Source organism: Mercenaria mercenaria, chromosome 14, assembly GCF_021730395.1.
Source record: "Mercenaria mercenaria strain notata chromosome 14, MADL_Memer_1, whole genome shotgun sequence".
Lineage (NCBI taxonomy): Eukaryota > Metazoa > Mollusca > Bivalvia > Venerida > Veneridae > Mercenaria > Mercenaria mercenaria.
This window is the reverse complement of record NC_069374.1, coordinates 17,882,231-17,954,319: the sequence shown is the minus strand read 5'-3', so window position 1 is coordinate 17,954,319 and position 72,089 is coordinate 17,882,231. Positions and strand designations below refer to the sequence as shown.

At 33.3% G+C, this 72,089-nt stretch overlaps 1 protein-coding gene across 1 annotated transcript; it reads left to right on the top strand.

The window, feature by feature from the left end:
- The first annotated feature begins 21,665 nt into the window (after positions 1–21,665).
- LOC123526655 (polycystic kidney disease protein 1-like 2) lies at positions 21,666–56,305 on the top strand. The gene is made up of 23 exons (XM_045305900.2): positions 21,666–21,690; positions 22,669–22,790; positions 24,152–24,328; positions 25,661–25,819; positions 26,910–27,062; positions 27,941–28,040; positions 28,412–28,509; positions 28,770–28,904; positions 30,049–30,285; positions 33,028–33,472; positions 35,534–35,625; positions 35,941–36,174; positions 36,596–36,766; positions 39,412–39,572; positions 41,681–42,002; positions 43,566–43,987; positions 47,972–48,134; positions 49,445–49,559; positions 51,489–51,551; positions 51,973–52,208; positions 52,757–52,931; positions 53,550–53,711; positions 54,756–56,305. Exons 1-23 carry the CDS (start codon positions 21,666–21,668, stop codon positions 55,835–55,837), a joined length of 5,049 nt encoding a protein of 1,682 aa, XP_045161835.2. The 3' UTR covers positions 55,838–56,305.
- Positions 56,306–72,089: the final 15,784 nt, after the last annotated feature.

Genomic DNA, 72,089 nt, shown 5'->3' with positions numbered 1-72,089 from the left:
CCACATTACACCAGACAAATGAAAGCAAAGCGACTTGTAGTGCATAAGACTCGCAAACATAAAAACAATACCACTAAGCTGTTTTGAATTGTACTACAGACTGCCGCTCGTTTAACATATGAATGTATACTCAAATCTCTTTTAAGGTAAAGAGGGTGTCATGAGCAGGGATTTCAAAAACAAGTTGGATCTTTGGTAACATGTTAAACTTCAATAATAGCAAAAGCTGATCTTCACCCGGTGTACAATTATTTAAAAAGGTCAAATGCACACTTTTTACGCAAATTGCGTCAAAACTCACGTTTTAGCCTGTCCCTAAATAGTTGTGACGTTGCCGTCTTTACGGCGATTTATTTGGTTTCGGGTGTCCATTTAATTCAAAAAGTATTTATTTTTGCTTTCAATTTAGCTTACTTCATGCAAAAGTCATGCCAAAATCTTTCTACGAAATTCTTGTTTTCTATCGGAATGATTAAATAGTGTATGGAAACTGTCACATAGATTTTTAAAAACAAACAATATTACTAAAATTATCACATAAATTTATTTTACTATAAAATGAGCAAAAAAAAATACGTGGGTCTCCGACTTTGTTTTCACTGTATTGTCTAAAAGTTTCCTCTATCCCTTTTTTTACGCGCAGATTTTGTACATCAAAATTTCACAAAGAACTGTTTGTACTTTAGGGAAAATAAGTAAAACACAAAAGAGTTTACAACAAAATAGATTTCATATTCTAATTTTGTAAGCCATTTTCCGATTTCCTTCCAATTCTTATTGTCACACTTGTACATATGAATGCATGTTACACACAAAAAAGCGTTATGAAAAAAAGATACTTCTTATTAAACATTTTACTGCTCGTTTTCTCTTATAGACTTTTTTTATCTAAAAATGTTCATGAAATATTCTTAAATATAATAAATTTTTTAAATTCCTTGGCTACCGAGTTCATTTTAACGCTACGATGCTGTGAAAATTGGGAAGTTTAAGAACAGTTAAAATGTTACGTCTTTTCCCCGCGTTTTTCAACCAAGTTCACATTGTCTGTTTGTAGGCTTTATTTGCAGACTTTATTGAACGGCATGTTGCATTATCAGTTGGTTGCAACCCGTTTCAACCGTTTGATAAATAGTTAATACAATTTTCACAGGAATCCGGAGATGTTATTTCAAGCTCGACTAGTTGGAAATTCTTACGAAGAGTGCCAACTACAAAGACAGGTTGTGAGCAGACCTCCGTGACATAATTGAAGGTTATTGAGAAACGGTGTAAACCCAACTCAATCAATGGTTATCAAATGCATAAGTGCAATAACTGATTTATTTCATGTCTGTACACTTTCAACGTCACTCTGACATTAACTTCGTCTCGTTTTGACTATGCATATATCTACCATTTTATAAGTTAGAATTTTTTGGGAATAATTATTGTTTGTTTCTGAGTTTTGGGCCCGTTTACGTCAACATTTTTGTTTTTAAAAGTACTAAACTCTTTTCCTACAGTATTTTGCAATTGTTTCATTGAAAAAAATAGTAGTCACGGATAGAGTGACTGTACCGTGGCTGTACCGGACACCAAACCTGACGAACGAACGCTCAAACCAGTGTGTCATTCGGTCCGACATGAGGGGTAGGATAAGTTTTGACTGGATGAATTAGACAAGAGACTATTTCCTTAGTGTCAGTTGTATTTGAAATCTGAATCGAACATATTTGTTAACCAAAGTTAAAATGTTCATTTAAAAGGATGAATGTTAATATTAAGGGGATGACGAAATTACATTGTTATCACAACCCCCTCATGTTTGTTCATATTAAATTTTTACTTTTTGTTGTTTTTTTTTTTTAATGCCGTTTTAAAACAGCACTCTGGGCGATCATGTTTCGAGTGACCCGGGCTCTAAATTTTTGCGCAAGAGGTTGGAAGCGGTACCGATCTTTCGTATTTTACACTTTAGTTCATTCATATCAATTGGTTTGTTACAAGCTAAAGTTGAAAATGACAGCGATTAAGCAGCAATATCCGGTTTTAATACTCACGTTATTCAAATTTGTAAAGAATATACATACTGATAAAAACGGCGAAAGTTTTCTCTGAGAGTTAGATATGAAAACGGTTAAATGCTGACAAAATCTAAGCTATATATATTTCTTTGCTTTAAGGCGTTCATTCTAGCTTTGATGGAAAAGAATATAATCAGAAACTATATTAAAAGTATACAGTAGTTATATCCATTCTTTTTCTGAACTACATGTAGATATTTAATTTATATATATATATATGAAGAATCGCTGGATGCAAAATGAAATATTGAGAAAATCAGCTGTTTACCGTGAACTTTTAGAAGACGTGGCGTCGTCAAGTATAATATTTGATGTTACGCTATATGGCGCTGAATTACGCCTTCCTGTCCTTAACATGACTCAGAAATCAGCAGTGGCTGTATTTGGTCCAAATAAGATTAAATGATATTTAGTAGGTAACCAGTCACGATAACAATGGATAAAATAGATATCAAAATAGTTATTATAAAATTATCATTAGCATTATTATTATTATTGTTGTTGTTGTAACTATTATTATCATTTCCAGTTAGTAGTTGTTTTCATCTTTTAGAATTACATATTACTAGTTATTAACGCCTTGTCTATTTAAAATTATCTGTAAACGTTTAGGGGTTTGCAGTTTGAAAGTATAAAACCTCAGTAGTTCGATAAATGTGCAGATGCCTTCTGGCGTATTATAGTTTTGTTTTCAACAAATGTATGAGCCGCGCCATGTGAAAACTTACATTGTGGCTTTGCGACCAGCATGGATCCAGACAAGCCTGCGCATCCCCGCAGTCTGGTCAAGATACGTGCTGTCCGCTTTCAAAGCCTATCCGTTAGCGAACAGCATGGATTCTGACCAGACTGCAAGGATGCGCAGACTGGTCTGGATCCATGCTGGTCGCAAAACCACTATGTTTGTTTTCTCATGGCGTGGCTCATATTATGTTTTATTACTTGTTTGTGAAAGCAGTTAAGGTAGTAAATCCTTGACTGGCAGTCGGCAATTGCCTAAACTGACTAAAGCGCATCTCCAGTTAATGCGACGCTTTGGATCTGAAGACGTGCTATTGATAGACTCGTTCTGACGCACCCTCCGCTAGCCAATCAGAGCCTTGCTGTTAACATTTGTGAAGTGAAAGTCTAGATTTAGAACTTCTATATTTAGCAGGAGTTGTTCATGAATATTTTGACGACCATCATGACTGTGCCCTCGTGTTTTGACCACGGTACAGACTTGGTCAACATTTTAAAAGTTAAAGTTTAAAAATTCCATTTTCCTTTTTTAGCCTGGGTTTTGGTTTGATCACGGTATGGACTTGGTCACGTAAGGGAAGAATATATGTTGGGCAACCGGTTAGCTCAGTCGGTACAGCACTCGCCCTGTAAACGAGGGGTCTCTGAGCCCCTGTCTGACTGAATATTTTTCTCACTCTGTGACATTCGACGCTATTTTAATGGTTCAGCCAAAGGCTGGTTTAAACTAGTAGTCTGATAGTTTCAATTCAAATTAAAAAAGATTTTACCAAAATAGAAATAGCAAGCAATATCAGAAATCCAAATAATATTATTATACAGAATGATTAATATGAATAGGGCATTCTCAGATCTTTTTCAGAAGATCAAGTACTTCAGTCAGATTGGCAATTGCCGTTTTTACTATTCGCCTTTAGTTAGATAATTTCACATTCTTTGAACATAAACATAGATCATTACGCAAATATTTTTTCGACAAACAAGATAATTGCTTGCTGAGAATCCATAATTTATTTATAATCATTACCGATCCTCAACCTTAAAAAACGAAAAAAGGAGGCATTTTAGTTGAGATTCAATTAAAATCATTTTGTAATAGGCGTTATATTGATTTGGTTGGTCAATAAAAATTCGTATCCATATTATAACTTCCTAAGGTATAAATAAATGTTTGATTTTAATGGATAAATGGCCTACTTTAGCATGCAGTCTTTGGATTGCTACCTTAGGGGGGCGGTGACGATAATCGGGCAAGTAAACTAAGTATGAATGACAGAAAATTTAGTTCTTATGATAATATTTTTTAATCTGAATAAATTATTAGGGTACTGTCACAATAGCATTCATGTTGCCTTTTCAGGACGTAGTTTGCATTGTCAAGGTAATCAATTGAAATTCGATTACATTCAATAAATAAAACAGTTATTATTTAAAGTGACAAAAGGAACGTAGGGAATAATACAAAAACAAACTCAAAGACCAAAGAATTAATACTGAAATATTTACTCACATAAAATTTATTGACATTGGGATACACTCAAAATTGTATGTGTGGCAGAGGAGTGCCCGCTTAAAAGCGGGAGGTCCTATGTTCGATATCTGACCATGTCCTGCCTTACATATTAGGTGTAAGGTCAATAGATTGGCGCTCTGGGGAATCATATCTTTTCAATTCTAAACAAATTTAACTCTGCTTAAATGGACTATACTCAATGGTCCAACCGATTTTGTTTACATTTAGAAAAAAGAATACAAGCTTTTCCTAACTAAACGTTCACATGATATTGAGTATTGGTTTAAAATGAAGGACGACAAAAACATAAAACAGAAAAATAATTAAAGACTAAATGAATTTACTATTATGTTCGTTTATTTATTTTCCAAAACAAGGTTTTATTATAGATACGCGATGAATTGGCTCCCCTCGTTGTTTGACGTGCCACTCTATATATCAGTACGCCGAGACTGTACAACACTGGTGACGACAGAGGGCCATGTAGTAAATACAGTGTCTTTAGAAAACTTTAATGACGACAAATTATTGCGTATACTTACGCAACAATTTTTCGTTGTTAAAGTTTTGTCAAATGTAGTGCACATTATTTTCTCTTTGACGTAAATGCATTTTCAAGCCGTTTTTGACTGTACATAATATTTTATGCAAAATATAATGATAGAAAGACATTTCGCATGGTTAAACTTTTAAATAAGTACTAATACTCAATATTTAAACAGTTAATCTACTTAAGCCAAATATTTCTTGAATTGATCTCATAAGATTCTCTCAAAGTCTAAAACTATACGTGCTATTTGATTGAAAATATTTTCCATACTATAACGTTATGCTACCCTTGCCTTTTGCTGTTTGGAATTATTTCACGCGATCGTTCCTTATTTAGTCGGGTAGTATGATGTGTGAGGAGAAAACGTTTCTAACGTAGGGTCTACATCGGTTCGACAAGAAAAGTACAAGAGACGAAAACGAATTGTCAGTCTTAATTAGTCAATATTTTAATTATTTTCGATGGAAAGGAAAGTCGAATTTATGTGAGTTACTGATGTGGGACATACATTTTCAGTTTTTTAAACTTTTAATTGAAACCTGCGTAATATTTAAGGAGACGTTAAACGTGACTGTTCCCTGTGATAAAGGTAATACCCAAAGAAGAGGAGCAAGCGTTCATACATTTACTGAGGCAGGAACATCAATCCCCTTAAATAATGACTTTGTTTCATTAGGAGGCAAGTTTCTTTGTATAGATTTATATATAAGGTGGTTGCAATGTCATTTATAATTCTTATAAAAATTCTTATGATTTTTTTAAGCTTTCAGTTTCAAAGAAATATCTCCTCTAAGGTATTTGTTAAAGGAATGATGACGGGCGACGCAAACTTAAAAGAGTCTACTAAGCGTTTTCACGAATTTTATTCGAAAACCATTCTATTGTTACACTTTGTCGAACCAACATTTTAATGGATTAGACATTAGATAAAAAAAAGTCTGCCATGTGCAACATTCCGTCGAACGGTAATTTGACCTATATCTAGCGAGCGCTTAATTATTTACAACAAACACAGCTTGGGGCGGTGGAAGGGGACGTGTACATATTATACTCTTAATGTTCTAATCAATGTTGAATATACAGGAATATGATATTATTACAGTAAATCAAAACGGGAAGTACATTGGAAACTACTACGGAAATGTAACAAAATGTACGATATTTTTATATTGAGTAATTATTCATATTTTTGAATTTAATTCTAAGATATGCATTATAAAGACTCCACCTCTACTAAATAAAATATTGATAGATTGATTACCAGACTCAAAGTGTAAATATAATCTGGAAAGTAGATTCCTCGAAGCACTGAGAACAATGCAAACAGTGAAAATTGCAGTCTCGGTTTGATTAAGTCTGTTCATGAGCAGTAATTGAAAATGCAACACCGCTCACGCTCCCTAGCACCTGCTTATTAATAAGAAGTATTCAATCTTCAAATCTAAATGAGTTGAAATCGATGATCCCGACGGACCAGAAAATAAAACAGCACTGAGATGAAGTTGCCGGCCGCCACACAACACTCAAAACCCGCTGTTGTGAAGTAAGTATAATCTGCGAAGTAGACCTCTCGGAAGCACTAAAACAATGCAAACAATGAAAGTTGCAGATCCGGTTTTGTTTGCGTTTGTTAATGAGCAGTAAAAGAAAATGCAATACTGTCCACACCCCCTAGCACTGGCTTAATCAGTAAGGTGTGTTTACCGGGTTCCTACAAGCTTGATTTGAAATTTAGCAGAGCTAATGTACACAATAATTTGAATTGATAAACAATTACCCTAAATGATAATATATGATTAATTGTATTCATAACTTAAAATGATAGATACTGCTACTAGTCAAGACGCTGGAAAATCCTGAATTTCTGATATATTCTCGAGTATTTCCCGCATATCTAAGAGCCCAATACTGTTTTTTCCAATGTTTTTAAGTGTATTGGTGATACATCGGACACGTTGAAGATCGCAAATAGCTAGTATCAAGTTCCACACAGCGCTTGGTACTGCATGTATAATTCGATCTGTATGAGAGGCACAGACGTCCACAGTTTTTGAAAAGTTAGGTCACATTTGCCATATACCTTCCGCTTGATTTTGTTTTCTGCTTTTGATCTTAAGAATGCACTTTACATTCATCTTTAGTTTATTTATTTTCAAATACTATCAAACCTGTGTTAAAGACCATCCCTGAACAGAGACCACCTGACTCTAAATACCACATGTTTTGTTTTCCATTTTAACATTTACAGTGTATTTTAACCTGTGAATAAAGACCACCTTCCAATAAAGACCACATTTTGGTTCTCCTAAGGGTGGTCTTTATAGACAAATTGGACAGTATTATACAAAATTATTTTAATAATTTTTTAAGGTCCATAAAACATTAACCTTTTCAATCTTTATCATTTTAAATAATCGTATTCATTGTGAGAACTTTATATTGAATAGGATGTTTTTCTGTTTAACTGTTAACCAGTTTTGCATTAAAGTATATACAATAGGCTGGAGTTGTATACTAGATTGTATTTGTTGCAATAAAGTATTAAAGAGTACAAATGTAATTAATATGACTGGTGTATAATGAAAACGCGCGAATTGTCAATTAATTGCCCAGAGCCACATTAAATTCTTGGAAGGATATTTGATATTTTATTTACTATGAATGAATAATCCAATAAGCATTGAAAACAAATAAATTGAAATTGCACCTTAGGGGCGAATATTGTGCAAGGTAAGCTCTATGTACGAGGAGCATTTGAAAAAAAAAAAAGTAACATTTTCATATTGCGAGCGTACAGGGGGAATCAATGTGAAGGTTTCTTTTAGCAAACACAAATGAACTAGATCACGACTGTAAGCAATTCATTTTCGTTGAAAAAGTTAATCTAGCGCAATTCGCGAAGGCAGAGCGTATGTAAATGCCCGACTGCTTGATCGAGCATCAGAATTAAACTACTGACAAAGTGTAAGAGTAGCGTAATACGTGATTGCTCGATGTACTTAAAAAGGAGACTAGCAAATGAGCGTCGGGGCCCTGACGTGGTTGACAAACATGTGCTAATATTTTGGAAGATGCAAGCACGTGGACAGATTAGGGAAATTCGCCTAATCGTCAGCGTTTATTCAAAAAAGCAAATTGTGTAAGCTTGTGCAGGGTGTAACGCTTATGACCCTGAGCAAAGGAAAGAACAAAGTTGCCTGCTGTTAATAAAAAACAGCGTAGACACAAGAATTGTAGCAGGTGAGAGACGCGGCTGTATTTTCAGCCTGACATAAGAAAAATAAAAATGTAATAGTGAAATACGACAGACCTAGGTCGCGAGAAGAGCATCAGGCAGGTTATGTATACCCTGTTCTTTAATCCAATGGAAGTGAGGCTCGAGTCCATGTCCCCTAGCATAGTAACATTACAGGTACATTTTACAAAGAAAATGTCCTTTGTTCTTGACCACTACACTGCACGTTTCATGATAGCGCCCCGTTCAGCCGTATTAGAGAAATATCTCAAGGAAATTTATATTGAGGTTTTACCACATCAATCATATAGTACTGAACTCTCCCATTTGGACTTTTGGTCGAACCCATACATTAAATCATGTTTTGAAAACGCGCAGCGCAGTTGAAGGCGCGTTTTACCAGTGTATAAACAGTGTCAAAAATGCGCTTCTTTATAATCGATCCCCGTAGTTCTCTTAATAATAATTATAATCTGCATGAACGACTTTGTTTGCTTTTCACAATAGACAGTAGTTTGTATTATTGCCGTTCCATGACCTTCTAAAGAAATATTTTAAACGGTGAAAATTAGGTAGAAGAGCTTACACAACATATGACAAAATATTTAGGGTATTTTAAAGCTTCACGTTATTCTAGGTTTATAAAAATTTGCTTTGGACTAATTTTGTGATTGTGATATTATTATCTATTAAGCTTGTTTGAAGATATCTTGATTATTTATTTATTTATTTATTTATTTATTTATCTGAAATGTACCTTTACAGGCGACATATTTTACACACGTCAAACATTTGAATTTAAACTTCATAGCTAAAAACATAAATAATGACTTGTTCATTACATTTTTATTAAATGTGTGGTTAATGCAAAAAGTACCATTTAAAAGATAATTTGAGCGTAATATATGCATATAAATTGCTTTTGCCCATTTCATTATATGAACATATAATTTGTAATTTGAATATTCAGATTATCATAATTATTTTTCTTCAGATATGAATTCGATAAATGTGGTTCTTTTGGTGGGAATGCTTCAAAGTGCAGTCTGTCAATGTGAGTATTTTTCTCAAATTCCAGCTTGATTAAAACAATTCAATGCATCTATAACTTTCATATATTTCTATTATACCTACATTGATGTAGCAAGAAAATATCACATTTCAAATATATGGCTAACCTGTTACAGTCAAGTACCATACCTGCCGAACAGGTTTGCATTAGAAAATTCACAATGGAAAATGTTTGGAACCATAAAGTTATAAAATTAGCCAAATGTTTGTGAATATTTAGTGGCACACCTGAAAAGTAGTTTTATCTGCAGCGGAGGGAAAATGTTTAACACATAACTTGTTTACAATGAATTTATAATTTATAAATGAATGTTGACGAATTAAGACGATAGCGAAATCTTATAAATTGGATCTTTTAAAAAAATTCGGTTATATTAGATGATGATAGTACTCAGGGAATTGTCATACTTCATCCCCGTTCACTTTTTGACAAGACTGGCTTTTTTCTTACTTTCAATATAAAATGAAAAAGATCACCATATTATTTCTCTGAACTTACTATGTACTATGGATTTTTGTAACCTGCATTTACTTGATTATTTATGTTATTAAAACGCCTCCATCAAACTGGACAAAATCAAAAGAAATTAAGTTATCAACGTTGATTTAGTCATGGTTTGAACATTACAATATGTATTTTTGTTTCTTAACTATCTTAAAAATACCTAATCAAGAAAAACAGAAGCTCACGTCAGAAATCGAACCGTGCCGCCGCGGCGATAAAAACTTTTCCGCTGTTATTACCAATACTGCTACGGGGGCATTATATTTAGTGTAAATTATAGATACTGGTGATGGAGGTAAAGCGTTATAAATCTTTCCGAGTTTCATTGTACAGACAAAAAACTTGTAAAACCAACCAATGTATATTTTTTGTAACAACTAATCTGTAAGGAATCAAGTTTCGTAGTATTCTTTAAGTTAAGAAATATACCATTAATTTCCTGATACCTATTGGTTTTTCATATGGTTTTGTTGTCGTAAGATCTGGAGGTCAGTGCCTTTAGAACAAAACTGGCTTACATGCAAGGGCAAACATGACTTTCTCACACCCAAAAAACTTCACCGATATTGTACATTGGCAAAGGAATGTGTAGAGCATCGATCATAATTTCAATATGAAACTAACGTATCCGATTTGGAAACACTGAAGTAAAGATACATCTTGATGTACATGAACTACTTAACTATGAGATTTTGAATTTAAATGTACGTTTGGAGAGCAAATTTATCTGCAGCATCATCGGATATTCTTAAAAGTTTCCTGCAACAGATGTAAATCACTAATTTATAAATTTAAATAAATATTTCAGCATCTATACTGTCACAATGGTACAAATTCTAGAATATTTACTTTAACGTTTAAACCTTATGGAATTATCAGATCAGGAACGCAGACATAGTCTTGAAATACCAATCAGGACGTTCGGTTTGCATCTCAAAATTCACGAAATTGGGAAATTTTGTATTTTGTAAATACTAAAATATATACTAGTTATAGAAACGATAAAACAGAGTGTCGTCAAAGACCTTCAAGTATTTAATATTTAAACGTTGTTGCCATAAACCGAATCATAAGATACTGGAGCGTAACCTGGCTAACGATTCTACATTTTATTGTGGGTAAATCTTTCGGCCTCAGCGTAACCTCGGATACATGCACCCATTATTTCCTATTCATAAACCATTTATCCATGGACCTAATCAGTTCAACTTTTTAAAAATACTGAAATACATTTTCAAGAGTCAAAAGACTGGCTTAAGAATATGCTGTAAATTTAATAGAAGTGGAATTTTGCATTTAACTCAAACATGAAACTGTTTTATTGTTTGACAAAATGACTGATATATGCGCTATTCTATTATCTTTTAATCACAGACGTCTAGATAGCAAACGAAAAATAAACAAAGTTATTTATTCATTTTAGATATAAGAAAACATGTTATTTGCCTTTCTGTTAGTGTTTTTGTTATGAAATTCAATAGATTTCACAGTATCAAACGAAGTGCTGAATGTTTTCTTACTTTTGAATAAAAAGTCAATTTCAGAAGTGTTTGCCATAACTACTTATATCCTGCAAGTCTGTCTTAAATTAATGCATTAAACTGATATTGGAAAGGAGGTGGTGATAAAGATACATATATCGAGTTTAAATCCATAAGCTTTTTCCAACTCAGTATTTTCTTTTTTTTTTTTTTTTTTTTTTTTTTTGCATTTCACATTTAAATGGATCCAGTTGTTCCGATTTTATTTTTTTTTAACAAATTGTAACACTCACAAATTGTTATTGAATGGTGACTTTACTGTCGTTAATTAATAATTGTATTCCTTTTCTATTTCAGTTACAGATCCATATGTTGTCCTCGATGAAGGTAAGTTCAGTTACAAATCCATATGTTGTCCTCGAAGTTCAAGTTAAAAAGTACAGAGAAGTTCTTTTATTTGTTAGTAGCAACAATAAAGCGTAATAAAATTGTTCGTTTTCGGTCTCCCGCCCTACCTTGAATTTTTGACCTGACCCTAAATGTTTTTACAGCATTGGAGATTTTTTTTATGTTGGTTTTCTCATGCCACGGCTCATATAGTTATAGTTTACGTACATGTATGTTATTATTTGTAAATGATAAAAGTGTTCAATGTTTTCTTGTTTAGGGCAAATCAGTTATTTTAACTGAAAAGTCATCGTCGCTTACTGTGTACCATTGTTGAATCCATGTACACCGCCGTATAAATTCTTTTCAAGATGTCTCTAAATTATATTCTTGTACTTATTACTTGTGTACGTGTTGAGTTCTGCTCCACCTGTGCATAGAGGGCGTAGACATTAGCTAGAATATTTCTGGCCACTCATGAACAGACTCAGTCAGGGCGAGCCAGCATCAATTTCTTTGCAATGTGGGCGATCTGTTGTTATTTCTCTTTCATTTTACATTTATTTTATTCTTACAACACCGCTAGTTAATTGTTAAATTCAAACAATAATTTGTATAGTTCCAGTCTGGATTTCAGTTTATAGTAGAAGGGCCTTGATATATATGTGTTTGTTGATACATGTATTTTGTCACACATCCCTTTTTGAAAATTTATAACTTATTGATATAGTCTGTTATGAGGTATGAAATAAAATCAAAATATAAGTAGGGAATAGTATTCATATTGCCCACACAACTGTAATAAATATATTTTTGAAATCTGTTTGAAATATTTACAAAATGGTACATAAATTATTAATGTATGCAACCGACTTCAGCTGGTTGACCAGTGTATAAAGTATGACTAGAAAAGTCTTATACTACATAAAAGTAAATAAAAATATTATAACATATTAATACATAAGAATATTACGTTAATTCGACTTTGATGCTCATATTTTACATGACTTGTGTTTATCATTTCCTATCAGGTGGGACGTTTGACATTAAGAATACAGAAAGCCAGTTATCAACAGCAAGTGCTGTAGAAACAATTGTTATTCCGGGATATCCGAGCTTTGACTCTCCAGGAGGATCAATAATAACAGACAGTACGTATCATAAACAAATTTAGATAAATACGAGTAATGACGTAATATGATAAGTAAGAAAAATAAAGTGCTGTATCTAAGCTCCACAATGAAACATTATCATTATTTGCAAAAATGCAAGTATGTTAACAGAAGCAAATATAGCCAAGTGTACGCATATATGTATATATGTGTGTAAGTAAATTATAAGACGGAAGGAATCAAAATTTTAAATATTTTTTCCAGGCTAGTAATGTTTTGTTCTAAGACAAAATCATCCTTATTATATTTATTCTGATATCAGTTGTGAGAACGTTAAAATCAGTCATATCTTAGAAGATGCAATACTCCGACTAAATGGTAAGAAATTTTCACGACCAAATGCGGCACCTTTACATTGTAAGAAAATTTTGAATATGTGTACACTTACACACTTATATTTGTTCCTTACGAATGAACGATGATTTACATACGCGTAACGATGAAATTTAAAGTAGATTTATTTGAATAAAATGAAAGCATATAAAACACACTAATGCATAAAGTAAATCATCTTTTTTTTTTCAAAAATTGCCTCAGCTCAGATTGATATCATATTGTAGAGATGGTACCTAAAAAATTCAAATTCATCTTTATAGGTTTTTTTCAGAGTGAAATGATAGCTAAGTGCACCAATTTTCTAAATATATTTATGGTTTTCCTCTTCTCCATGTCAAAAATATAAATATTTGATATCTAAAAAATGACTTTCTCAAAATATCTGAAGCAAAATGGACAACTCTTGTATTGACCGTTTTTCAAAGATTTTAGGACTTCCCCAATTATAGTCTATATCAAATGCTCCCACAGCTAAATAAATTCAATAGAGTATAAGGTAAGTTTACTCTACTTTCAACATTTTGAAAGAGCCTATACTGAACTTCCTTTTGTATTTTAATAAAGTCAAATTCCAAGACTAGCCAAGAGTCTAAAACGCTTGAAAAAAATTCTGAGTGAAAGAGAACGATATGCTCTTTATTATAAGCTTACCAAAACCATACCAAAAATGTACCTTAAAGAAGTTATTAAAGATTTTATATTGTAAACAAACCCCTACACTATTTTACCATCAATATTTTCCACTCATGAATACACTCAATTCAGGTGATAATTGTTGATATATTTGTAAATGAGAGGCCCCAACAAAAACCTTTTTTCAAGTTGTGTAAACAGTATAAGTTTTAAATTAATGTTGATATCTGAAATTATCCGATTACTTTGTTTTCAACAATAAATAAAACACCTTTTAGTTTGTTTAGGGTAGTTGACCTGTAACGAAAATCATCAAATAGAGTAATCTCCATATGCTTTTTCAGCATTTATTCGTTTTTCAAGGAAAGAAAATGATCGTGCTAGTTCCCTCCAGAAAATGTTTAAATTGAGAATTGCTTAAAATACATTACATAAGAGTCATTACCTGTCAGCTACCTTAACATGTAGTAATTATAACCACTACCTTAAAACATTGTAATTATATTTGACGACAATGAATTTTTGTGTTACCAATTTTACTTTTTTTGTTATTTCTCGTTGGATATATACATTTTACATTTTGATATATAAATGTTGTGTAAACCAATGTATCACCATTGAGAACAATAAATAAACAACTTTGGCTAAAAGATCAAAACTTAATAACGTTTCTTAATGTCGTTAATTTTCTTCAAAGGAATGTATGCATTATTCTATATAATCTTCATGCATTACTAAACTTTCTATCAGGGCCTCACTACAACTTACAAAATAACTGTCAGTGTAAGTCATGAGAAAAGCGTGCATTTTGTATACTGAATACAAAGGGATTTAAACAAATGTAGGTCATATTTTGTCTGCCTGATAAGTTGTTTGAAAAAGGACCTATCTGATTTTTCTTTCACTTTTGATCAATGTTTAATGTTGGCTTCAGTTTATTGATCAATTCAGAGTTGTCCCCCTTTGATTTATTTGGGTAGGTACCATCTCTACATATTGTTACAGGAAAAATGCCATACTTTCTTTCATCAGTTCATCGTTACCTATTACATGTAATATGCTTAATTACTAACCACTGAATCTGTTTCTTTTAAATTCTTTATTATATCTTTCCCCGCTAGGATATATATGTGGAAACATCAGCATGGAGTTCACATTGTCCGATCAAACAAATGGTACAAATGGTACAAGTACCTTAAATGGTACTACAAGTACCTTAAAGCTGAACATAACGGCTTCTACGGAAAAGAAACCTCACTGTACAATATACTGGGATGATGGTCTGATGGACGAACATGTAAAAATAGATGGTTCTATTGAAATAGAACACACGTATATAAAGGTAATTGAAGTTTATTGATGTAAAAGAATAGCATAAGAATTTTTCTAAGAGTATAATAGATGTATTACAAACTAACTTTAAAACGCCTTTATAAATGTCAGGCAAAAATGTTAAAATCATTAAAGCATACACAACGTCTTTTTCTGTGAATAGGGTTGCTCTTCTTACCGTAAGCATAGGAAATTCCTCATTTCTTTCTATTTTCGAGGTCCAGTACTCAAATACTGGCAAGTCGAAACAGGGAATCATATACATAGTTCCAAACACTGTAATGGAATTGGCTTAAGAGCATTTGCCATAAGCACTGTTATTTTACTTATGCATGCAGTATAAACTATCAATTTGTAACCCAAAACACGCCTTATTTGTGCGATTGATATGCTAGAAACCTAGAAGTACAATATCAGGATGGGCGCTTGTTCACTAAAAACATTTGAGGAATGTTTTTGTTAATATTATGTAGTAAACCTATTCGATGCAGGTGGTTGAAGAATCCCGTGATAATTCAGCCGCGCCACGAAAAAACCAACATAATGCGCTTGCGACCAGTATGGATCCAGATCAGCCTGCGCATCCGCGCAGTCAGGTCAGACTCCATGCTATTCGCTTTCAAATTCCCTATTACAATTAAAGAAACCATTAGCGAACAGCATGGATCCTGACCAGACTGCCCGGATGCACAGGCTGGTCTGGATCAATGCTGGTCGCAAAGCCGCTACGTCGGTTTTCTTATGGTGCGACCCAATTTACCTTTCTACTTTACTGTGTTATAGGCGAACTGTGACTAAATTAATATAGCACATTGTTTTCAGTTTGGCATTTACAAGGTCAGTTTAGATTGTGATAAAAATTTGACTTGTCCAAGAACAAACTCAGAATGTGTTACTACAACGGACTTCATGGACAATATCTACAGGACCTTTGACACTCCTATGACATTCTTCGTTTCAAAGCCAATTCAGGTATTTCTTTTTTTCAATTTATTCCTATTTAATGTCTAAATACACTTTTAAAATAATACATGGTAGAATGAGTATATGAAATTAGCTTTAAGCAGACGCAAACTCTTTTTGCTGGATTAATAATTGTTTTTGTTTACTCTTAATTCGCCGCTTTATGTTCGATTCCTCAGCCCCCCCCCCCCCCCCCCCCCCCGACTGGACGAAGCATTATTTCCCATGGAAATGTAGTCCACCTAGCCTTGGGATAGCCGGTAGTTCTTCCTTGATGTCCATGTATGCTTGAATGATGTCCGGAGAAGTACTGGAGTTAATGTTTCTCACTCAAAATACCTATGACTATTTTGGTATGACATGAACTAAATATGCTTTACATTTCATTTAGAAAGGAGTAATCATTATTTTATTCCATACTCATTTAATATCCATTTTATAATTCAAATGATATGCTGTCTTATGTATTGTGTAAACGTTGACATTTTTTCCAAAATTCGAAACAATGTACTTTACATGAAAGCATACCCCTCGAAGTATTCTGTAGTTATCAATACTGGTCATCAATTTATCAGATGCAATAATATTGATACCACTAACGTTGGTTTACAATTCTAAAAATGTATTCTTTCAAACGTATAGATATGTAAACCAACATGTGTTACTAGTGTCAGTTCTTTTCCAAGCTGGTACTACTTTACACTTCAGATAAAAAGTTACATGGAACTTGCGTCAAGCAGTTGTGGTTCACCTGACATCAACTGGAAAATTACACAAATTGATGGGAATGCATTCATATCATTTACAAACTTCATTCAGCCACAAACGTCCGTGCTTAGAATTGAACGAGAAATTCTTGATCCTGGGGAGTACGTTATTAGTTTAGAAGTTTCATTTCCATCAATAACTGCTGAACATTGGACTGATGACCAGTTGATTATTAAAGTTGTCTTACCTGAACTAGTTACTCATATTTCTGGTGGGGAATTACTTGACGTTCCGCGTGGGCTAGATATATTTGTAGACGCTAGCATGTCTACTGACCCAGTTCTTTCACTTCCATCTTTATCTTTGACGCCATTAGTAGCCACGTGGTCTTTTGCACATTTCAACGTTACGCCATCAGTCAGTGTCTTACACACATTTCTCAAAGACTTTCCAGCAACTACTTTACCCGCAAATGCTACAAAGTATCAGATTCTTACTGGAAATGAATATGCTCTGAAAGTAGACACGTCTTTATTCCCGCCAAATTCATACGCAGCAGTCATGTTTACACTATCACGAGGAACAAGAGAGTCATCGGCGATGCAAGTTATACGAATTGAGGATAACGTTCTGCCTTTAAGTATAGAGTGAGTAAAAATACACATTCTTGGAATTTTCAAAAACTCTATTTGATTATGTTAAGAATAGATAGATTTTCTCTATCTATAATTATATTTCAGCCTGTTTATATGGTCTTCATATTCATAGCTATTAGTGAATAGAATTCATCCGATTTTTTGTTGTTGTTTTTTATTACAACGACAAAGCTACATTTATATAATTATAAAACACTGTTAACACAATATTTGTGAGAAATAAATGCTTTATAGTGCGGACGAATATTATTTTTATTATACCGGTATTCAATATCGAACCATATTTAGCCCCCTTTTGCCATGAAGTCGGCAATCTTTTGACTGGAAAACATGGAAAAAGGTTACTGTATGGGGGTAATGATGCATACAATCCTTAATTTAATTTGCCTGACAGCATACGGCATTGCTGCATTCGTCGGAATATTATTTTCTTAAATAAGATTAAATAAATGATAATAACACAAAACTTTTGAAAACATTTACAGTTTTCTTACATACCGAAATGTAATTCCGCAATAAAACCTAGTTCCAGTTAGACAGAGCAGTTGTGGCTGTTAATTAATGCACATGGCTGTATCTCATCTGACGGTGTTAAATTTTGACAATTTTTACTTTGGTTGGTAGGCTTAGACTAAAGTTACGATACCGGTTCACCCCAGAAAGAGTAATCATTGGTTTCTTATATAGAGAGAGTTTTGAAAACGTGTTAATTAATGAACGGAACCGATATATTGACTCACTGTTGCAGGTAATTGATTTCTATCTGATAGCTATTTAGCATGAATGTACACACAGAAATTCGTATGCAAAATACGCCGAATATCAAGTTTTTAAATATTGTCAAAATAGCTTTAATATCATTAAGCGAACACTGTTTATTTTCGTTGTTGTTTATTTCATTAAAATTTAAATATTAACAGCATCATTAGTATCATAAATTTAATTATTTCTATTATTCTGTAATATCATTATAATATCAGGTGTATATATAACTGCCACGTTGGAAGGGAACGACTCCTATACTATGATAAAATAGAACTAGATACAAAGTTGCCATCTAGTATTGACACGACTGATTTCACATATAAATGGCGTATAACGACGTGGAATGGTTTAAAACTGTCTGCGCCTGTGATCTTTACAACTCAAACAGGTATTGTTACTTTCCTTTTAGCGTTTTCAAGACTGTGCTTAATTTCTTTGAAACACGATTATTTGTCATCACTTACACAAGTTAAATTACAGCAAATTGGCACATTTATATAAATATAGAATGATCTTGAATCAAAATTCAGTCGCAATTTTTCTTGTGATATTGGTCATGATGATATTGGTGTGTAGAACCCTAGGATGGAACGCAGGGACAAGGGAAATCTACCTTATGGACATTCCGTATGCCCTCGTTTAAGCGCCCCCGTTTGCGTTACATTTGCACTAACGGGGCGTTTATTTTGGCACTAAAATATAAAAGGACCTAAAATTTTGAAAAGAGTACTAGGTTGATTTCTATTGCCTAAAAGATGTACAGTCTGCTATTTCAACAGTATTTACGCTAACATAAGATGTTAAATCCAGCAAAATAAATCCATTACCGCTTTTCAGTTGAGGGAAAACGGGAATTTAGAAACACTGGCTGTACACATTGACCCGATTTAAACTCAATCCATATCCATGTATCCAATCGTACACGCATGTAGAATTTTAGCACTAAGTAACTAGTTTAACTCGTGATGAATGTGAGAAGTTTATAGAGATGATAGTAGCCTATGACAGTAGCGGACATCAAAAGTGATTATAGTGGATATTTTACGGAACTTCGTGTTTCTTTTCTAACATGAAAAATGCATACTTTACGGAGGTGCTTAATCTCAGTCAGTTGCTTATTTGCCCCATAGTTTAGAAGTAAAATGCTCACCTCTTCAAAGCTGGTAAATCGTTTTGTGCTAGATATACGATGGGGCGTTAAAACGGGACCGGGGGGGGGGGGGCGGTGCGGTATATTCGCTATATTTTTTCTGTTTAACATCTTAATAGTCTCTACGCCCTAGCACACAACAAATTTAGTGGTCACTGATTAAATAATTCAAGGCTGCAATTTAGCAGTTTTTGTTGCGCACAATGAGAGGGTCGCAATGGGGCTTGTTTTCAAATATTTACCATGCATTCGAAGGTAACGAGATATGTTAAAATTGGTGGCAAATTTGGTATGTCTCAACAACGCCAATTGTTCATCCTATGGTTTTGTAATGTGTAATCCGCTGAGCGCAGCCAGAGAGTCGCCTCAATTAGGAAAGAATAATGTTAACGTCAGAGATTATGTTATTTCTAAGTTCACGTGGTTTAATTGGCCCTCTTTAAATGACAACAGCTTTCGAGTTCAGTTGCTCAGTTAAGTCTGACTTACCAATTCTAAGTGTTATTCTCAAGAGAAGAAACAATAATGCTTTCTCAACAGATTTCACATACACACGACCACTTGGCAATTATTAAAGAACATTGCCGACAATTCTTTAACGGAGAGTAAGTTAAATAATTAGATAATAATTATCTATAAAATGAAAGGAACATTTGCTTTATCTATTCCTCTAAAACATTAAGCCAATGTTTGATTTAAGTGATTTAATTTAATATATATTTGCATTGCTTTGTTTGAACAAAGATCATCTTTCTTTTCTAATCGCACAGGATATTCATGTGTGTTCTGTATTTAGCTGGTAAACATACATCTTCTTTAACTTGCAGGACTATTGAGCTCGTCGCTTGGTATCAGTAGCTTATTGACGCAGGGAAGTGTATATAAAATTACAGTAAAAGTTACGGCCCCTGGTTATAATGTGTCTGAAGCATCACTTGTGCGGACTGTTAATCATATCCCCTACGGCGGCAGTTGCGCACTGAACAGCCTTATTGGTATATTATTGGTTATAAATACATCCTAATATATTTTAGTACTGAATTAACTTTACGATTATAATGAATTCTGATTAACATTATTCTTTTCAGTAAATATCCATAGTAGTTTTTCGTTGCAATTTACCATTTCACTATATATGCTGTATATAAAGACCTGAAAAACCTTTCAGTTCCATATGTCTTTACCTATTATTAATATGCAACTTGATTCATAAAATTTTCAAACATCTAATCTTCTTTTCTGTCTAGTTACTTCAGCACGTGACTGGTTGACGCTTACTTGCAGCTTGTGGAAAGGGAATGACGACAGAAAAGTGAAAACCGCAACAGTAGATGTAAATCCTATTTTGACATACAACGTCCGTCAGCAAACTGTCGGTGCTTTGGTGGAGGAGGAACCTATATTACAAACAAGTAAACTTCTAGCATATAAATATACATTTTTACCTTGCCTTATAGACATATCTTCTTCTCGAAGCGTTTATTTATACATTGAGTTCGAATAATTTGATAAAAGATAACACTATTTGTGCAGATTTCCGTTTTTTCCAAGTGAACAAAAATGGCACGTTTTTTCCTTCCAATGAATGCAAAACAAAAATATATAATAATTCACTATTTCCAGCTGAAGCATTTCAATCGTAGTGCCTAATGTGGTATAATGATAAAAGAAGCATTCGTATTATATGAAATCTTAAATGCGAAATATTATGATTATTTTCATTAAAACAGAAATATTCACGTTACTTCAAATGCTATTTTGCACCGTTTAAGCGCCTGGAAAGAGTGTTATCATATTTGATCTACTATTTTTATAAATATTATTTCAGAATCAAAATCATAAAAGAGAGCTATCTTACTCTTAATTGTAGAATCAAAATCATAAAAGAGAGCTATCTTACTCTTAATTGTCATTGTATACTGAATCGAACATTATGCACGTTAAATTATTTTTAAGACGTCTATCGCCTACTTTTATTATTTTGCGGGAGAAGCAAAAAGTTATACTATTTTCATTGTGGTTTATTTCTAACTCTAACACGACCATCAAATAACCTACATACATGAAGAGCAATCTCGGGTTATTCTGCAATAAACCACTCGCGTGCAATGACGTCATCCGATCAATGTGCCTAACACGGTCTTAAAAAGTAGTTACAGTTTTTTCTAACACTGTTGATACTAGTAAGTCGTGTTAGAATCGAAATGATAAGTTCCCAAGTGTGATTTATCGTAGAATAACCCGAGTTTTTCGTTCTTATACGAAACTATACGAAACCATATATCACCTTCGTGATATATTCTTACTCATTAGAACTCAAAATTCGGGTTATTATACGATAAACAACGTTTGGGAACTTATTATTTCTTAAATAATGTTTAGAAAAGTTTATACACGCTTAATGGTTGTCATGGCATTGCTTGCGTGTATGTCTCTCTGTTAATTCTGGAAATTGGTTATTAAATACTCTAACACGACCAGCAAATAACCTACATACATGTAGAGCAAAATCTATCTCGGGTTATTTAAGAAATAAGTTTCCGAACGTGGTTTATGCGAAATAATATATCACTCAGGTCTACGGCCTTCGTGATATATTCTTACGCATAAGAACTCAAAACTCGGGTTATTCTACGACAAATCACACTTGGGAACTTATTTCAGTGTTGGTCAATATGTTTAAGAAATAATAAGTTCCCAAACGTGGTTTATCGTAGAATAACCCGAGTTTGAGTTCATATGCGTAAGGATATATCACGAAGGCCGCAGGCCTGAGTGGTATATTGTTTCGCATAAGAACGAAAAACTCGGGTTATTCTACAATAAATCACACTTGGGAACTTATTATTTCGATTCTAACACGACATACAAGTATCAATAGTGTTAGAAAAAATGGTAACTACTTTTTACGACCGTGCTACGCACCTGAATCGGATGATGTCATTGCACGCGATGTTAATACCATTTGAAAAGAAATAGAAATAAACAATTGCTGAAAACTAGTTGCAGCCTAGTTCTGTGAAATTTTAGTACTTGGACATTATAGCAAATGCAGCGAAACAAAGATATGACACAGTTGTTTGAAAAGGTTTTAAAAGCCCTGAAATATCAGTAATTTGACAGTTGTGTAGAGTAAAATGTAAGTTTTATATGCTGTTAAATTTTCTCAAAATGTAAGTAGGGTTTTGCATTTTTTGTTTTATATCAACTGTTTTATGTAAGAAAACATAAAAATAATACTATGTGAAATTTGTGTTTGTGTGGTAATTGTGTACGTTTTCGTTTGAACAGTAAGAATTCCCGACCACTGATGATTCATATGTTTCGCAGCGTACAAGGGAAAACTATATGTATTTGATATTTCGACTGTTAACAAATATGTAATATTTCCAATTTGATTACAGGGTCTCAGAGATCACATGTGATACTTAAAGTCGGATCACCTAGCAATTTATACCTAACATCCCTGTACATTCGTATTACGGACATGTTTAACAACTACAAAGAGATTCATTTGTCTGTAAAGGTAGGTTTCCAGAAATCTTCTTTTAACGGTAAGAATAAGATGAAGTTGCATTATGAATGATAATAAAAGATTACTGTTTTCTGAGGATTTTTTGTTTGTTTTAGCTATAGCATAACGACCACGTTACTGGTTGAGTATTAACAAGTAAGAATGCATTAATATATGAAACAGGAGCTGTTAATTTCATAAACCATTTTACTAAAACATAGACCAGCTATCATTATTCTTGAGATTGGTCATTTCATACAAAACTTCTACGGATATATATTTGAATAATCATGTCAAAATTAAATGCATGTATAATATTCTACTTCTTATGCATGACAAACTTAAAACGATAAATCCTCAGCCGAGGAGTGTGACTATAAATGCTCATAAAGGCACATTTGACCACGCAAAATCAGAAAATTACTAAGAAATATTTCATTAGATTTATTATTTTGTAAATGCTTGATGCACGACGAAGAAATGTATCCGCCGTATGTTTCTCTTCTTAGTTATGAATAATTAACTCAAAGATGGATGTTATCGTATAACATTGCATAACAGAGAACAAACAGTTGCATTATATGCATTTAGAATGCACGTTAAAGAACCAGGCTGTCTATTCGAAACGAGCTAGGCTAAGTTAGCCGGACAAGCCTGTATCTGATTTCTGATCTCTCTGTCGTGGGAGCTTTGTCTCACTCTGTCCCTCTGGTCAGATCGCTCTGTGTCTGTACTAGTAGAGGATGAATTATGCGCCCTGTATGGCAGCATTTGAGCTATGTAAATCGCCTTTGAACGTGAAATTGATCATGAAAAGGGCGCTATATAAATCTGGTATAATAATAGTAATATAATATAATAATATGCTTCCAAAGGATCATTTACAGATTTTATTAATTATCACATCAGCAACCTTTAAGTGCTGTAGATCTACGGCGGTTATAAAAAAACACCTCTCCAGTATTATTTTTTCTCGTCCTTACGGTCCATGGAGTCCATTCATATATGTGTAATAAAGTTCCGATTAAACCGGTTCTAGCGGGCGTGAGAGGTTGCAAATTCCATTACCTCTCATGAACAGACTCAGTCAAACCGAATCTGTTATTATTCTTGTTATGTTGCATTCTATACTTTCAACGGATATGTACTTATATGTTCGGGAGAATCCTCTGTAGTTGCTTAAGGTATTTGTACTCGGAGTCCCTTTTTTGATTCATGTTTCAAAACAGTCTTTGTGCATACACACAATATCAATGCACGATCAAAAGAAAACAAATCGCAAATGATTATACAATGATTAAATATTAAAGAAAAAGTAATGAAATGTCTGTACAAACAGAATATAAATAGCTGCAATATCCTTTTTGTAACAGTCAAGGCCAGCATTTAATGTCAGTGGCATCACACCAACCGCGGATGGTGCTGCATTGATTCGAAGCTATACTGAGGTAGATTATCCATTTGACGAACAGCAACTCCGGGATATGGGTAAAAGTGACATGATTATTTCTCTTGTGTCTGCGGTATGCAGCAATCTTCATCTTCTTGAGGTAAAGAAATTCATATAAAATCTACAGGTAATAAATCTGATAATGTAGCAAGCGGCATTTTATACGATGCAATGTTTACGTTCTTCATTTTGATGTATAATATGTATTTATATACTACGTCGAGGAAATGAATAAAAGACTTGAATATGTTTCATGCAACTAGGTACAGGACAATATGTTAAGCAAATTAATGCTTACCCTTCATTATGTATTAAACTACAGATGCACTAAAACTATAATTTTTTATTAATAATAACAAAATTCTAAAATATTACGGTGTGTACCTGTCTGTGTTCGAGGAAAAAAACAGTTGATTCAAAAGTTCAAATGTAAAACATTTGCTTGGTGAATTTGCTGGATAAACAATAACAATTTGATGTGTTTATCACAACAAATATTTTATAAAAAAAATCACGGTATAAATAATCATAGTACAAATCGGTAATCAACTTTGTAGTGGATAACACGAATCTGAGACGAAATAAAGGGATTATCCAAGGCTCTAATGGAAGTTTCATTGCTTTGGTGTAACCCGATTTATACGGAAGATATTCACCAGGCAATCACAACAACTTTTGACATGTTATCTTGGTTATAAGTTCGGCAATGCTTATGTTGTCAACCAATTAATACATGGACTTATAGAATGGAGTAGTTTGCTTTGTAGGCAGATAAAAGATGTTAAGTCTTTGATGAAGGTGGACCTAAAGATACAGGTCATATAAAATATTTTCCTTTTTTTCTAGCAAAAGAAACACTCAACTTTGCGAAGTGATGCAAATGATTTCATTCCATTACTTAGAAAAGAAATTGCTTTGACATTTTTCTTTTTATTTTCTTTTCTTTGAAGGTTGGTCTTTCAAATCGTGTCACTCTCCTATATTCATTGACCCATTCTTGATTGATTTCAGTTTTAATTGGTAGGAAAGGAATTGATATACCTAAATATTTTTTCTGTGTACATCTATTATTTCTGAAGATTTGGGAAAAGTTAGTACCAATCGTTTGTAATTTATTGGACTCCCAAAATGTACACACAATATTGGCTTATTCGAAATGTTGCTGAGAGAGCTGATATGTTTGAAGATAACAAACCATTTTTATATACATTTGAAGTTTGTTATCCTTACAAATTCATGATGAACAATTCTTATTTAAAATGGAACATGCTAACGCTAATTCTGTCCCCCTATTTTGCTGCTGTGATGCATAGCATCCTTTTGTCTTAGGTATCCCACCACTGCTGAGTGTGTCCTCATCAATATTGCAAACTGACAGATAGATTTCAATAAACTTTGAATTCTAGATACTCTTAGCTCTATATATCTCTAGTTACCAGAGTGGCAACCGCCCGTACCGCGTGTTTTAAACAGCGGTGGAGCTGTTCTCGACCTAGCTCCGGATGGTAATAACGATTTTGGAACCCTAGATGAAGTTTCAGCTGCGGCATTTAATCAGTCATTGGATCCTGCAACATTAGCTGTTCAAGACGTGAGTTATTGTTAATTTAAGATTACATGGGTTCTATAATTTTGTCTTTTTCTTCATCTAGATTAAGGGACATAACTGTGGTATATTAAATATTTATCTGACAAAGCTATTCTTAGCTTCTAAGAGACTCCTAGTTCAAATACTCAACGAAACTTGGGAATACCGACTGTTAAGAAGACATTAACTATCTACATTAAGATTGGCATCTCATTTATTGAACTACTGATGTAAAAGGTTTAACTTGCTATCAGCACTTGGATATGATATAATGAACCAAAAATTGTCAATGACTGATTAGCTATCGGAATCTGAATAAGAAAAAGCAAGCTTTAAATTGAGCAAGGACGAATAGGATCATATAAGCTGTCTTAATCCGAACAGGCAAAGAGAGATGCGTATGTCATGGTTAAGTTCAATTTTTCAAGATTCTTTTCACTTTTTGATTTCCGAACAGCAAAAAGGGGATATTTCGGCGATTTTCAAGGTTTTGTATTTGCTGTCTAAAGGAATAGTAAATACAGCAATGTTATCATAGTTGTGACCCTTTATATCATACAAATTCTAATAAGCAATGTTCTTTTTATATGTATTTTTTCATAATTTAATTAAAAATTGTTTGATGAATAAGGCCTCGTAGTCATCCCATTGGATTTACCTTCAACGAAAATAAGTTATCGTTTCTGTCCTACAAATAATCAAATCCTATATTTTATGCAAGTAAGTGCCTTTAGAGACAATAGTGCCTTTTTGTATCGCTAAGTCATAATATCACTTTCTTTCACAGAAGCTTCGTTAGTGTCAAACTCCTTAATTTAATCATACTTTCTTAGACAGTGCTTGCTAGTATTCACGATACCAATACTTTATTGGTCAACATCGTAAGAGAAATATGAAAAACAAATCATATTCTGCATATTCACAAGAGTTCTGTTACAAAAGCTGTACAGCATACCGGGTAAATTTACAACATAATTGTAGTTAGCTCTATATTAGATATATCAAAACAGTATTCTTGAATGTATCTTAAAGGTGATTACAGTTTTCGATAAATAGGACAAATGTCTCAAAGCTTTAGTACTTCTTATTACAGGTTATGTCAAATATGACCGCATTGATTCGAGGAGTGGTCGAAAATGATCTCGTGAACGGTACAAGGAAGGGAGATAAACTACTAACTTCACTGATATCCAATGCATTCACAAACCTTGCAGCTAAACCACAGTTTATCAATCTTGATACAAAGGTACAATCGCAAAAACGCGTTTATTTCCATTGATTTTCTATGCTATTGTGTTCAAAAAACAGCCGCAAACATCTTGATGAATAAAACATATGAACTTAAAGTACTCTTCATGTGTTTGAAATCATGAAGCCAGATATGATAGAAAATCGAGAATGATTATACAAATATGTAATATCTGAACTATTGGAAATAGACAATAGAATTTTTTTTTCACTAGAGAAACCATTAGAGAACGGCATGGATCCTGATAAGACTGTGCGGATGCTCAGGCTGGTCTGGATCCATACTGGTCGCAAAGCCACTATGTTAATTTTCTCATGTCGCGGCTCATATGTGTAATAGAGTTCCGCTACAGCTACACCACTCATGAACTGACTCCTTCACACCGCGTCCGCTATTATTTTTCTTGGTTGCATTCTTTGATTCCGAAAGATCTTTTACAGTTTTTATTAATAGTAAAATATCGAGTTTCTTGTGTTGTAATTGGACTGTGTAACATTGTTTTATTCAATCTATCAATATAAATTCAGTCCGTATTGAAGAGGAATTATTTAATTAAATAAAATTTATAGAACGCTTATCTTTTAAAAATCATATCGTTTAGTATACATCTTAAATACTGTGGCTTCCTTTACAGTGCATGTAATTTTGCTACTATCTTTTGTAGGCACGTAAGATGCCTTGGACTGTCGTATAATGATTGTATTCAATGGTCATTATTTTCTTGAGTGAGACGTTGTTTGCAGAATGCAGTTGTCTTTTCTTCGATTACATTCTTTTTGTATTACTTAATCTAGTCATTTTCTATATGTATACTGAACTTCATACAAAAGAAGTTTTAAAAATAGTTTATGCTTGTTTTGATTATGTTATTACAGGCTAATCTTATTTATCTGTCAAAAATTGTTGGAGAAGACGCTCTAGACATCGAAAACACAACTGAAGATCAGTCAGCACAGATTGAAACTACATCTGGCGGTATATAAATTCATATTCTGCTAAACCGTATAATGAATAATACGGCGTAAATATGATATTGAAAACACATTCTTGGTTTACAAGACGTATTTTACTCCAAAGTATTTCTGAACCTACCTTTATCATTTTTTTGTTTAGCTTTACTGATTACTTTTTATCTGCATGACCAGCCGGTTTGTTGGTCGATTGTCTCGGTTCTACATTACTCAAAATATGACCAACTTAGACATGCTAGTTTCACATTAAGTCTAAATCAAAATCAAACTAGCTGATATTGGCATAAATATTCTGCCACAGAGCTAAATAGGTATAACTGTATTAGTCTCTGTAATAGATCACTGAAGTTACATGGAATTTAACACTTGTTTCAGAGGTTTACTACATGTTTCAAGCCGTTGTCAATTCTGCTGTTCCTGACGATTTAAATCAAGTACGCCCAGTAGGAGACTTAAAGTCCGGAAGAACGCAGGTATTAATTTCTGTTTTAATGTCTATGTGTTTATGTATATCAGTTTTCTAGGTGCTTGTATAGCAATCGTGTTGTCTAAAGAACACCTCAGTTTCATGAAAATTGTTTCATGGTTAAAGATAGACGAACCTCCCTGTAAATATCTGAAACAAAGAAATCAAAAACTGTTTAACTGTAAGGAAGGTACATTAAAAATAAAATAGAACCGTTAATATATATTATAAATGTCATTACTCTTGTATTTTCTCCCTTTAATGTAGATCGAAAACATGCTGTCGGTTATAGGTCAGAATATAAGCACAGATAATAGCATGATGTCACCCACAGAGAGAGCATTCTTGTACATGAAAATGCAATTACAGCTGGCGTTTCAGACTGATGAACAGAAAAATGTTGTAAGTTTACTTTGCTGAGAATTCTACGGTAAAAAATAACATTAAATGCTACAGTCATGTATTATCCCACAAATCAGCTAATTTAACGTGCAATTCACATTGTGATAACAGATGAATTCACTAAAATAATGTAGAAACAAATTAATAAACAACAAGTTGATAAACATTCTTATTGTCAGAATATTTCATGACCTTTATTTATAATTTCTTCAAGCTTCTGACGAAAATGTTTTGTCAAGAATGAACAATTTACATAGCTTCTCTCCCCGGAGTTCTATTTCAAAGCTAAATTATAATTTTGGACTATATTTCTTGACTTTGTTACTGTATCGATCTGTGTCCTTTTCTTGCATACTTGAGATTTTTTTCTACATCGTAATGACGTAAAAAAACGATATTTATCTCTATGACCCCTTGAAATATATAACACGTTTGCAAGGAAAGTCTTCAGTTATCCATTATATTTATAAAATTCAGGTTATGGTTTTATTTATCTAGCTACTGCAAGGAACCTAGGTCATTCTTCCCACAGATAAAACAAATGCGAAGTTCGGCAACTTTGACAAAAGAGCCCTGTCAAACACAAATATCCAATGACCTAAAACAAACTTATAAGACATAAATTTCTAAACAACTGCTATGTTTATTTATTTTTGAAATAGATCAAACGAAAGTTAAATTAAGAACTCTGAACGCATTCTTCACAATAATTTTTAAATAGTAAATAGACAAACATAATAATGATTGATTTTTATTAAACATCAGTGGCTTAATTGAAATAGTACAAAAATGTAATGCTGTGTTTACGTACTACAGGCTACATCATTCTATTCAGATCTTTATTATTCTTATCAATAGTTTCTTGAAAACAAAATCTATTCATACGAAAACCATAATTAAAATCAATTAAAACAGCAGTATCAGTGAAAGTCGCAATCATTTTAAGTTGATGTGAACTCAGTAGAGATCTCTACTTATCAATAAAAATTGGAACACGACAGAACAAAGTAACTTTAAACTATCTGACACGTGTTGCTTGACGACTCCTGGAGAAATATACCCTGACTATAACATTTTCATTTTAATAATCAACAAAAAGCAAAAACACCCGATGAATCTTTTGTAAATACCTCATTTTTTACAGGCAAGAGAAGCTGCAAAAATGGCCATAGCTTTAGGTAAGAATATCCAAGACAAATTAAAAGTCTGCAGTACCTGTAGCAACGAGGATAGTAATAAAACTAATCAACTTGTGAAAAAGAATACTGCAAAAATAATACAGAATGATGTCATACCGACGAATACGTCATCATTTCGGCTTGATGGTTTGCATACTGCTTTAGGAAGCATGGGCACAGGAGATGAATTGGTGTCTGTTTCAGTAAGTATTTAAGCCGCGTCATGAAAAATCCAACAATTGAAACCAGCATAGATACAGACCAACCTGCGCGCATCCGCGCAATCTAGTCAGGATTCATACCGTTCGCTTTCAAAGCCTATTGCAATTAGAGGGAACCGTTATAGAACGGCATGGATCCTGACTTGACTGCGTGGATGCGTCGGCCGGTCTGGGTCCATGCTGATCGCAAATACACTATGTTGGTTTTCTCATTGTGTGGCTCATTTGGTTTTATTCCATTTGAAATAATTTCAGCATATACCCTTAACAAAAGATAACAGGTCAAGGCAGATTTCTCGGAAGCCTAGAACACCAACCTCACAGCCTCAGAGCCATGCATTTCCAAAGTAGGCCAGCAACAAAGAGAAGCTGTAATAGACAAATATTAGACTGGTTGCTTTAAAAATTTAACAAGTACATATAGATTTATACCAAATATAGATAGAGGGGTGGAGGTGGTAAGAGGTAAAAAAGTTGATGGGGGGTTAGGGAGAAAGTTTAAGGGGAAGGTAGAACAAGGATGAGTATACAAAGGGAGTAATACTTTCCTTAATCACAGTTACACTACAACGTAAACCATAATAACGCAAACATTCATGTACCAAAGATAAATACATAACCACACCCAACTAACTAACATAAAAAACAAAGATAAATACCAAACAGGGAATGCCACGTTCCAGAAACGCAGCACCCCCCCCCCCCCCCCCCCCCCACACACACACCCTAATCCCTTACCCTGAAAAATGAAACCCACAGCACGCAGACGCACACTCGCACACAGAACCAAACGAACAAACAAAGGATCACAGTGGGACACAGACAAGTAAGATACAAGAACACAATACAAACCTCTTACTAACAGTTTTCCTAATGTCTTTTCAAATTATTTAATGGCACATTTATAATTTTAAAGGTAGCAACTCAGCAAGGGACTTGAAACTTTCACAACTGATTGATTACACTTGTGTATATATAACATGTTAAGGTCAATCCACACTGTAGGACCGGAAACGTTTGACGAAAGTATAAGGCATGGCTCAGTAAAAGATCGATTTCTACATTTTCGAAATATATATGAGCCGCGCCATGAGAAAACCAACATAGTGCATTTCCCGTAGTCTGGTCAGGATCCAGGCTGTTCGCTAACGCACTATGTTGGTTTTCTCATGCCGCGGCTCATATATACAGTTTTTCATTTTTTGAAAGTTTCTGCTGCAGGGCATGTCCTTTAGAATTATCAAATGATAAAGACATGTGTTCTTGATGTTGTATTTGCTATAAACGTTGAAAATTGTAGATGAATGTCGAGAAGTGCAGTGTTTTAAGTACATTATATTAAGTTGTAAGAAAACGAGTCAAGTGGGGTAACCACAGCTTTAGACAGAACACATGGGTAGATGTCTTTGATTTGTTGCATCATTCATTATGTGAGAAAATAACATGTCTTTTTATTATTCATGACGTTTGCTTTAGGCTTTGCTATCTGACTATGGTCTGTACTGTTTGCTGTGCAGTAAGTGGCTTTACACTTACTCAGTACGTAACTTTACATTGGGCATTTAGATGAGCACTTAAACATTCTTGAAATTGAATATTGGATATATCCTCTTTGTAACAAAAGCAAGTTTACACTTAACATGTCGGTTACAGTAAAAAGTAAATATATTTGAGCCATAATTAAGATTATTCGATAAAACATCAACTGAATTTTGTATGTTATGAGCCTGTAAATCCAAGATCTTACTTTCTATCTCCACACATCGTTTTAATTTTTACGTATCACTTTTTGTAATGACGCCATTTTACGATAAACACTATTGTTGTCAGTTCATACGTGATTATTATGGAAGGGTCATAGCTTAAACAAAGCTTTACAAAATTTATTATACTGTATACCAGCATTTCTATGGGACATATTCTATTAGGCATCATCTTCTGTATATGAATATTATCACGGTTAAAAACACTTTACATCACTAATACTAGTATTCTTGCCTCGAAGACATATGAAGACTCAGCAACCTATTTAAACAAAGCCCCAGCTATTCAAAACCTATTTAGCAGTTTAAAACATATATTTCGAAATTCATAAACTAAACTACGTATGACGACTGTGTTTCATATAAAATATACATATCTACTACAGCTTGTAAGCCCTGAAAACCATTCAAATGCGAGGAAGACATTCATTTTCTGAAAACGTGTTATCAAGTCAAAATAGTTTGTTTGTTTGTTTTGGGTTTAACGCCGTTTTTCAACAGTATTTTAGTCATGTAACGGCGGACAGTTAACCTATTAGTAACCAGTGTTCCTGGATGCTGTACCAGTACAAACCTGTTCTCCGCAAGTAACTGTCAACTTCCCCACATGAATCAGCAAATCAAAATAGTGGTTTGTATAATTTGGTAGAAGCATCTCTAACAATTGACGTTATTCGGAAACACGGTTGCAAATCATTCCATTTGCTATATTACATTTACTTACTTCATATACATGTGAATATTGATATTACTCTCAAGGCGTCAGATATTGTATATAAGGTTAAGGCATGTTATTAAAAATACTGAAGGCATAGTGATAAAACTGTCGAAACTTTTTTATGTAATGTGTGTTCCGGCAGAGTTCTGTTAAACTCTTGATATATCTGTGCAATATCAATATTGCTAATGTATTGTATAACATTATATATTGTATTTTTTTAATTTTGATCTTTTTTTCCAGGCATATGAATTTAATGAGAACGTGTTCATGTATGACGAAGACGGAACTTCGAGTTTCGTTACATCAAATATCTTACGAATTGACGTTAAAACGTCAGTGAAACGTGTCACGCCTGGTTTCCTGACCTTTGAACAGAATGTCCAAACACCAGATGCCGAAACAATTAAGCCAGAAGTAGACGAAGAAGATGCATCTGAATTTATGTACCATCAGTTTATTTACCAAAAGGCAACAGACTTTGTTTGTATTATTGCTTTACCTCTTGGTGGAAACAATTTTACCGACTACTTGGTTTATATCAAATTTGGCGGACCACCATCTATAATAGATTACAACTTGAAGTGGACAATTCATCAGGACAAAAACTGGCAGATTTGTATACCACCACAACAGATGAAAGGCAACACCGGACTTATTCATCTTGCCGTTAGGCTGTCCGAAAACAGTATGTGTTGTATGTTTTATCTTTTACGTTACCGAACAAAAGTAAGAAGAATCAAGACATTTCTTCGTTGATATCTTTTATTTAAAATTTACTTTTCATTTATCAAATTTAAACGTAAATGCGCGCTACCTGAAATTATATATACATGTATATGAATATAAAAGGTATATTTCATATTTTTAATATTAATTTTGTTGTATCAGTTTCCGATGGCAATCACGATAACCATCACTATATCATTTTAATTTTGTTATAATTTCATTATGATTAATTCCAATATGCCTTTCTTTGATAAAACTCTCCTACGCTAAAATGACGTCACGTTAACATGCAATGACGTCAATGTTTTTGTTGCGACCAAGACAGAGCGCTACTTTATTTTATCTAATGTTTTAGATTAAGGCCATATTAGAATCGAAATAATTTATGCCAAAGCCGTATTTTAGCACTGTTTATACATTCGGGTGGTAATACGTCGTACAAATAATTTCACGAGGGCGTAGTAATTGATACGCCCGACGCATAACCGCACATCGTGTATAAATAAGTGTTAAAACACTCTTTTGCTATAAATTATTTCCTAATTAGTTAAATTAGAGGCTTTACATATGAGTCTGTTTTCAAATTGAATTTATGTAAAAAATATACAATAAAATGCAAACTTCTGTCAAACTATTTATCAGTTCTAGTCAACGAGTTTAGTAAATTGAATGCGGAAAGAAATAAATGTAAGACATATAAACATTTTCTGTCGGCACATAAAAATCTGTTCCTGCTGTACGTATGGGGTGAAATCGGTTTGAACAAATGCCTTGTTAACATGATATTAGGTCAACATCAAAATGTCGTGAAACAAGTGTAACACATTCATTTCATTCAATAACGTTGAACAGCTCTTATTGGTTCTTTACATATGGATTAGGCCTAAAAAATTCTTTGTTTCCGGTAACATGCTTAAAAAAGTAAGGGTAGGTAGGTCGGAAAAATGTTGTTGTTGTTTTTTGTTGTTTTTTTTTTATTAAGGGAGACTTTTCGGAAATTATTTTTGTGTTAAAACATGAATATAAATAAGCGGGTATGCCTTAGGACATTTCTAATATCACTGGCTATGTTTAAAGCATAGAAAGTGCAGTTTTGCAACTTTTTTAACAAAAGCATTCTTAAAGGCAGGCCATAGAAACATTTAGGGTCGGGCCTAAAATTTAGATTAGGTCGGGATACCGGAAACCGAATATTTTTACGCCTTAGTGTAGTAATTGTTCTGAATAACAGAATCTTGTTATACTTTGACATTATATTAACCGAACTATGTTTTATTACGTACCAGTTATTAGGTCTAGCTGATAATTCCATCCAACGTTACATGCACCGCATTTTAAATACTCGCAGTGAAGGATGTTTAATACTTCGTTTACAGCAAGATCAAATCGATAATTGAGCCGCCGTGCCATGAGAAAACCAACATAGTGGCTTCGTGCAGTCTGGTCATGACCCATGCTGTTCGCTAACAGTTTCTCTAATTCCAATAGGTTTTAAAAGCGAACAGCATTGGTCCTGACCAGATTGCGCGGATGCGCAGGCTGGTCTGGATCCATGCTGGTCGCAAAGCCACTATGTTGATTTTTTTCATGACAAGGCTCATTTGATTATGGAATTCTATAGTCTCGCGTTCAGTTACTATCATTTCCAGAATATGCATTTTCATGTACAGTATCGTGATTGTTTACTGTGACTGTATCTTTTTATTTGTGGAATTTTACAGTGTATATACTAATTAATAATGTAGGAATGAATATATACTTAATATTGTTTGATTGTTTGTTAAAAGGAAAGGTGCTAAATTTATGCTGTAGATATCCTGAATTTCGTACCATTTCTGATTTTTCCACAAATAGGAAAGAATCCCGATTTTTCATATATCTTTCACTCAACAAATGATGTTATTTACATGATTAATACCTTTTCTATAAATACTTTATTCATGTTATACTGATACAGTGTTGTTAGTGAAACGTTTTCATGTACAATGATACTATCACGTATTATGATTGATGCTTTCAGAGAAAGAGATTTCATACAACTTCACTCTCATTACGGTTGCATGTTTGACATGGGAGGAAGATGCTGCAAAATGGCATTCTGATAAATGTACAGTGAGTAGCACTTAAAATTGTACGAAATTCGTTCTGTTAGGCGGTTTCTGTTTTTTAATTTAAGGTGTTCTTCATTGTGAGAACAAGACAAATAGGCATAGAACTTCGCATATTAAACCTCGTTCATGTAAGAAAACATATTTACATAGTTTAATCATTTGCAAAAGATATGATCTTTATATTTTGATGTACATAATCTAAAACCCGTTAGTGAAATGAGGACAGAATAATTGAGCAGTTTATGTTTGTTTGTATTTTACATGCTTGAGTAATCTCATAAGCATTGTCTTTATCATATATTTATTTATAATATAGTTAGAATGGCTGCCGCAGAGTAACAAGATATCATGTTTCTGCCAAGACGTAACTGACATGGTCTTTGCTAACTCATTCTTCGTTGCTCCGAATTCAATAGATTTCGCAACAGTGTTCCTAAAGTTTTCTCCCCTTAGTCAGGCAGCGGTTCTGGGAACATTAATCAGCATGCTCTTGATTTACATCATTGCTATAGTTGTACTGAAAAGATTGGACAGACGCGATACTCTGAAGGTAGGTAAGAACATTGCACGGAAAAAAAGCTATATGTAAATTCCCACAAATCATTTATATTATATTTGTAAGAAGTTATATGCTCGTAGTTATATTAAGCATTGGTAAGCATGTTTTTAATGGATAAAACTGGCATATCATCATTTGTCTTTTCTCGATTGCAATAAAGCGCTAAAGTGCCTGTCAATGTTTTGTAGGCAAGGAGTGGTAAAATAATTGCAGTATCCGAAAATTTGTTTGACTTTTTGCTGTTTTTCCGCGTTGTTTTTGACAGTCCTTTATTAGCAGTTTATTAAAGATTCATTTTAGTTTGTATCACCAACATAGGTACGATATTAGAATTGTTTTGATAACCCAGCTTCGGAATATTTTGTAAATACAAAATCCTTTGATTCTTTCTACATCGAAATATTTTGTCTAGTGGGGGATAACACCGCTCCGGGACAATTTAATCGACGACAAAAACTATTACATCATCAAAGTATACACAGGAATGAGACGTGGGGCTGGAACAACGTCAAGAATTGCCTTTATATTGACCGGATCTAAAGGAGATACTGGTGTGAGGGAACTGTTTGATGGCATAAGAACGGTATTTGTTAAATACTTAACAATACAAAGGATAACAAAATTAATAGAGTTTCTCTAAAATTTGCTAACAGGTGTCGTCATAGCTGGCATATATTTGACAAGTGATTTCTCCGATCTCGGGAAATTTAAGATTGTGTATTGTAATGTGCTTATTGTTATCTTACCATTCCGAACAGAGATTATCTCGTCCGGCGACTACCACAGATACTGTGTTATTTAGAAAAAAACACAATATCGTTGAAATGAAATTAAACTATTATTATTTTGTTTGATTTTGATTTCTGTTTATGACCTATATTAGCATTACATCTCTGAATCTATATCAAGATGGCAGAGGTCTTTTAACTGTAAAGGGGAAGATCACGGCGTAGGAGATTCGTATTTCGCTGACATTTCTATTTTTTATTTTTGGTTGGATTTAACGTCGCACCGACACATGATAGGTCGATCGACATTTCTATTTGTTATTGAAAAGTCTTGAATGTCACTGTTAAGATAAAACATTAACATAACTAGCATAAAAATTACACAAATATTTCTTGTTTTTTTAGTATAAAAGTTCAATTGAGCCCGTGTTTTATGGACAAGGTCGAAACGTGACATAGTTTATGTCCGTAAACCTATTCTCAAAAAAAATGTGTTTATAAGGATATGAGGATATGACATGTCACTATAGTGCTAACCATTAAAAAACATAAAATTGAATTTTAGTTTTGATATTAAAGACGCCTACGTAGGTTAACATATTAGTTATATACACTGTTACGTTAACCATTTTAGACCTAATAATTGCAAAATATGACATATTATTCTTGTTAGTCCCTTGCTCGTTTAAAACTTTTCTCAGGGACTATAGAATTGCGTTTCCCCATCCGTCCGTTACTCCGACATTCTGTCATTCAGACTATCTGTCCACACTTTTGTGTCATGTCCATTACCTTTCATCCATCAATGGATTGAAATATTTTTGATAAAACACGTTCACCATAATTAGACGTCATGACATGTGTAAAACTCAGACTCCAAGTTTAAAGTTCAGCCTCACACTGTTATCTGACAACAGATTTTTTTTCTGTTTGGTCTGTTACTCAACGATCTATCAATAAATTCCATTATTTCAAGGGAAAAATACTCCCTATGCCGATGCGCATTGTAAATTATTCAGATACTTTTAAGGTAATATCACGCTGAGGTTAATTGTAAACATGGTATTGATATTCTATCCAGAACTTTGCCATCTATTGAGGGGTTACAATAATACTTGACATAAATATAGCTATTATCAGATACGTTCTTTGTGTCTTTTTCACAAAGACCCCTGACTCAAATGTCAAGGTCACAATATGTTATATATCGATAAGATTTCGTTCCTGTCCTGTAAGTAACTCTAACCTTCGTGAAGTTATTATATTACTCAACACAAATTTCCCCATAATGGGACCTAGTGTCGTATATAAAATCCAGATCTCAAGCTCAAGGTCAAAGTCACATTAGGAAGAAAATTTCAATGGGTATTTTACCTGTCCGCTGCATAACTCAGCCACTCATCAAGGGATATAAGGGTAAATGCCACAGTTGCCTGTAGGTATAAAGGGCAAAGTTTTCCTTCGGACAGAATTTTTTAAACTTTGTTTACTGACTGAGAATCAAGTTTAAAATTGAAATATGTATCAAAAATCTTGATCTTGATTTATCTGCCTTTGAACGTAGATAGTTTTCAGTATTTCTGACTTTAAAGGCAGATAATTCATGAACAAGCATGAATTCCTGTGTTTTGTTTTATTTCATATTTCTGTTGATTCTATGTCAGTAAAAAAGTTTAGAGAAAACAAATTGCAAGAAAATTTTGCACCATGCCAATATAGAGACCTGCAAATGTCCTTAACTATCAACATGACGAAATTTACAGCAAAGTCCTTGTCTTTTCCATGTTCCTTAAACTGTGTATACTGACTGCAAATGAAATCTGAACCAAAAATGAAAATTAAAATGTAAATTTCCCTTGCCTTGATCTTGAATTATCTGCCCTCAAAAATTGGAATACGAGTATTTAGTATTTTTTGATATTCAAGGGCAGATAATTCAAGATCAAGCCTGTGTACCTATGATTTTTGATACAATAGTTAACTGTGGCATTTACCTTTAATAGTTCTGCAAAAGTTATTAATGAGGCGACTTGTCCTGTACACAACAAAACCTTTAGTCAATAATCAAAGTCACTCTTTTATGTAAATTAACTTTTCTTTCTGTATTAAGTATTTAATCTAACAAGCTCATTTGTCAGATGAACCCAAATTGAAAGTATTGGTGCGGTCTATTTGCATGAGGATTACTTCAGATATGAATTAAATATCTCATTACAGCTTTTCTCTTACCTTTACATTAATTGTTTTGATGAAATTGTAACAACCATCATGCCTTTTGATACTGATAGACGTTATAAGTATACAACAGCTACACAGTTTTATATTTGCACATTTTAAATCCTAACTAAACCCGTGCGTTGTAAAACGTTGCAAATATAATATTTTGGCACAATATTGTATATACATTATTGAAAGATATCTAATGTTCTGACAAACTGCGGTTAAGATAATTGGTCATGTTTCGATAAAGGACTTTGTATTGCATCATTTTATTGAATAGGAGGTCAGCACGGGTAGTGTTATGTCGTTCTTTATGGCGACCAAGGCGCACCTGGGCGACATAAAACATTTATATATCTGGCATGACAACAGCGGGGAAGATGATTCCGACTCATGGTACCCAAATCAAGTCGAGGTGTTTGACATAGAGAAACGAAACAGGTGTGTTTTTTTTTTTCTGTTCATAATATTTAGCACTGAACTTGACGCTGTTATTAATAGTATGTAGAAACTGACATATATTTATTATATACCTTAATGTTAACTTTCCTTATTTGATTAACATGTATAGGCTTTCAGCTTATATGCTTATTGCCATAAGCGTAACAAAGAAAACAGATATACATTTTACTAATTACAAAATAAGAAACTTTTTTTTATATTTTCTTTACAATATAGCGACACACACACACACACACACACAGAGTTCACAAATATAGCTATGACTTTAATGGTATAACGTATTTCGCTTTACAAAGCTGGAATATTACACTACTGGGATTACTTGATAACTTTTGATTTTACAATTACATTTAAAGGTATTGGGCCCATAATACAGTACCTTCTTTTTAAAGATTATTCAATTCCTACCATAAACCTACTTTGACTGCAATTGCCAGGGGGCAGGGGCGAAGGTTCAAGCCCCACTGGGATTAACATTTTTTCCCTTCTTTTCCTTTTTTTCTAGTAAGGTTTTACTTCTTTCAAGACTTGTTATTGATTTATTGTACTAAAGTGGAAAAAAATTATTTGATAAGCAATTTTTTAACTGTTCAAAGTGAATTTACTTCTGAAACGGGAGGGGTAGAGTTAGACATCTTTAAAATACTGAGTTACACGCGGTAAAAGTTCTCTATTTTGCCTTAATTCTTTAGATTACATATTGTGAAAGAAATTTAGTAGGTTTTGCTACTGCCCCAAGGTAATTTTTGAATGAAATTAGCAAAATTCAAAACGTACCCGCAGGATTCGACCTTAATTTTTCAGTGTTGGAGTTGGAATTCTGTCTCATTAAATCCGTTTACTCGAGGCACCCTAGAAAAATAATATTGACAGTTTGTATTTTAAGTTTTATGATTGCTTACCAATAGTTTGATGTTTCTTTCGTGAAAAATAATGGAATAATGAATTCTCTGCAAACGTTTTGGATAAAGGCCATCACTTGTAAATTTGTCTCTACTTGAGCTTGAGCAAATACCATAAATTACACAACATTTATAAAAGAACGGCACGGTAAAAGTTTTGAAAAAGATGCAACTAAGTGCGAAGCACGGTCACTTGTAAGAATATACCAAGCAAATGCCATTTTTTAAACATTACTACGAGGGGCCTAATACGTTAATACGCACACTTTATTAGGGTGTGTTACCATTGTTTTTATTTTAAGGTATGAGCATTGTATTCAATTAAATAAAAGCAAGACTAAATCGAATTTGATATTTATACACGAGAAAATCAAGAACTAATTCAAAAAAGGAATTCAATTTCATTTGAAATTTACTTAATTTTCTTGAACATTTGGCACATAAATTATAATGTTACTGATACAAATAGATATATATGCATTTATATATACATATAAATATCAGATTGCATTTCATTTTTCTCTATGAACTGTCTGTTATATTCGAAAAGGCAACACGCATATTTGTATCATTTCTTTTCAATGGAAGAACTTTTTCCTGTCAAATGTATCATAAAGAAGAAGCGGCAAAACATGGTTACCTATGCAATTGCGCGTAAGATTGTTGGAAATAGCGTGAATGCAAAATTAAGCACATGTTATTGTCCTAAAATGTAAATGAAGAATAACAACCAAATCACCAGTGGTATGTCGATGTTTTTTAGGCTTCAAACAATCAAATCCTTACGATGAGTGTATCCGCCAAATTGAATCAAATATGTAACAAATCGGGTGTTTTAAAAGACAATTAAAGCTAGAAGAAACTGATTTTGACCAAATATGCTCAACTGTGTAAAGGTGTTGTTACTGCTGCCATCAGGGATATGATTATTTCTTCAGAAAAGAAGACTACAACAATATCATTGTTTTAGGCGATATAATATCAAGTATTTTTAAGGCTTAATGGACGTTCAAAAATTAATGATTCGCAATTATACTGCACAGAAACATATACCGAGTTTTTGTATCATAAAAAATGTCTTCAGTTTTGAAAATTGAGATACTGAACCGCTAAATGATATTCTTACGATTTTTTCTATCATATATTTAGTAATTTGGAGATTATTTAGCTGTTGTTCATTTTTAGATATACATTTGTAATTGAACGCTGGTTATCACTGGAAACAAGCTTAGAAGCACTTATCGATGCCATTCCATCTGGACTTCCGGTGCAGTTTGAGTCACGGTTCTTCTATCAGACCAGAGATCGCCTGTCTGAGAGTCATATGTGGGTGTCTATTTTGTATCGGCCACAAATCAGTTCATTCACCAGAGTACAGAGATCTTCCTGTGCACTTGTGTATATATTTCTCACTATGATTTCCAACGCAATGTTCTTCAACCCAGAACCAGAGTACCAGTCCCCGCCACTCATTCAAGTTGGACCATTGCGTTTCACAGCTAAACAGGTACAAACATGTATATTTTTATATTATGTAATAATATCAAACTGACTGGACAAAAGGATACAATTCGAAAGAGGTATTTACTAAATTGCGTCCTATCAGTGTATTGCAATATATATCGTTATCATATCCATGATGCATTAAACTAAAGTCTTGTAAATTGATTTGAAAAAAAAAAATATTTACTTCAAACCAGTCAGAAGCAAAACAATTGACAATTCAAGGGATACAAGTTTAGCCTCGTACTTTAGGAGTCATAAATGAGACATGATCTTTAATTTTTTAATGTTAGCTGCTATGAGAGAACGCCATCCAGTTTGCCTGTGAAAAAAGTTTTTGTGTTATTTTATTGTCTTTACTTTCTGACATTATTTGAAAGATCCTGTTAAAGATGGCAGAATTGTTGACTTGTATTAAATCCAGTCTTGCGGTAGTTATAGGTAATATTGTGTGTACAGTGTTTGGTTTAAAATTATTGTATGTTTGGAGTCATATCTTAGACATGATTTCAAGAATTTAAGTAAAACGTGAAATGATGAAATCTCTTATATGGAAGAATGGCCTTCGACTGCCACATAAAGACAAGTGTTTAGGTCGTTTGCACTTATACCTATATAATACTTTGTTTTTAGTATTTTCTCCTTCTTCCGACCAGAGCCACTTCTAAGATAATATGATCACACGTATCTTAATACATCTTCGTAATAATGATAACGGCATGTTATTACAGTGCTGTGAGTGCCAATAAAATGCTTGAGAAACACAGTCTATTGTAGAGGGTAGTTTTGGTAAATGGTCCGGGGTGTAAGCTGATTTAGGGAAATACCTTGAATAAGGAATAACTCATAAAGCCAAACCTAACATCCATTTTTTTTTTGTTGGCAGCGAGATCTTTTAATGTGTTAATTCTTATCCCGTTCTGTGGGAGGATGCAAAGTCACCTTAGCCTGATTTTGTATGAAACTATCATTTGTCGTGACTTTCCTTAAAATGTACTACAAGTATATTCCTATAGAATTTTATCAAGAAATAATATATCTCATTTGAATACGTCATATACGTTTGTAGTTCACATGCGAAGAAATTATAATTGATATGATAATAACCATCTAAACGACAAGCATTTTTTCGAGAGCAAAAATCGCTAATATATTATTTCGATTCTGTTTTAAAGGATTTGATATGTACACCAGTGACCACAAATATCAAAACGTGCCTGTTTCCTGCTTGTTTCCTTTCAAGCGGGTCGCTATGTGATTTGACGCTATGGTGTAATAATTGTGACATTAAAAATGCATTTTTGTATATGAACTCGCGATTGTTAACCTTCCTTGTTTAATAGGAAAATTAATTGGGTCGTGTTAGTCTCCTTGTTTATTAGTTGCCTTCTGGTATTTTTTTTACTTATAATAAAATACATTTCCCTTGCTGTCTTATTGTTTATGGCATAATATTTAATGCAATATCGTGTCTGTTTTTTTTTTCTTTTGTAATTGGTTCTAATGAATGAAATCAAAATTTTACTCAATAACGAAGAAAACTCATTGAGAAAACTTTACTGAAAAGAACGACACAGAGTTTGGATATAGTGTTACCAGCTTAAAATTTATATTCGAAACGACTGAAGCCAATTTACATTTTTTCAAAATTTGTTTTCGTGAGCAGGCCTTTTTTCGATATTGCGTGATAGATAAAGTTTATTGTCTATGTTATACTTTTATCATTTTACAGATATATATTTCTCTCGTGTGTGCGCTGATGACAACTCCAGTCACAATGATTCTGATCTTCATCTTTAAACGCACCAAATGTAAACAATCAACTGAAAAGACTTCCTACAGTTGCACCGGCAGTAAATGTATGTGCCCATATGGTGCTCTCTGCCTCAGAAAAAGTGATAAGAGTGAGAAGTACGAGGTTATGCTGAAATCTAGAATGCTATCTTCTGCTATCCCAGACTTTAATGGAGGATTATATCTACCAGGGTGGTAAGGCATCTTTTTTTCTCTCAGTGTAAAATGCTTGTAAAGGGAGAGTTATCCATGAAATTACATTAACATTTCAAAACAAACTGACAATTCTCAAAGGCTCGTTTTCGGTGAAAACGTGTTTTTAAGACTCGTTAATTTAATGAGTACTACGATACAGTTATCTAACGCGAAAGTTATAACGTTACTGTGGAGAAATTTCTAACTGCAAAATGTTACTGAAATTGTCGCAAATGATAAAGCTCTTGGTCCTATCCTTTTTACTTTTTTATTTGCCTTATTTCTAAATATAGATTCCGAAGTTTTCAAACATCGGGTATTGTTCAAATTCAACATTGTAGAAAAATTTTAATTCGCACTGAATTCATATACAGAACGAAAATTTTACAAAAACATAAAAATACACGCATAATAGTTTCCTATCTCAACAGTACTTCGAGCATTTAAGCTTTTGATTGTGGAAATGATCCTAGACGCTCCTCCAAACACTATTTCAACACGGTTAGGTATTCAGACTGAACCACCGACCGACAGTATGTCAGCGGGATGTCTGTTAATAAGGTAGAAATTTATGTCCCCTACTCCACCCCTTAGCAAATGTTCGATCCAAAAGCTGCTAAGGCTGGTGATTTCCAATCAACGCAAATCTCAATTAAATCTGAATTTATGGTTGAAGAATGGAAAGGATCCATATCCATGAAAAACATGTTGTTACAATAAGAATTCAGAGCCTATATTCGTTTTATTGAATTAAGTTTAATCTGTTTTTATTACTTTATGTTTATAAGCATGTAATTATATTACAAATTGTCCGTTAAAAAATTTCGACCCAATTATCTTACAAAGTCTGCTGTAAACAACATGAACTTACAACAAAGTGTAATATAGCATTTCGTGATAATGTTAAGGTGTAACCTTAACCTGGTGTACGCATGCTAAATCATGCAAATGCGAACGCATGACCGCAATCTATGTATTAAGTTTGGCAGAATATCTATCAGTTTCAAATTGGTAATTTCAGATTTTGTGGAGTTAATAAGTCTCTTATGCCGTTTTATGTGATGTAAACTCAGTCGATTTTTTTGACCTAGATTTTATATTAATGATAACCCATTAATTGACTATTAGCATTCGAAGTCACACCTACTTATTTAATACAATTAATGTAGTTCTGAATATTTGATAAACCGGAAAAAAATGGTTTCATCATTTCTTCTCTAAAATAGAATGAAGCATTGGGACATACAGAAATGAAAGCTTTTTTAATGGGATAAATGGCAATACATCAGTATATCTATGAATTTTTAAACCGATATCGCAAAAAAAAAAAGAAATAAGTACAGGAAAAAATTAAACAACACCAAATCATCAAAATAATCATTTGTTTGAATGAAAATTGACATCAAATAAGCATGTATATAACTGTAAGAAACAAGAGTCTGTATGCTGATATAAATATTGGATTCAGGAAAAGGACTGCATAAAAGGGACACACTTCCGGACAGTTATAAACGCCTTTAAAAAAACTCACCATTTTCAATGAACTGTTACATATGTTCGTTCTGATGCATTTACAATACTGTACAAGTGTTGAAATTTCACATACATTCCGTTTTCGTATACATCATGTTTGTAAACATTAAAGATTTGTGTTTTGTTGTCTAAGCTCGGGGTTCCATATTTTAGTGTGATTTGTATAAGGAAAACGTGAGCTCAAGCTAAAATAAAACATAATTTTAGAAGTAGAGAAATGATTTTGGTTTTAAAACGTTTAAACATACATGATCTAGAAATCGAACTGTAACTAGGCGGAATGCAGTTTTCAGCAAATGTTCATTTCTATTTCTTTACAAATATCATTCATTTTCAAAGAGTGACAACTTTTTCAGAATATCTTAACTATCCGTCGTACGGTTCAGTACGGCCGCCAATTGTCAGGTAACATATTGGTAAAGATGTTGTTCGTTTATCAAATATTTCTGTGTTTTGATGATATATTCCTTAACCTTAAATCTATAGTGAGAAAAAAATTATATTCGGGAAAATTTTATCAAAGTTATCGTGTGAGAGCATCATATGTTTCATATCAGTCACTTCCAAAAATCATGCTAACGACCTTTTATTGATTGTCTAATTTTCTAAGTATATTATTGAGTTTTGAAAACACATCGTGGAATAATCAGATTCTACACTGTAAAATAAGTATTCCGAACATGCAGATAACTTAAACGGCACACATTTAAATCAGCTTTTAAATTTTTTAAATGTTTAAAAGATAAGGATAGATTTAACAGAAGCACAGAGACCCAAAATACAGCCACAGAGCAATGCATCGCAAAGTAAGCCTACAACATAATGAAGAAAAAACAACAACAAAACGGATAATATAACGATCCAACATACAAGTCATTTTATCATATGCAAAATATAGAAAAGGGTTGCGATAAAGGGTAGATAAAAGAGTCGAGTGTTAGGGAAAATTTAGGGATAAATGTTCAACAGGGAAAGTTACTTTCATATAAAGTAGTCTCCATACACCGTAAACCAAAGCAGCGCAAATACGAACGCACACAAGACAAACACACATATAACTTATATACACAGATATACAAACAAGTAAGAAAAAAACAACACAGTGGGGTACCGCCCAAGATGCACATACACGTACGCACACAAATACACAACAATCGGACACCGCCTAAGGATAGCCGGCGACCAAAACCAAAGGCACTACAACCCTGCCATGGTTTTAAGAGTGGGTGTAAAGGAACGCAAAAGCAGTGATTAGAGAGGGTTATGTGGGAGTGGGGAAGAAAGAGGAAAAGCAACAACAAACAAGACAAAATATACTACTATGCAAAACAGACACTTAACAACTTGAAAATGCACAACCATGGAACAGTCAATAACATTTATAAAGAAAATATGGGATTAAACGCGTTTAGGGCATGCCAACATCGCACTTAAGCTTACCCTATTTACAACAAAGTAGATGGTTTTGTAAAAAATCACTCCCCGCTAAGAAAGACTCTAAAATTAATGACACAATACCAGATCATATAAAACAAAACATATAGTATCAATCTAAGGTACAATTACACTATTGTACACTATTGTACTCAAGAACTTGACTGAAGCTAGAGTACCAAGGGCCTAACTGTTTAGGGCACGACTAAACAAAAACAAAATCTTACTCCCTCCGTCCGCTTTTGAAGGATTTAGGAGAAAAAGCATCAAGGAGTTACACTTTATGAGTCATCGCAACATCAAAAATGAAAGTGAAGCGACTACTGTGTATGGGGCCAATCACCAAACATGCACTGTGCTTAACGATTTTCGCATTGCATCTTCTTTCAATACCAGATCATATAAAGCAAAACATATAGTGCCAATCTAAGGTATATTTACACTATTGTACTCAAGAACTTGACTGAAGCTAGAGTACCAAGGGCCTAACTGTTTAGGGCACGACTAAACAAAAGCAAAATCCCACTCCCTCCGTCCGCTTTTGAAGGATTTAGGAGAAAAGCATCAAGGAGTTACACTTTATGAGTCATCGCACCATCAAAAATGAAAGTGAATCGACTACTGTACATGGGGCAAATCACCAAACATGCACTGTGCTGAACGATTTTCGGATTGCATCTTCTTTTGATAATTCATACACATTTTACAAATGTTTGATTAAGAAAAGCATAATGTTTATTTTTACGAATTTTATATACTACATCTCATACTTTACCTGGTGTGTAAGACCATTTTTAAAAGTGTTTTAAAGTTTGTGTTATATTTGGCTAGAAGCTTGACGATCTGTAGTAACAATTAGTTAAAGCTTTCTGTCGTTATGATACCGGTTAACCTGTTGTAATAAACTTTGTGAACTAACGTATAGTGAGAAGTGAATTATAGCTGGTGGAGTTTATATATATGTATATTGATTTATATCCTTGCCTTGACATTTAATGTACTCTTCTGATCTTTCAGGTTTATGTATGTCGCATGGTTCTTATTCTTTTTGGGTACAATGGTGCCAGCCTTGTTCATTTTACTGTATAGTATGGAGTGGGGTAAACAAAAATCTGAAGAGTGGTTAACCACGTTCTTCATGTCTCTTTTGGAGTCGATGTTTTTTGTTGATCCCATTATGGTAAGTTGAGATAAGAAAAGATAAGTTTATTAATTAATTGCTAATATAACACTCTCGACATTATAAGGATGATTGTTAAAGGTATATTTTATTGTTAGACGAGTAATGAATATATTAAACCCTGAAATTGCTGTTCTGTTCTGTAAGACAATATTATAATAGGGCATAACGAATCATATAAACGTATCAAACAAAACAACAACAAAAAACACGACGAATCGGTTATATCTTAATAATATCTGTCATGTATTTACAAATCGGATAGAAATTCGGCAAGCCTCATTACCGCCCAACGCGCTGGTGCCCTCGGGGCAGATTATTTTTCTTACATACCGTATTTTACAAATAACAGATAGAAATACTTTCTTTGTAGCACTCTTTCTTATAGTAGAGCGAGGGAAATTAATGTCCATAAGCAGAAGTGACGTCATGATGTTTTGCGTTACGCACAATAACAAAGTTCCATTTTAGTTTTTATCGTTTGTAGCGTAACGTTATGTCCTTACGGTAAACTAACGTATTTTGAATCGAAAAATATACTATAAGGTACGGAGAGGAACTATCAAGGTACCTGCTTTTTTCGTGTTTTTTTTTTTTACATAAACAATATATCATCAGTGCATGAACCACTAGTTGTTATTAACAGCACGACAGTCATCTGGCATGGAGGGGGGAGGGCAGATAGGTTTTGCCGGCATGGGTAAAATCACCGGAAACGCCAGTCCGGTGTGAAAGAATGGGGAATCTACGTAGCGTATCATTATGTAATTTTGTGTGTTAAAATACATTCTTGAAAGCACTATTTCTAAGAGAGTGTATGGTGCAAAAACAGTACCTGACCTTGACATATCTATGCTTTATATGTTTTAATAAAAAAGAAACTGTAACACGTCCGCGTGTGATGACATCAGTTGAACTATTCAACGCTCCTGATGCCTGATGTGTATGCTTGTATGGCGATTGTACTACCGTTGAATTAGATAACTCGAAGATTAAATAAAGCATTGCTATTTATCGCTGCATAAAAGGTGCAAAATGATAAAATGTATGCCAACGCGACCTCAGTATTGTCACGATATTGTTACAGAAACATGTTTTTGACAATAGAATTATCAATCAATTAGATCTAATAATTTAATCGTATTTTAATCCTAACATTATTTTGTTAGGATTGCATTTAATAACTAAATCTGAAACAATATATTACTTATAAACGTCTCAGCTTGACCACTCATTGATAAAAGAATAAACAAAACATTTTATTATTCATTTGCCGTTTTACATAGCGCATATATTCTTCATATTTCCAGGTGATCTGCTTGGCTTTCATATTAGCTTTGCTGATACGTACAAATAAAGCCGACACCAATGTTGATACAGCCATTATTGTCAGTCGCTACAAAGAAATGATGGGTGACGGAGGAGGTACGAATTCTTTCATTGAACCAATGGTTCAACTTTATTAATGCTCAGTCACACTGTCTTCCACTTTTTTACTCAATTGACGTATATGCTTAAAAAAAGTTAGAATTTTTTATAAGTAAATTCATTTAATACTTCATTTAATACTACTACTTAAATTAAATTCATTTAATATTACTACTTGATTACTCGCACGCAGTAGTATGCACTACGCCTTGTGTTTAGAAAGAAAACATCTATACTTAGTCTAGTCAAACAGCATTGAGTTCTCGAGATATTTAATGATCTTGACAACAACGGTAAGAAGTGGCTTTGCGACCAGCATGGATCCAGACCAACCTGCGCATCAGCGCAGTCGGGACTGGATCCATGCTGTTCGCTAACAGTTTCTCTAATTGATATAGTCTTTGAAAGCGAACAGCACGGATCTTGACCAGACTGCGCGGATGGTCTGGACCCATGCTGGTCACAAAGCCACTTTGTTGGTTTTCTCGTGATGCGGCTCATTTCATAAAAAACCCGAAATCATTTTTAACAATTAAGATCAACTCAGTAGACGAAATTCTGTAACATTTCATTAACTTTAAACAATTTGAATAAAAACTAACCGGAAGGAGACTGATCATTTAGAATATTTTGAGTGTTCTATGTAGATGCTAAGAAGATCGACAATCTTGCATTTATTATGATTTTCTGATACTCCTGCTCAGACACCACCTCTCTTTTGTTAAAAGATACTGTTAAAATAATTATTTAATTATTTTTATGTGTGTTTAGACTGAAAAATCATTTCAGAATCACGTTTTGTTTGCAAAAATTGATTATTCCCATATAAAAGCACATTATAGTGTTTAGCACTTACTGTAACTGGTTTGAAATTTATCTGTTAATTGATCATTATTAACATCTTTTAAAATTAATTAACTATTAATCACTTGCTATTTTTTGTAACTGGATGTATTTCCCTACTACCGTAATAATCAATTGGTATAAGAATCACGCATTGAAGGATTCTTCTTATTTATATATATATTTATCAATTAAAAAGACTTTGTACAAAATTTGCCATAGTATATAATAGAGTTGATAAAAAATGGACTTGTTTTGTATTAGTAAGAGTAAGTGATGGAGTGTGGGGAGAAGAGAGTGCGTTCTGCAAAAAAAAAAAACAACAACGCTTTATTGCAGGCAATATATAGAGCAGTATGAAAAGTCAGGAATTTAATGAATAATGGGGATGCAAAACTGGTACGACAGGCAAACTGCTACAATAATTTTAGTACACGATATATTTAAGGTAGTTCTGCACGTTTGGATCGAATTTTTTTCTGCACTGTAGAATTTGATTAAACTCCAATTTTTTTTTTTAATTTTTAGAATATATCTAGAAATTCAATTCAGCATATAAAAAAGATAGGGTCATGCGCTTGATTTTTTGCTAGACTGATTTGAAAATTTGGATTCATAATGGGAGTCTATGGGAAAATCATAACATAAAACTTCCATAATATTTTCGCGAACAGAAATTTTAATACATTGAGATTTTGATGAAGCTTCTCACAGTTGTAAATAAACACATAGCCTATAATTTGGTGAAATAAAATTTATAGGTCCGTGTGCTCATTTTTGAGGCATTTGATCATGATTAAAGGCAACCGGATATTTCACGTTAATCTTAAGATAATATTTTTAATTTTATAACGTGCCATAGGTTTTTTGTATCATATTTTGACTTTAGAAACAGTGCCATTGTAATAAAAACACACAGGTTTCGATTAATTCATAAATTTTCATACGCCTAATCCAGGCTTTATTCTACGTTTTCCGGATAGATGACGTTACGCCATCACTTCCGGTTTTTCAAACGTGCAGAACTACCTTAAAAGTGCATTACATATTTCTTATATTGTTCCTAGCTTGTATCTATTACAGATGCAATATCATCAAGTATCAAAGTTTTGAAATCAATTCAAGAAGATCATATGTCCTACATGAGTGAGTATATTTCAGAGGTACATCGCGATGTATTAGTTTGCATATAGAATACATGGGCTTGTTTATCGTGTATTAACTTTTATTTTTTGCTGAAATAAAGTTATCAAACCGCCAAATTTTAATATGTTTACCATTTTGTTGCCACTATTTACATTATACTTGTAGATCATAATCAAGCAACTGAGTATTATTAAAGTAGTTCTGTACTATTGAGATAAAGAAAGTTATAATCTTGATAACGTAGAATTATGTCTGTTCTCGTTATGTTGATGTTAAAATCATGATTAACTCTTTCCTGAGAAACAACTGTATCACTTCCATATTTGTAACAAGATTTCATGTTTCCGTTTTCCTAAACTGTAACAAAGATTTGTTTGTTGGTAAAATGGTAAGTAACTCACTAATTTTGCTTATATTTCAGCAACCCCACGAACAGTTGACCTGCCACTAGAAGGGTCTGACTTGGAGCAAGCAGCGAACAAACATCGGCAGCACGTGCAACTTATGACAACTATTAAAGACACTCTTTTCAACTTGTTTTTCATGCTGATTATTTTAACAATATGCTTCTCAAACAGAGACAGTAGATCGTACCTGCATTATACAGAGACAGTAAACACCATTGTTGAGCCTTTGAAAATGCCCCATTTCCACTCTGTAAGATATTTTATTGTTGCGTATTTTGGAGCTTGTGTTTTAGTTTAAGATACACTGGAATATCGCAACTATCTAACTTAAATGTTTACAGTATTTCAAAACCAAGGCTACACTACTAAAAGCGTATGTTATTTAGCTATGAATTGTAAGTTTAAGACTTGGACTGGGTTTCGTCTGCAATACTGTTATAGCAAACCGTTTCTTTCTTCCGGAAATACCTAGATAGTTTTTCGATAAATGATCCTTTACAATCTTTATTCGTTTAACAAATTAGATGTGATAAACTGCCTATAAGTTATATCATATAGCGCTTACTAAACTTACTTACAGTTTAGCCGAAAGGGTGCTTTTACAATTATTTTAAAATCATTGTTAACTTCCCCTTATCATTTCGATATATCCTCGTACCAAAATCAAAATAATTGTGAATGAAGAATGTTTAAATGTTATTATCCAAACTAACTTGTTTACAGATAAATACAAACGAACTTGACGATACATTTACAGTACTACATTTCTTTATTTTAACTTTGATATTATGTCATCAGATTAGCACTCCTGGGGATCTGTTTGTATGGCTTGATACTTCGGTGATTCCAAGTCTCTTCCCAGAATTTGACATGAATGGTGCGCCTCTTCATTGGACAGTAAAACAGTTTACAACAGGATATGTCAATCTCCGTTTAGGGCCACCTCGACTACGTCAGTTAAGGACTAAAAAGGGTAAGCATCAAAACCTCTCTAATTTAGTTTAGTGCAATGCGTACTCTGTACCTACGCGTTGATATATTGCGCTACATAGTAACAGTATTGGATTTTCAATCCTTTTGCATTAATAATTGTTTGTTTCTTTTGCATTTTCTTTGTGAAATAACATAACAAGAACACTTTTTATATAGTCTTAATTTGAGCCGTGCCATGAGAAAACCAACATAGTGGGTGTGCGACCAGCATGGATCCAGCCCAGCCTGCGCATCCGCGCAGTCTGGTCAGGCTCCATGCTGTTCGCTTTTAAAGCCTATTGGAATTGGAGAAACTGTTAGCGAACAGCATGGATCCTGACCAGACTGCGCGGAAGCGCAGGCTGGTCTGGATCCGTGCTGGTCGCAAAGCCACTATGTTGGTTTTCCCATGGCACGGCTCATTTATGTTCTCATCGCTCATGTGTTACAATAACTGATGGTTTTCATTACTTCCCCAGACCTTTGAACTTAATGGCGTGAAGATGAGAGTATGTCAAAATTTAGACAAAGACAAATTACATTGTTCACATAGATAGGCTAAACATCTACCAAAATTGAGCAATAGTAAAAATAACAAAATAGGCTTTTTCTCCTTAAGGGACCTGCGACATACCATACATTGGCAAGGTATCATGCTACGGAGAATATACAATTTTAGACGAAGAAGAAAAAAATTACTGTATAGGCTGGCAAACGACACCTTGTCCTAAGCTACATTATGTTTACAATGTATCAGTGGATGCATGGACGTTCAAATCAGGTATCTCAAGTGTTATTTCTAGATCCAAATTCTGTTACGGAAACCAAATAACTAAATATATACTGAACAGCAAAAGAAACTATCCAGATGTATACCTGGTATATTTTGAAATAATAAATCAATTATTCAAATTTGAATTGTTTCTTCATACCAAAATTACACTTGAAGAACTTCACGTGATTATTTTTTAAAAATCAATCAACCGTGAAGACAGTAGTCCCGCAATAGCCGTTTGAAAGGCTACATCTTCTGCGTAACATCCCAAATGGGCGCTCGCGCTAAATTTGAATTAGCCGCGCGGTGCAACCAACAAGATTTTTTAAACTTTATTATTATCAATAATTCCAGACACAATAAACTTTCACAAAGAAAATTGTTAATCACAGGCCCACGTGTATTTCGTGTAAAACGACTATTGTGGGACTACTGACTTCACGGTTGATTGATTTTTTTTAAATTTTACACGTGAAGAACTTCAAATGTAATGTGATATGAAAAACACAAGTGATTTATAAATTGAAGGATTATAATAAAAAATACCCCAGTTACAAAACTGGATAGTTTCTTTTGCTGTTCAGTATATTTAGCTTTCTGCTTCCGTTCTTTCTTATTTTACAACCGCTGCTTATCTTTTTTTTTTAAAAAAACATCGACTTGGGTTCTAGTTTTAATTGTACATATCGGTATATATTAAAAAAAACTTGATATTTGTCCTACAATTTAGCATATCACTTTCAAGTTTAAAGTTTGTTACAAGATCGTTAAGATTTTTAAAATTATTTCTGTTTTCGAGCAGGAAGTGTTTGCTAAGATTTAAAAAGTCATTTAAACAGTTGGAAGTCACATCTCTTTTTGAAATAGAAACAGTCTTCTCCAATGTTTGCTATTTTAAAATTTTAACCGTAAAATTGAACGTTATTTTCCAAAGTTAAGTAATTATTTATGTAATTTATCTTCGGATACTGAAATAAGTATGTGAATTTTACAGTTTCTACTACATAATAACTGATTCGTTATAGCTGCTAGCTGGTTTCTCTTTTGTAGCTTTTGAAGTATGGGGACTTCATATACCAGGAGAATATACGACTTACGGTGGTGGAGGATACATCGCTACTTTAGACGTAGGCCGTGACAATTCAGTAGCCATATTGAATGAACTGTTCAAAAACTTATGGATTGACCGCCAGACACGAGCGGTGATGTTTGAATTCACACTGTATAATGGAGCTACTAATATGTTTATATACAACGTTTTTCTGGTCGAGTTTCCTGAAACAGGTGGAGCGTTCACGTCATTTTCAATATATCCAATCCGTGTTTATACTCACCAAGGAGCATCAGGAACGCTCACGCTAATATGCGAAATAGCATTTGCCATATATTTAATTGTACTTCTGATTAAAATTTGTATCAGAATCTATCAACAACGGTGTGGCTACTTTAAACAATTTTGGCAAGTCTACGAGATTGTCATGCTTGTAACCGGTGTTACGTCGATTGTGATATATGCTATCCGCTTAGTGCTGACTGCTGTTACTATAGATAAGTTTAAGACGGATCGCAGACAGTTTGTGGATTTTAGTCATATTGTGCTTTGGGATCAAGTTCTTGTTTCTTTCCTGGCAATTTTAGTATTTATGGCAACACTTAGGATATTGGAGGTCTTTGCAACAACAAAGAAAGTTGGTGCAGTAGTGAAAGTTTTTCAGGACTGTGGAAAAGATCTGTTCTGGTACGGAATAACCTTCCTGTATATTTTTATGGGATTTTGCTTCTTAGGTATGCTTTTGTTTGGGTCGGAACTGTTTTCTTATAGTACCGTATACCAGTGTATGGGCACACTGTTTACATCCATGATTGGGAAAAGCAAGTTTACAGAAATAAATGAAACGCAGCCAATTTTGGCAAAGGTATACTTCATGTTCTATATTCTGACGGTTGTATTCTTCGTCCTGACTATATTTCTATCAATACTTGGGGCAAGTATTGACAAAGTTGTGCACGATATTCGCGAAGACACACGAGAAGATATTATCGAAATTATGATGAACAAGATTAAATCACTGTTTGGAAAACCTACAACAACAAAGGAGAAAGCCAATATGGACACAAAACAAATAATTTAAATCATTGACACGCAAACACATTGGGCAAAGTAAAACAACTTTCTACCAATCAATCGTAAAATATCATATGTAGTCCCCAGATAATTAATCCGATTTAGATATCAACTGAAATCGAGTTATCTGCAATCATTATAATCATATGTAGGATTGTTCCTAACTGTATCAGGATACGTAAGAAGTATATAGGACATTCTCATAAACATAGTTAAAGACAATACAATGTATATGCTTTACGTTGTGAAGAATACAACAATATTAATTCTACATTAATGCATATGACATGTACACACACCGTTCTACATCTGAACGTTAGCCAATGAATTTTACGGAGAACTTTGTGCATTTTTGTCTGTACATTCAGTCTTGTAAAGTTTTAGTTCAGCGAATAACTGCGTTTCATTCCAAACAGCATTACTGTAGCAATTGCTTGATTACTGTTGCAATTACTGTGTATTTATAGTTTCAATAGTAAAGGTTTCAGTGTGTTTTTGATATAGAGTGAAATAAAATTTCATATGTCATATAACAGTATAATGTTGGTATGAGAATGATGATCAGAACCACAGAAAGTAACTTATTTACCTGCCAATTATAAATAGTCAAAACGCAGGATTCCTGTATTTACCTTGCGTCCTAATGTAGTAGTTGCCATGATGTTCCTATTATGTTGGTATTTAGCAAAACCTTTTTTTCCCGTGATACTGAAACGTTATGTTGAATCTTATCAGATATTCCATGGTTGAAAAATATTACGCAAATTAATAGCAGGCATGATTTGAATATTCATGGGATTTGATGATAACTATTACGCACCTTCATTTGCCTAGCACCAGATTAGGCAAATTAGAATAATATAATTCATGTACATTTATAGGAAGATATAATAGTTTTTTCTGAGGTGGGGGGCTTGTAGGGGTATAAACCATATCTGGAATTCTTCATACTACAAACATATGTAGTTTACTTTGCATGACTATCAGAAATCAGGATTGATATCAGGAAATTGATATTTCAGCATCTAAATTCAACAGACGAAAAGTACCTACTTCCAACGTATTTTTGATTCACAATTAAATATATTTAAGACAGGTCATAGATCCGCTTCTTTTAAATCAAATCTATTTTGCAGTATTCAGCTGTAAAAATTCCATGAATGTTGTTAATAATAGAATTATGAATCTTTATTTCAATCACTTATAGCTACAAATTATCCGCATAATATATCGACAAAAATTATTCTCAATATATTGTCTCCTTCTAGATCTGTGCCTGTTTTATTTCGTTTTATTACACGTTATAGCTGTTTTCAAGAACGTTTGTCACACATGTTTGAAAACATGTAAACTGCATTATGGATTCATAAATATATAATTATTTTAACAGCTGAACAAAACCGCACATTGGGCCGAATACTGAATCGTCCTTTGTGCACTTGAAGTGATTCGTAGCGGTCATACATTGTATGTAAAAGTCTAAAGATTATGTAAAATATACATGTATGTATATGATTTTTTTGAATATGAAGCATTAGTTGCACCTAAATAAAGCAACGTTATTACGCTGCATACATGTATCTAAGGTATGATGATAAGACGACTTTGATTAATTTTTTCTGCATTTTTGTTATAACTATAGTTATAATTACCATAAAGGAAAATAACAGCAGTTGATTTAACTTACGTATTTTGCTAATGTGCAAATCAAGAGTGACGATTTTCAAACAGTGCAATAGCAGATGTGACGTAAATTTCACCATGGTAACGTATGCTCGTTACTTTGTTTGGTTAATTGTAGTAACATAAGGCATTCTGCTTTTACGAATGTGTATAACAAACAGATATGTCTTCATTAAGATATCAATCTTCTCTTCTCTGATCACAATCTATTCTTAAGTGGACATTTGATTACAGTATTCAAAACTTGAGATGAGAAACATAATTATTATAGATGATCAACTTCGACGAGTTTTATAGTCTGTCCGTCCATACGGATTTGTGTCTTACATATTTCAAAAAGTATATGACCCAGAGTAATTAAACCAGTCAGGATTGTTATTCGGCACGCAGAGTTGTGCATCTGGTGTTTTAGTAACTATATTACACAGTCACACACGAGTAATCGCCCTTCACTTAATCATAAATATGCAAAAAGGGCTTAAGTTTGTTTCTCATGTATCTCCAACAGTATTTGACCTAGGATAATGAAACATTACAGGACTATTATAATTCAGCAAGTAATTGTGTGCACCTATAATTATATGGCTGAGACTAAAAACAGAGCAGGTGCACCCGTGATATATTACAGACTCCGGTATATACCGGATTAACTAAATTTGAACGAAAAATATATTAAATGTATTTATTGTGTAACCATGGTGAAACTAACCCTAGAAAGCTAACCTTTAGCCAGTGTATTATGCATATTATACACTAAATGCGTGCAGACATGCAAAAAAAATGCGTTATTTTGCCGTGCGCGCTCCTATTGCTAATCATTCCGGGCAGGCTCAGAACGGATGCACGAGCTCTGTAATAAGAAACATCGTACTTTTATACGAGATATCATCCAGCCAATCCAGAGTTAGTTATGACACTTGAAACTAACCCTAGAAAGCCAACCTTTAGTCAGTGTATTATGCATATTATACACTAAATGCGTGCAGACATGCAAAAAATGCGTAATTTTGCCGTGCGCGCTCCTATTGCTAATCATTCCGGGCAGGCTCAGAACGGATGCACGAGCTCTGTAATAAGAAACATCGTAATTTTATACGAGATATCATCCAGCCAATCCAGAGTTAGTTATGACACTTGATCCTTAGAAATACCATTAAGGATATGCTTGTACCACAATATGCGTCAAAACATTGCATAGACATGAAAATTTTACTCGTTCCGACTTCTTTCAGGTAGCCAGATACGGATGCAAGTATTCATGTAATTCGTACTTTTATACGAGATATCATCCAGCCAATCCAGAGTTAGTTATGACACTTGATCCATTATAGAATACACAATAAAGGGAATAAATGCTTGTCTCGCACATATCTCAGAACGTATTTGACATAGGGACATGAAACATTATATACCTCGTTCCGGACTTCTTTCAGTCAGACCAGAGTTTTAGTCCCTGATTGTCAAAAGTATTCATGTAACATTTTTGTGTCACTTGTATCTAAATAAGTATATCCTTTTCGCAAAACATTAAGAGATGTAATATACAGCATGTGAGGTTGAGCATCTGGTGTTTTGTTTCGGATTTCACTCATCTAGGCCAGAGTAACTTGATGAAAACACTCATAAAGTGGTTAATAGTTCGTTGAGCATATATATTAAAATGTTTTATCTTGAGTCATCAAACCATGTTCAGTGACAGAAGTGGGGGCACGTATGTCCTATTGACACACTTCTTTGCGAAAGATCCGTTATTAATTAATATCAATCATAGCCAACTGCTGAAAAATGTGATAGGTAACAGGCCAACTAGATGATTTTCTTTAAATATAAGAGTTAAAAGAGAGATTAGATATCGTTTACACTATATAATTGAAAATTGTCTTTGCTCTTATTGCATGTATGTGACAATTGTTATTATGCATGCTTTTAGTTTAGTCCTGCATGTTTTTAACATATTGATATTTTCATGCTTGCATTTTGATATTTGTGGAAACTATAGTATTTCTCACTTAATTTCTGAAACACTCTGTGTCTCGGCTGTATCTCTTTAAACAATTCAAATGATTTCATTGGAACCTGACACAAATGTTAAGCACGTTGAGAGGATATGTCACATGCAATGATTAAGTCTATACCTCCTAGATCAAGGTCACAAGCAAGAGCAGACAGATATTCGGCCATTTGTAACTTACTGGTGAAAGCTCTACTTAATAGACAGTTCTAGTAAAAAAACAAAGACAAATATCAAACAGGGAATGCCACGCACCAAACACGCAGCCTCCTCAAAATGAAACCCTCAGCACGCAGACGCGTGCATCACACACACACACACACACACACAGCCAACACATTAGGACAAAACGAACAAACAAAGGAACACAGTGGGGCACCGCCTTGGAACGGTCAGTGGCAAGTTGCACCCTGCATTAGGTGTACAATCCTTAAGTCAATTATGTAAAGTGTTGTATGTTAGAGCAAACGGGGTCGGATTTCAGTACATAATTTTCACAGCTGTAGTGAACTTGAAAAGTTCCAGTAATTGTCCATTGTAATGTATGTTTTATTGTTAAATAATAGGTTTGTTAAACATTATAACGTTGATATTTATATGAATTGTCAATAGAATATACAACATAAATTATGTAACATAGTCTATGAATTGAAATGGTTTTACTTCATTCATAACCCGCAAGGGGTTTTCAGAAAAATTGCATTAAGTTTTTCTAAATGGTGAATTTGATGTGCTGCCCTTAAATGTTTTACTGCATAGATTTTCGGTATCGTTTTGAAATGCAATTCTTGATGCCTTTCTCATATGAAGAATTCAACGCCCCGAGAGCGGCATGAGGGGAAAGTGATTAGAAGTCCTAAACCACTCGGTCACGGAGGCCCCGTCATGTGTTTGTAGCTTGTTGATAAAAGTCAATATGTACTACGGTCGGTGTGTATTAGGACAATACGTAGCACTTTCCAGAACGATGTGTGCTTTTATAAATTATATAGCGATTATAATAGTATGCTGATGTATTATAATAAGGCATTAACAAATAAATTTTAGTTAGAACGATCTTTAAGGTGAGGCATATGGTTAAAAACATATGGAAATGTCCATTATTATCTATATATCATTTGAAAATCATTCAACTTAGTAGCACCATTAAAAAGGAGTATTTCTATTATTTAATAGGAAAATAGGTCTCTATACTCAGATACATCCATTACCGTTATTTATTTTTAAATTATTAACATGCCACCAAGAACAGCTACACGAATCCCCGGTTGAATGGATAATGTTATATTTTGAAGCTTTAAGTGTCGTGGAAATGTATTTATTGATTTATTAATTTAGTTAATGACATGTTATCACATTTTAATGAATAATTCAAATCGGTTCAATTAGTTTTGTCCAAAAATTAATTTAAAAGCCATTTTAATCACATTTATTTAACTCTTGCCGTTAAAAAGTTAATTTAAATGACATTTTAATATCATATTTCAGATAATAATTCTACTTCATTTCATTTGATGTTTTTTCTCTTTAAATATAAAACGATTTCTATTTCAACATCTTACAGGATTTCAACTGCCTGGTAGGCATTTTCTGAGGTGTTCGAGAAGACAACACTTAAGAGTTGCGTTGTTAATTGGACCCAGTGTTTATTCCAAAAGGTACGCCATTTATGCATTGAGTACAAAGATGTTACAGAAAACGCTTAATGATCATACATCAAGTGGTTCATAAGAAGGAACGATTATTAGTTTTCTATTTTTAGCGCTTATGACACCCTACGACCAATTAAACAGAGCCATTTAAAAGAAAAGAGCAATGACGGTACTAGACCACTCACCAAAGTTGCAAAGCTCGACTTACTCTATGAAATGGGTCTGTCTTTTCTTTACATAAACCTCTAACAGAATATACCAAAACAATGTTAATAAAAAGTTGCCCAAATTGATTGACCTCCTTTAAACCCTACTTCGCTTTCTGAGCAACAAATATCATAATTATGCAAACATATCGCGGTTATCCAATGTGCGTAAACCCGAATGACAACATGATGTTTGAAAGAGGTAATACATTTTAAATATCACTTATAACATTAGGGTGATTTTCGTGTTAAAGCCTTTTCAATGCATATACTAGTAATAAGACTCATTACAGCCGTAGCTTGATCAAGGATATTGTATACGGTTTTTGTAGATTTTGTAATCAAGGTTTTGAAAAAAGGACTCAAGCAGAAACAAAAAAGAAACATCTCATAAAACAAACACAAATAAGGAACTTGCGTTCTTTCAGCGACAGAAGTTTTGGTATTGTTGGACCTAAACTCTTGAATGAATTGCCTCTCGAAATAAGGAACTTAGACATAATAAATGTTTTAAAAAAGAAGTAACTGTAACAGTTGAAAACTCATTATTTTGGAACTTACTTTCCAATCATACACTATACTACGAAGGTAGTTCATCTAAAGAGTTGATAGGTTAGTATGTTTTGAAAACAGCTTGCAGCTCAAATTGTTCCAATATTTCTGTTAACTTAAAGGTATTTCTGCACGTTTAGATAGAAATTATTTCTACAGTGTATAAATTTAATAAACCTCTGATGTTTCAAAACTTTAGACTATACCAAGAAAATTCAGCAAATAAAAAGGATATGGTTGTGTGCTTCATTATTTACTAGACTTATTTTTAAAAAAAAATGAACTTAACGCAGTTTTTCATGATGGGACTCTTAGGGAAAACAGCAACTTCAATAACATTTTCGAAATAAAAAAAATTCACAATGTAAATTTTAATGAACCTTCTCACATTTGTAAATGAACGTATGGGTTATGATTTTACAGTGCAATAAAATGCTATTTCTGAACCGCCTATTTGAAGCTAATTTTAAGACATTGTTTTGAATCATTTAACGTGTCAGATGTTTTAATATTATAGTTTGACTTTAGAAAGATAGTAACTGATACAATTTAATAAATTTATTCATAGGTTGCCATTAATTCATAAACTGATTTTTATTTCCGTTTTATTCTACGATTTTCCGGATAAATGACGTTACGATATAACTTCCGGTTTATCAAATGTGCATAACAACCTTAAGGAGAATGATTCTGGCAAAACTGCAAACTCATTCTTTGCGGTTTATTTCTAGTTAAATAGAAATACTAACAGATACAGAGAAAGCAGACACAATAGTGGTAACCTGTAAAGGACAGTTATAAAATTATATTTTTAAACCATGAAGTTACTCCGTGACCTAGGAAGAAGGGAAAAAATCATGTTTTTGTTGAACGATTTCTTTATTTAGCAGTTCTACAGTTTCATCTTTTCGGTCATATGGATTGTCTATAGAATTATAAAAATAATTAAGAAAAATGTCCTTATCGATAAAGTTAAAACTCTATATTTCAGTATGTTTTCTACACGGTCCAGCTGCTACATTAATCTTGTTTGTGTATTAATTAGTTATGAACCACTTGAAAGCATCACAGTTTCAACATTGAAATGACAAACTCGGTGTTTACAGGTTTTAATTAATCAAATTAAAATCTAATCGAAAATCAACATTAAATTAAAAGCATTATAAATATTCAATGTAATAGTACTGTGCCACACTATTGTAGAGTGCTTTAAGAGACAACTGCACACATGATAATACTAACACATTTGTAAAGTATCATAATATATATCTGTAGATAAAACTAGAAGTTCAGACCTGTAAAAAAAGTATTAAATACTGCCAAAAATGTAAAACAAATATTTTTTTTAAAAATATCATGTTTACTCTAAACCAAAGACCTGTGATACGATTTTGTAAGTATAAATGAAAATAAAATATAAAACAATGCGACATAAGAAAATGGGTATAATCTGGTCACAGCACATCAACTATTAAGACATTGTTAATGAACCACTTAACCATTTTTGCTCATCAATATAAACTGGATTACCATCCCGCTATCGTACGCACGAGAAAAAGAACTCAATTTAGGTAACATTTGTGCATTTTTTATAATTTGACGGATCATAATAAGATAACAGGCGCCGCAGACAGAAATAAAGTACTATCCTTGGTAAAAGGTATCTGCCATGCCACACATTCTCAGTACTTTCTTCTTTGGTCCGTGAAAGAAAAAACATTTGGGCAAGGTGATGAGAAAAGTATTGAAATTGTATGACAGACGTTTTGTGTTGAGGTAAGCATCCGCTTTACTGTTTTGGGCGACTTTAATATAATCAAAATCAGTAAACAAATAAAGAAATTATAAACAAATATGTTACCTGTATCGAGCAAATTTTCAGTGTGTAAAATATAAAAATATCCACTGGGCAGTAATGATAATGTTTTTATTTTTGAATACATAGAACATGAAAAGACATCAGGTTTGTACACTCTTAAAAAAACAAAAAGGACAAATAAGATTTGTTTTGGCTTACAAATATACTTCAAGTTTCTGACATAAGCCCCATATATAAATTTGGCAAGGTGAATGGCATTAAGATATTGCTCAGAATAATGTTTTGTTTAAAAAAAAAACGTTAAATTGCCTCTTATAAATGTAGTTCAGATAACAGTCACTCTTGTGCTTTGTTTTTGAACACAGTACCAGAAATGTGATCACAAAGTTTTCTGTTTTCAGTCCAGGCCCATTGTCTTTGTCCAGCCTCTGACACTTCAACTTCTGGGTTTTCTACCTATCAGAAACTCGCCCACTCTAGTTTCTTATCAATATGCACCCTTAACAATCAATTGACATCGAGAAAACATACCGAAAATGTACAAAATATATAGACGACGAGAAATTTATTAAACTATTGCCATCTTTCGCTCTGTGACTATGTTGAATATATTTTGAAAATCTAACATCATCTTAATTTTTTGACAACTTCTATCGGCTTAAGTCGAGCAAGGCATTGCTCCTGCACAGTTAGTGGAACACCGATGTTTCATGCTAATTGTCAAATGCTAAATAACAAATGATTAATACTAAATGCTAATAGTTGAATGCTAAATGTCATATTCTTAATGATTGATTCTACTTACAAAATACTATAACTTTATACTAAATGGTAAATGTCAAATACTAAATATCATTAAAAATAAACGGTAAGGGTAGATTTCCTAGAAGCACAGAGCATCCATAAAACAGCCATTAAGCCATGCATCGCAAAGAACGCATACAACAAAAAGAAGCTGTAACGGAAAAATATTTGACGGGTTGCTTCAAAAATCAAATATTCAAATGCCGGCAAGTCTGATTTAGAAATATGTTTGTAAAAATTTGGTTATAAATTTTGTTCTGACTTTTGACAAGGAACACATTTATGCTTTGGTTTACCAGTAGAAAAACAATACAGCATATGGTTCATAGTAACCACTGCAATAAGTATTAGGCCTTACTTCAAAATTCCAGAAAAAGATCTGTATAAGCCTTAGGATTTCGATCCTATCCTAAGCGTTTTTGTGAATTTTGTTGATAGTATATGTATTTTGTAAACTATCTCGCTAATAAAATATGTTTAAATCAAAATTCCAGTTGCGATATGTAAAAAATGTGCTTTGATATTTTTGATGATATTTTCTGTGTTTCATTTCCTTAAATACTAAATATTCGACACCAAACAGTGGCCAGCCTATCATGCTTTGTTAAAGGCGACTTCACAATTAACCAACTATCTTACCTCTACTAGACATAAACCGTGCTATTGTCGGAGTAAAAGTAATTCGTGTTTCAATTGTTTACTTATCAAAAGTGTCTGACATCGCGGACTCTTCATGACTTGTATAGTATTGGCATGAGAGGTTCCTTAGGTTTATTTTTAATCTGTCCTCTAGACGTCAGCATGTCAAATATGCAAATTTCTCCACCTCTCGATCGACTGTCTCGGCTTTGGTCCCCAAGGAAACATATAAGGTTCTCTCTGCTCTTTCTGGTATATATAAACAACATCATTAAGGGTATTGGCAGTAAAATCAATCTTTTCGCTGGTGACTGAAGTCTTTAGATATGTACCTTTTCTGACACCTGGCAACAAAACTATTGGCGCGCTAGGCATGTTGGCACTCCTCAAACGCCCCGAAACGCCAGAACGAATTATAAAAAGCAGCCGCCGTAGTATTTGATTAAATATTGATAATTTTTAATGGTATCCAATATTACTCTTTCTGCGTCATAACAATTCTGATTTTGTCATTTCTGGAATAAAGGCACAGGACTCCAGTAAGCAGCAATGTAAGTTTGGTTTTTAATTTCTTACAGATTTATAGTTATTTCAAATCAAAATTTGAACCTTCTTATTTCTTTCTTAAGATCCGGAATAAAATGTTATTCAAACCAAAAAAAAAAAAACAACTATTTTAACATTTTTTTTTAAAGTTTGAAAAGTTTTGTGTTTACATATAGTATTAGAAGTTACAGAATTGAGTAGAAAATTCTAATATTAATTATAAACATTTGTTTTTTCTTATCAGTGATGTAATATAAAATATATGTTATGTTTCCTGAATCAAAACGTTTGAGACAATAATTGGTAAAACATAAGACGAAGATAAGCTTGAATTTCTTTTTAATTTGAGTTTATTCGAGTAATAATAATAATAAACTAGATGTTATGCAATTTAACATTATAATGGGTCTGTAAAAGCAAAGGATAAATGGCGCCCTGTGTGGCTGCTCTTGTATATGAAGCGCCTTTTAACGTGTTTTTTTTTTTTTTTTTGTGAAAAGGTCGCTTAGTTTATAAATCTGATATAATTATAACTCTAAACAACATTAAGTCAGTTTTTTATCAAAATACTTATGAATTTATATCTTAAAGCTTTGTAACCATAAAGGGCGGGAATGGAGTTCTCTTTAAGGATATACTAAGGAGTGAATTGACATTTTTAGACATTCTTGTTTGTCTTTATCTTATCTAAATTGATCATACTTTCTTCTATCAAATAAATTTAAAAGTTTAAACATTGAACCTTTATTTGATGAATTTCCAGAACAAAAAAAAACATAAAAAAAAGTTAATATTTGACAGGTGTTTACAATCACACCTTTCTGAAATGAACAGACAGGCATGGTATTTCTGAACTGTCAACTTAGCATTAAATTTCCTTAATCTCAATAATTACAACGTGGTTATCCAAGGCTCTTGGGGGAGCGTTAATGTGAGATATGTTGCTTTGATGTAACCGAAATTATATGGGTGAATTTCACCAGGTAATTATAACGGATTTAAACTAGCTGTCTTGGTGGAGAGGCCTAATTATTTGTGAATAAGCGCTAATAATGTTCGAAATGAATGAAAGAATGAAGTAGTCTGATTCGTTGGCAGAAAAATAAAGGAAGAGACAAATGATAAAGGTCATAACACATTGTTGCATTTTTCTTAGAACAAAAATTCACAACTTTGTGAAGTGATTAAAGTGATTCAATTCCTTTATTTATGAAGAACAGGAGAATTACAAGGCTAACTCCATTTTCATTCGACGTTTCGACAAATAATTATGTCTTCACCAGGAAGTCAACATATTCATAAAGGAAATAGCATAAATATAGGCAGACTGTTTCTTTTAACATTGGTATATATTATAAAAGTGTTACTTTTAATTCAGCGAGGAATAAATAATTGATTTCTGTGAAACCTTTTTTATGACAATTTAGAGGAAGATTTTGATACCGTTTGGTAGTTTATGGCACTGCCACACAGCATAAACATTTGGCTCAGTCGTACAGATGCGAGAGTTGCATCTTTTAAATGATAACATAAGAGTTTTGTATATTTTGTTATGTTAACGGATTACTTATGTATAAAATCTTATAAGAATAGTACTATCGTACAATTTTGGTATGCTACATATTACCATGCTTTTTCTTAGGAAATATGGACGAAAATCATGTTAAAACTCACTGCTCAGTGTATCCTGTAGTTCCGTTTGTTTCATATTCTAAAATACAAAATTGTCATTTCAGTAATCACCCAGTCGTATAGGATTTTCCGTTTAAAAGTTTTAAACAACTCTGATAATATTGAATCACGTTAAAAGGAATTAATTGAATTAAAACCACTTTTCAGTATATCTAAATCAAATTGAATTTTGTATCTGACTTCAAATTATGCGTTTTTAAGAACTTGAATGTCGTTAAAGGCGTATTTCTACTTTTAATATTTTCATGCACAGTTTGTTTGTAGAAAAACACGAAAGTCACAAGTTTTGTATAAATACAAACTTTGCATTTTGTAATACTGAGAAAAATGTGACGTCACTTTAAAGTTAGTAAAGGTAGTAAACTTGGAAATATTCATATTTGCTTATATCTATGGTGGCATATTTCTGCTACGAGATAACCTTTTAGCTATCACAACAAAATTGTAAACTTTCCAGAAACTGTAAAAATGTTTTGAAAACTTTTCAGCAACAAATAATATTTTCTAGATATTTTTATATATTTCCTGAAAAGTTCGTGCGCAATATATCGCGCTAATGTTCGAGATTGCCTAAAGATTATGATAATATCTTTAAATTTCCAGCAACGGTTTGCACTTTTTCTGCAAAGTACACAAACATAAATATATCCCTTACCCGTAAAATTTAGAGGAATGAATCAAATATAAATGTTTGTAGGCATCATTTACAATACATCCATGTTGTATATAGGTTGCTATCGTAGCAAACCAATCCAGGACAGAAGTAATAACTAATAAATAATAATACTCGGGCCGGTGGTATAGTTGTAACACGGTTGACTGTCAATCCAGAGGGCCGGGGTTCGAAACAGGCACTAAAAATTTCTGAGATGCTCTTGAGTGTCTCCCACCTAACTAAGAGGCATGTACTGGTTCTTTCCAGGAAAGACGGCTTCGTGTGTATCGGTGCTATACACCGGGCACGTTAAAGAACCAGACTGCCTATTCGCAAAGAGCTAGGCTATGTTAGCCGGACAGGCCTGTATCTAAAATGATTTCTCTCTATCTGTTCTGGGGGCTTTATCTAACTCTGTCCCTCTGGTCAGATCGCTCTGCGTCTGTGCTAGTAGAGGATAAATTTCGCGCCCTGTGTGGCTGCGTCTGCTATATGTAAAGCGCCTGGTATAATAATAATAATATTGATGATGATGATGATATTCATGAACCGGGCTTCATTATGCATTAAATTTGACTAATCGTACAAATGTTCAATCACTTTCGATTCATACTTCTGTTTTTTTCTCAATATTTGTCAATATCCGCCACTTAAACCTATCAAACCTGAAACAGAATGAAAATGATTGACTTCTATATTTTTAATGTTTTTTTCTGATATCAGAGGACGTAGGTTTTTAATTTCTCAGTTTAAACGTGTTGAAAGCACAGCACTGCAATTTAATTAAGCAAATTTGATCTTAAACTTAAATAGAGATATGATAGCAGTATACAATTAGATGAATAAATCATATTTATTATATTGAGCCGTGCTCACGTTTTGTGATCAATTTATTTAATTTTCTGAATAATTTCCAGCAGCCGTTAATTATTTTTGTCGAGATATATAGCACATTTATGAACCTCTGTCTTCTGAAATCAAACGCAAATTGTCACCGGTGTAAAATATAGCATTATTATTTTTTACGATATATAACCAAAAAGGTGTTTTATTTAAGTTATCGGTATTAATCAATCAAAAGTTTTAAATCGTTTAATTATCAAACTCGTCAAACAAAAGGTTACACGTATGCTTTTCAAACTTATTGCAGACTAAATTTCAAATTTACGAAATAAGATAAAAAAAGTCATAATTTTACTGTGGTTGGTAAAAAGAGCGAAATCTAAAACGATGACTCCTGCCCTAACCCCGTTTTCCTTTTAAGAATCCGATAGCAATTGAAAATTTGTACGCTGGTTCAACTTTATTTAAAAAAAACTATACAGCATTTTGCTTAAATATAAGCATCTTTACGCAAAAGTTTTGGTGAAACTCCGCGTCAGTTTTATATATTTTGCCTTCGTAAATCGTTTGCCTCCGATTTGACGTAGAAATAAACTTGACAAATTGTATTTCATTGCAGAGATGATTTTAAAACGAACTTGAAAATAAAGAATTTGTGCTGTGCATTTTGCTGTATATAAAGACGCTACGTAAATAGCCTGTCAAGTACCTTATTTAGCGTTCTAAAGTACTGAAAAAGTCATAATTGAAGAGTAACAGCAGAAAAATATATGTTATTTTTGATTTGTGAAAATTTCATAACAGTCCGTCCAAAATCGGTTGGTGGCGCTTATTACATTAAGCGTCTTTTATTTTACAATAATTATTTTAGTTATATAAATGTCGGTGTCTATAGTGCTGCCTCAATGAGAAAGATCACGCTGTCAACACATGGCATGACACCACAACCAGTATATAATACTGACACAGGGCTAAGTAGTCCTTAAATTATCCTCTAAATCCTGAGCGCCAAACGCCGAAGCTTTAACCTTTAGCCTGCTGGTGGCAAGTAATTCTGTCTTTGCGACCAGTGCAGACCAAGACCAGCCTGCACTTGCGTAAAGGCTGATCAGTCAGTACTGTTTGCTATTCAATTAGTAAATTTTCATTGAACATTGCGCAAGTAATAAATGGAACTGTCCAAATTGAATGGTGGACTAGTCCATTTAGAAAAGCAGGCTAAATGTTACGTAACATATTTCACGTCTTTGAAAAAATGCGGCCAGGGATCGTTTCCACAACGCCCCGCACTCGAAGCAGATGCTCTACCACCGATACAGTATAAAAGTACTCAAAGTATACTGGAGCTGTAACGCCTTGTCTGCCAGAAGATATATCTACATTTTTTCCTAATCGTTCAACTGAAAATTAGTAAATTCACTTTTCCTAAACCGAAAAAGGAAAGCCGTCAAAACTGCTATTTCACCGATAAATCATATCATGACATTCAGTCAGGGAGAACGTTTTCTTAGATGACGTCTACGCTATTCTGTTTGACGAACTGAATGACCGGAAAGCAGACTCTAATGTTAAAAACATGACAAATGTACAAAAATATGTTATGTTTATAACTTCTAAACAATAAGAAAGGAAACATTATGCAAATACAACATTTCTTTTGAAGACTCAACAAGGAATGATTAAAGATTTCCGCGAGTATTTGTTAGATACCCGCCTCTGCGAATATATACAAAGACTAAAGCAGACTTTACCACTGATATGATTGATTATCTGGTAAGATACAGTTACTAGAAAATGTGGTAATGCCATTAATCACTGTCATACAGAAATGTCTAATGAAGGGACTCAGCTGTCCAATTCTCATTCTATGACATTTCAGTTGGTTCAGTATCACTCTTTCCTGTAAGTAGCGGACGGTTGCATCATGTTTTTCATTTGTAGTTCAGTACACATCTCAAATAAGCGCATACCACTCTTTCTCTAGAATGCCTCTTTTAAGCATTCACACTATATAATAATACCTTAACGTCACGTTCATTCCATATTCAGTTGATCTGAAGGCTTGTTAAGTAAGTATTGTACATCGGCTATTTCAATTTTCCTATCCGCTGATATATTGTGCAAAACGAAGTTTCGTGTTACAGTCTCACCAATCTACAAACAATGAATTATGTCAGTTATCATTTTTCACAAACAAGAGCATAGCTTCCTACACCACCACTGGTCCGAGCTCGGCAGGGTTTGCACTCTTTTATCAGAGGACACCATTAAAGTTGTTTCGATCTAGGTATCCATCTATGCCTTGCGAACAAATTTAATTTCTTAGAAAAGATAGGCGCATGCTGAATAGTAGCGGCTACTGTATAAAATAGCCGAAAATACTTCTCAATATCCCCTATCATTATGTAATTTCACAATTTAAGTTTGAAACTCACGAAAATTGATCAGAATTATTTTCATGGTGGAATCTGTTATGTCAAGACTAAATCTGTGTCAAAAACTAGGTCATCTTTAAAATCAAAGAAAACACTTGTGTATGCAATAGGGGCTGCATTGTTCATTTGATGTGTATGAAACTTGCTAAGAATGTTGTCTGTATAAAATCTCGGACGTGTGTTTATCTTGGTCACATAGGGATAAAAAACTAGGTCACCAGGACAAATAAATTATTAGCTATTTAACACGTTAGGGACAACATTTTTGACTCTATATTTATAAAATTAAACTTGGTCAGAATGTTTGTCATAAAGTCTTGGACGATTTTAAATCTGGATCACGTGGAGTCAAGAACTAGGTCACTAGGTCAAATCAAAAGAAAAGCTTGTATACAGTCTAGAGGCAACCATTTTGCTCCAGTCTTCCCGAATTTATTTCAGAATTTATGTTTCATGAAATCTTAGACAAGTTCGAATCTGAGTCATGTGGGGTCAAAAACTAGGCCACTGATTTATATAAAAGAAAATGCTTGTTTACACTCGAGAGGCCACAATTTTGGTTAAACCTTAATGAAAAATGGTCAGAAAATGTGTCGCCATGAAATCACTAGGTCAAAAATGTTTACATTATATGGTGTGTTACTCAAGGGAGCGATCTGAGACCATCTTAGACCGCTTGCTGGTTATTTCAGGGACTTAGAAATTAATTGATAGTCTTTATT

Coding starts and splice junctions, on each gene's coding strand:
- LOC123526655 (XM_045305900.2), top strand. CDS start 21,666: ATGGTTGTCATGGCATTGCTTGCGT. Junction 21,691..22,668: donor TGTCATGGCATTGCTTGCGT/GTATGTCTCTCT, acceptor ATTTGATTACAG/GGTCTCAGAGATCACATGTG. Junction 28,510..28,769: donor TAAAGTCCGGAAGAACGCAG/GTATTAATTTCT, acceptor CCTTTAATGTAG/ATCGAAAACATGCTGTCGGT.